The following is a 63,124-nucleotide window of genomic DNA, read 5'->3' on the forward strand; positions in this document are numbered from 1 at the left end:
GGAGGCATGTGCACTAATTAGTTATTGTTATTAATAATGCTTAACATAATTATTTAAATGTATACAATTGTCTATCAATAAATATTTCCTGGGTGGCATATATAAAAAAACTGGAGGGCAAGTAATCTTAGTGACTTGACACTAATAACTAAAGTGAATTAGAATGACATGCCACATTTAATCAAGTGCCAAATATGCATTAAAAGGTCTTACCCCTTTTACAACACTTTAACCAACCCGATTATTACTACTATTATTAATCAAATGTCTATACAAAACTTCATCCAAAGATCACAGGGCGGTTTACAACATAAAAATACAAAATGAAAACACAAAATACATACCATAACAACCACCACCACCAATAACCCCCTCTCACAGCACTTTTAAAAAGCCATCGATTGTTTAATCAGTTATATAGTTACTACATAACACAGATTAGAGCCAAATACACTCTACTGCCACCTGCCTCTTGGTCCTTTTCTGGTCTGTGCTGTAGAAGTGAAAAGTCTCCAGGTAAAGTCAACTAGTGGAAGGTGGGAGAGCAGGTAGGTCTCACTCCCTCTCCCCCAGTCTCTCACTAGTGTCTGCAAATGCCTTCTCCTTCTTTCCTGAGCACACTGCCAAGAACAGTTTGCACTTGTTCAAAATGTATTGCTCTGGGGAGCCCCCCCCCCCCCGGAGTGAGTGCTTTGCTGAGAGGCAGTGACTTCTGGAACTATGACCACCAGCCACCCCATGGACTACAACTAAGTGCACAGCTTGTTCATTGTAAGCTGGTGTGACCATCCTAGTATAGGTTAATGAAACTTCCAGGTTTTTAGTGGATAAAATACTGGGTAAAAAGGACTTCAGTATTTAAAAACCCCCCACCTTTTTATTATCATTTGAAAGACTTTGCTGTTAAGTATGCAGCTTTCAAATTACCTCAGGATAGCAGAAAGAGCAAAGGGTGCTTAAAAGGTTTCTTTATTATTATTATTATTATTATTATTATTATTATTATTTAAATGTCTATACCACCCTTCTTCTGAACATCACAGGGCAGTTTGCAATTCTGATTTTCATGGTAGGAAAAAAATTGCAGATATAAATTCACTTGGTTTCTGCATAACTCAGCAATCGGAAGTATGTATGTATGTATGTATGTATAAGACACCATTAACTATTAGCTTACAGATCAAGTCTTTGATAAGAAATCCAGCAGAGTCTGTTTACAACAGATGCTACATAAATGGCTCTGGGAAGTTTATAAGCAAGGCATGAAGGCAACAGCCCTCCCATCTTATTTCATCTCGGGGATCTAGTCTTCAGCAGTACACTGCCTTTGACGATCGAGGTTCCATTTAGTTTAAATTTATTTCAATGTGTGAGTGAGTTTTGGGGGTTAAATGGATTTCGAGGCCCCACGCCCAACCGTAAGAGTGCACAGGTGCACCTTAGCCAGAGTCGTGTGAATTTAGGGAGGCGAAACTGCATCCTCCTTGCTTTTTTTGGACTACAAGTCCTCCACGCCTAATGGAGGATCTTGTCTCACAATTTTTGTCCGTTGGTTGGCAGAGTTTAATGCAGTGGTATCTTGGTTTACAGGGGGACGTGGGTGGCGCTGTGGGTAAAAGCCTCAGCGCCTAGGGCTTGCCGATCGAAAGGTCGGCGGTTCGGATCCCCGCGGCGGGGTGCGCTCCCATTGCTCGGTCCCAGCGCCTGCCAACCTAGCAGTTCGAAAGCACCCCCGGGTGCAAGTAGATAAATAGGGACCGCTTACCAGCGGGAAGGTAAACGGCGTTTCCGTGTGCTGCGCTGGCTCGCCAGATTCAGCTTTGTCACGCTGGCCATGTGACCCGGAAGTGTCTCCGGACAGCGCTGGCCCCCGGCCTCTTGAGTGAGATGGGCGCACAACCCTAGAGTCTGTCAAGACTGGCCCGTACGGGCAGGGGTACCTTTACCTTGGTTTACAACCATAATCAGTTCCGGAGGTCTGGTTGTAAACCAAAACAGGTTGTAACCCAAGGCATGCTTTCACCAATGGGGCCTCCAAAAAAAAGTGGGTTGTAATCCAAAAAAAGGGACACGCACTTCCGGGTTTGACGTGGTTGTAATCCAAAACCGGTTGCAAACCAAGGTACCACTTTAGGAGAAACTGCAGGGCACCCTTGCGCCTCATTATTTAGGCTGAAATACTAACCCCTGCTACCTGGGAGTAAGCGCCAGTGAAACCAGTAGGACTTGATTCTGAGTAGACTTGGCTAAAATGGCCCTGTTAATATTAAGGAAAGGGGCTGATGCTGGAATTTTCTGTGTGTGTCACATTATGCAACAGGTTCTTATGTCGTCTTCATACTTTGAAGACCAGTGTATGATTCTCCCCGCCCTCCGCCTCTTGTTTAAGAAGCCTCCTCCTCCCTTTTTTATTTTCTAACAAGTGAACACTTGGCAGTTAAAACTGTCGCTTTAAAGGCGGGCAAAGGGCAACAGCGAAAGCGTGCGCCACTCTTTGCCCCTTCACAAAGATGGCGGCGGCGTCCCAACCGCGCCATCAGATGCCCGAGGCAAAGATGGCCGCTCCGCCTCCTTAACGTCGAGACGCAATGGCCGCACGCACGCAACTGCGCCGCCTTCGGATCCTTTGGCTAGCCAAGCAATGAGGTGATCGCTAAGCGGCGGGGAGGAGTCGTTCCGACGGATTGTGGTTGGCAGAGCGTTGATCACGTGAGACTGTCGGAATTTGTTCGCGGAAGTAGTAGTTGGGGTGAGTACAGTAGGGGCTAATTGAAGAGGTGAGTGAGTACAAGTCTTAGAGGACAGGGGAAGGGTAGATCTCCTGTGTGTTTTTTAGTCCTTAAAATGTGGGTCTCAGTGGCTTAATAAAGGCTCTTGGGTCTAAGATAAGCAAGGGTGGGTGGGAAGCTCCCCTTTCTGCTTTATTTTCTGCTGCGATCGCCCATTGCACTTCTTTTCCATATCCCACCTTTAAACCAGAACCCCAGGAACTAGGTGCAAAAGACATAAGTTTTACAATTCGCCTCTGACCACATTCTGAGTCTGGGAATTTGCTTCCAGTGCCAGAACTGAACTGAGCTCACAGTCGTTTCACACAAAAGCCCACTCGTGATTATAACTCTCATCATTTCAGCAGCCCAGTTTAGGTAGAAAAAGTCGTTGCTGCTGTTAAACAATCGAGCAGCCATTCAACAGGTGAGGTTTTCCTGGCCTTCATAAACAGTTGTATCTTAGTGGAAATCTGCATGCCCAGCAGCTGCTAAAGGCAAAGGAACCCTGCCAGAAAAATAAGGTGATATCTCCATGTGCTGTGCGTAATTGAGTGGAAGACGTAAGGCTTAAAGCCTTCCATATTTTTGAAGTGTTAAGTGTTGTGATCAGACAGCTAATTGATGTGACCAAAAAGCTTGAACTTGTAACCAACCTTTTTATATCTGATAGTTGAACTTCACATTCACTTTAGGAATATGCACACTTTCTTCATCAGGCAGAACCTATGCAATGCTGCATTTCATCTTGGAATATCACACGAGATGTCATGTACAGTTTCTTTGAAAAGGTTAAGTACAGGAAATGTGTGATAGTACAGCTCTGATGGGTTTCTACTTCTGCTGGAAAATTGGTTTGTTGCACAGTGGAAGACAGATTCACATATGCAAGAGTTGGAAACTATGTTAAGATCTCCAGACTTTGAGCACAGTATAAGGTCCACAGGAAAATGTGATTTCAGGGGCTCTGAATTGCCATAGTGAAAAGGTTCAGTACTGTAAAGTACTGTAAAGAAAAGTGTAAGAGTCGGGCAAATGGAAATGTTAGAGACATTAAAATGGCACCTTTTCTGAAAGTCGGTGGAAGGAAGTAACAAAACGGAAGTTACTTTAAAATTCCAAAATTTGTCAAATTTTTTTCTTTGTTGGTTTTTAATATGATTGAATTGGCTTTCTGTTCCTTTCCTCTTTCTATATGTATTTATATTGTGAATATAAATACATTATATTGCTTCTCTTGCTTGCTTTTTCTATCTCCTGGAAGTGAAACCATGAAAAAGGAAAGACTGAATGCAAAAATGTTAGACTGTTTATTCTAGTTATCAGTTTGACAGCCCACCTCTCACCCTCTCGGTCAATGTTAAGGGGCAAGTTTTGCCATCTTCACTACTTTGTAGGAATACAACAGCTGTTTGTGTACATGTCAGTTTAAACATACCATCTGCTTTGGGTGAACCCTGGCTATTATTTAAATAAATACCTCATATCTCAATAGCTCTAACCCTTCATCTTCAGTTCTTTTTCTTGGTCACTCTAACATGCAGTGGTATGGGACAAAATCTTAATGAGCATAAACTTACTTGCCATTTTCCTTTATACACTCAAAAGTGAATTGGAGAAAGTACAAACCAAGCATACAAAAATGAACAACAGTAACACTGCTTAGACTTAATAATTAAGCAATATATAAATGCCTTAAATAAATAAAATAATAACATTACAAAAATACAATTGAAAATTACCCAGAAGCTGCATAAAATAAGTGACATTTTATCTGCACATTAGAGAAATGTTTTTCTCAGTTGTTAGTGGAAAGAATATAAATGTGTCTCCTTACAGATCATCCTGGGTGTGGTGTTAATAAAGTAGGCTCCAATATGTTGAAAATATATTATGAATGTGTTGCCTTCCCCATACATCAGGAATTTATGAAACCTGCGGCCCTCTAGATATAGTTGAACTCTAAATCCCATGAGCCCCAGCCCGCAGTGCCAATGGTCAGAGGTGATTGGAGTTGTAGTTCAACAGTATCAGGAGGGCCACAGGTTCTGCATCCCGGCAGTAGGGAACATGATATTCCTCTGTCATGTGATGAGAGAAAATGCCAGTTGTTGAGCTACACAGAATTTCAATTGTGCTTAGCACAATAAGCAGGATAAATACAATACACACAAACTAGTTTTATAAGGGAGGTATAGGAACTAGCTGGAGGATTTCTTCTTGGTGGACTACTAATTGAGCTATAATGATTCTAGACTTGTAGCTAGGATTTCCAAATTGCAAGCCAAGTACTATTGTACTTAATCAGGAACGGAGTACTTGTGGCCCTTAAGACGTTATTGGACTCCCATCGTCCCAACCACTGGCCGTATGGGGTGCCTCTAGTATTTTCTTGCCCACTACTCTACATGTCTTGGGTTCTCCACCCCGCTCACAAAAGTAGGCACCAATTTGCATGAACTTTGTATATGCTTTGTGTCATATTCAAATTTATATCCTGTTTTGTTGATTGGGTGGAGGACTCAAAAATAAATCCGTGGCTGCACACCAAGTAATAAGATGTTTGACCAGCAGAATGTCAGCAGGTTTAATCTGTTGAATTTCTGCTTGCTGCACAGCTGTTGAAATACAAGAGCGCCCTGCTTAGTGCCAACCCTAAACCGTGCAAATAATTCTAGTTTCATGAGATGTAAACTTTTATGTTACAGTAGGTCTTTCATTCAAGATTCAGTTAAAAAGCAACCAGTGTTTTTAAACAGCATTTTTTTGTGGTTTTTTAATTATAAAAAGGTAAAGGGACTCCTGACCATTAGGTCCAGTCGTGGCCGACTCTGGGGTTGCGGCTCTCATCTCGCTTTATTGGCCAAGGGAGCCAGCGTACAGTTTCCGGGTCATGTGGCCAGCATGACTAAGCCGCTTCTGGTGAACCAGAGCAGCGTACGGAAATGCCGTTTACCTTCCCGCCGGAGTGGTACCTATTTATCTACTTGTACTTTGATGTGCTTTCGAACTGCTAGGTTGGCAGGAGCAGGGATCGAGCAACGGGAGCTCACCCCATCGCGGGGATTTGAACCGCCGACCTTCTGATCGGCAAGTCCTAGGCTCTGTGGTTTAACCCACAGTGCCACCCGCGTCCCTTTTTTTAATCATACCTCTTAATAATTAGAACAGTGTTATTAGCATAGGTCAAACAGACAGCCATTCTCTCTTAATTTTTAGGGTTTGTATCTTTCACACAAATATACCCATTTAAGTGTTCACAGCAACAGCCCAATAATGCACCTATTTTCCCTCATGGGAAAGCAATTAATCACCCCCTCCATCACATTGCTGCTACATTAGCTTAACAGTCCCTCCTGTATTTCTCTAAAAACAAAACAAAAACACACCAAGAAACTGTGTAACAACAATAGACTACATGCCATGGCAACGTTGTTGTACACTACTTTCAGCCCCCCCCCCCCCCCAGTATTAGTACAACAACACTGGGATACTTTGTAGGCCCGATATAATCAATGCTTTCTCAGTCACACAGAGACGCCCACCCACCCACTGGCAATATGAAAATACTAATTATGGATTTTATTTGCATTTTTTGGAAATGTTTACATACAGAAGAAACAAGAATTTTAAATGCATGAAACTGAACCTGAGTTAGAAAGGGCACAAACTCCTTGTCTTTGCTGCTGCTTAGTCACAGCTGTGCTAAAACTCTGGATTTTTTTCCTACTGGGCAACAATCACTTCCCTACCAGGAAAGATGTAAAAACAGTTTCAGAATAAGTCAAGAAATCCCCTCAGAACTAACAAGGCAGCTCTTCTCTATTGTCTAAATTTAGAATAAAACTTGTCTGTGACCCAGACATCAAGTCCTCTTACTCCACTGTATTGAGAAGGGATCTACTGGGTCCTGTTGAAGCTGTTTTGGGGTCTTCTCCTTGGGTTTCTATGAGTAACCCCATCAAGAGTGAGCAGTCTCCCATCTATCCGATCTAGGGAACTACCCACTAACAGTGCCTCAGACTTACATGGATTGAGCTTCAGTTTCTTGGCTCTCATCCAGTTTATTACCGAGGCAAGACAGTGGTCCAACACATTCACTGCCACATGGCAGTGTCATCAACATATTGCTTACAGTGTAATCGAAAGCTCTGGATGACCCCCACTCAGCGGTTTCATGTAGATGTTAAACAGCATGGGGGATAAAATCGAACCCTGAGGAACCCCACATTGAAGGCTCCACAGTGCTGAAGAGCACTCCCCAAACGATTATCTAAGTAGGACCAGAACCACCACAAAGCAGGGCCACTCACCCCTAACCAAGACAGCTAGTCAGTGGTATCAAAAGCCACTGAGAGATTAAGGAGACATAACAAGGAAACATTTTTCCTGTCTCTCTCCTGACAGAGGTGCTCCTAATCTAGTTAGGAGATTCATTTGTTACATCTTATATTTAATGGGACGAGTTACATTTTTGAATTTAGGGATGGGAATGTTATCAGGCAATGGAATAGATTTGCAGCTCTTTCTAATTTATTATTTTAATCACGTATTTTTGCTGTTTTTTTAAGAATAAAAACGTTTTATCATACTTGGCTATCCATAGATCTGTAGATATCTTTATTTTAAAAGGTAGCGTAGAAGTCTACTCAATATTAAGAACGTTTTTTAAAAACCAGGAAAATGATTATGCTGAGAAGAAGATTCATTCAGTGGATGATGATGGCATTATCTGAATTCGAACTTTGATCTTTCCACAGCCTTGAACGAAGATAGCTTGCACTACTTTTTAAAGACATGCAGTTCTTTGGTCGGCTTATGAACACTTTAAACAATGTCACCGGCTTGTTTTCAAACCCTTTCCGGATCAAGGAGGTATCCCTGGCTGACTATTCATCTCTGAAACGTGTGAAGTCTGAAGATAGGATAGTGCTGTATGAAAAAAGTTCATCTCACTCTTGGGAGTGCCTTCTTCTTAACCCCAATAATGAAAAAGTTGCTTTCCGGTGAGTGACAGGGAGACCTTGTTTAATTTTAGCTTCAATCTGTTCCTTAGACCTTAAGAAACTCTGATATAAAACCTCTTCCTAGTAGGAGAGGGTGAAATTGAGGGTGGATTGGGAAGAAAGGGGATTAAGGGGACTATGCAGGAATGAGGGAACATTGCTATAATAGCATAGGTTTTCGTGGTTACTGTCCACCAGGCACTTGAGAGAGCCAGTGTGGTGTAGTGGTTAAGAGCGGTGGACTCGTAATCTGGTGAACCGGGTTCGCGTCTCCGCTCCTCCACTCCTCCACATGCAGCTGCTGGGTGACCTTGGGCCAGTCATACTTCTCTGAAGTCTCTCAGCCCCACTCACCTCACAGAGTGTTTGTTGTGGGGGAGGAAGGGAAAGGAGATTGTTAGCTGCTTTGAGACTCCTTCAGGTAATGATAAAGCGGGATATCAAATCCAAACTCCTCCTCTTCTTGAAGGGTAATAGGTTCGGCAGGTGGGGTGGAGGACAGTGGTGGCTGGTGACTATTGGGGCTGGTAGGGTGGAAGGCAGGGAGCCCAGAGCCAATGACAGGCAGAGGCAAGTAATTTCAGTTTGGTCGCCATCCTCCTCCCTGCTGAGTTCTGCAAGGGCAACACCAAGACTAAGGAGGAGAAAGCTGGCAGAGAGACCCACCCCTTGGAGTTGTTGTAAGTAGGAAGGCAAGCAGACTGGCTGAATTGGAAGTGACCATGAGGCTCATCTAGTCCAATCTCCTGCAATGCAGGAATCTTTCACCTAATGTGTGGCTTGAACCCATGACCCTGAAATTAAGAGGCTTCTTCTCTACCGACTGAACTATCCCTCAGGTGTGTTTTGGTTCTTCTCTTTAAACCTTCTGGAGAGGGTATAAAATTGTCCTGTTCCAATAGGACTTTTGACTGCTAAGTTTGAGTGAAGTCAAATATTTTGCAGCAGCAGCAGCAGCAGCAGCAGCAGCAAAACATTAATAGTTCTTCCTGATTGACTGGGGTTGTGAGTGTTTATGGTCTGGCATATTCTTTTATTGGATTTTTCTTCATTGTTTTAATCTTTGTTGTGAGTCCCACCGCAAGCTGGAGAAGCAGGCTCTAATCTTTCTAAGTAAATTCCTTTTGTAGGCTCTTCCAGGTAGACCACGAAGGATTTGCCCTTGAGCACTACGAGCTGTACGCAAAGAAGTTGCGCCCCTTCTATGAGAGTTCCCACAATCCTTTGCAGCTGGAGGTTTTGCAGCAACTGACGGACTGTTTTCGCAGCCACCCTAGCTGGTCGCTGGCTCATGTAGCGGTAGAGGTTGGGCTCCTGGAGAGCTTCCGTCACAATCACATCCTGAGGTATGAGAGCTTGGGTTCCTTCTAATGGGGAATGACTTATATTGCAAACTTAGTTCAGGGCATTTCGAATGGGAGTCTGGGGGCCATCTTAAAGACTTTTGCAAATCTCCCCTCCTCTCCTTTTAAGCCCCCAAACTCAGAGGGTTAAAAGGGAACCACGCGGAAACTTGGAAAAACTTGCTAATGTTCTAACAGGGATGGGGTTTTAACTTGGGTGGGTGCTGTTTTGTTTGGAGGGTGGGGTTGTTTTAAATTGTTATTAAATGTCAATTTGGATTTTTGGATTTTTTTGGCCGGAGTATTGTTTCCCAACGTGGGGTGCACACCCCACAGGGGGGCAATTTTATTTTTAAGGGGGGCAATTTGAGAATGAGTTATTAACAATTAATGACCTTTTAGGCTTCCTCCACGTGAATAAATAAGAATTATATGTCACGGGGGAGGAGGGCATCAGGGTTTTAGAGATGCTTAGGTGGGGCATGGCCAAAAAAAGGTTGGGAACCACTGGTTTAGGGGCTTTTGTTGGGGAGTGTATTGTTTATTAGTGTGTATACATTAGTATTGTTAATTGTTTGTTTTTATTATGTGCTTTGTGTTTTGATTAAACTTATTGTGTGTTTTATGCTTCATATATGGTACATTTGTGTTGTCAACCACCCTGAGACCTATGGATATAGGTGGTATACAAATTTAAACAACAACAAGCTCTGTAGCTTTCCTCCTACTCCTCTTTTAAGTTTCTGAGATTGAGCACTTAAAAGGGGAGCTGGGATAGACGTGCAAAGTGCAAGGTTGGACAGGTGGGTGTCCCTGCTCAATTGTTAAAACTGGCCCTTGAGGCAGAACCTGGTAAGGATCAGGCCTGTGGATCCCAAAAAGTCCCTGCTCTAATGATTGATTTCAGTGGCTCTGGCTTGTCCTATTGGAATTGAACAGGACAGGGGTGGCAGTTCTTCCAGTCACTGATCTTACCCTATATCCTAGATGTTAATCTTTCCTAGAGCACTGAATGCGTGCTATATTGGGAGCACAGCAGCAGTAGAATTTGGTTTGCTGTTCCACAAAGTAACGTTTCAAAGCAAACCGTTTTGGGTGGGAGTATGCGATTCCGGCTGGTTTTGCACTTGGGCCTGGCGGTGTGCCCAGAATGCCTCCATCTTGCATTGCAGCTGCATAAACAGCAACAGCGGCGACAATGAATGCACCCCGGTGCACTTGGCCTGCCAAAAGGGAGACATGGAGTGCCTGCGGGAGCTGGTGGAGCAGTGCCATGCCCGTCTCGATGTCACGGACAAAAATGGAGATACCGTCTTCCACTACTCTGTCCGAGGGAACAACCCTGAGATCATAGAGGTGAGGATGTTAACAGAGAAAGGTAGGTTTCCTGGTAGAAAGAAGAAAATGAAGGGAAAGGTGCAGAAGCAGAGGAAATAGGAACTTTCCATGTCTGGAGAGAGACTGTTCCCTATGAGTTTATGGGACTTTTCTTGCAGAGCCAGTGTTGTTCAGTGTTTAGGGTGTTAGACTAGGACCTGAGAGACTGGGGTTTGAATCCCCACTTAGCCATGAAGCTCACTGGGTGACCTTGGACCAGTCACTCCCTCTCAGCCTAACCTACCTCACAGGGTTGTGGGGAGGTTTAAAGGAGAAAGAGTAGAGCCATGTATGTCACCTTGATCTCCTTAGGTGAAAAAAGGTGGGATATAAATGCAGTAAGTAAGTGGTTCCTAACCGGTGGTCTGTGGACCCAGAGGGTCCATGTAAGCCACCTGGGGGTCCACATCCATCAACTGTCTGGAACTTCCTGTTTTGGGGGGCTGTACTCTCATGGGAGAACACTGCGTCCAAAATCGTGTGAGAGCACGGCGCCCCAAAGCACACACTTTTGGGTGCTTTGCTCTCGTGTGGGTCACATGACTTGTGCAGGAGCGTGGCCCGGAAGACGTCTGGCCTGGTTTTGCTCTGGAGGGTATGGAGACACCATTCACATAACAAAAAAATTACAGTGGTACCTCGGGTTAAGTACTTAATTCGTTCTGGAGGTCTGTTCTTAACCTGAAACTGTTCTTAACCTGAAGCACCACTTTAGCTAATGGGGCTTCCTGCTGCTGCTGTGCCGCTGGAGTACGATTTCTGTTCTCATCCTGAAGCAAAGTTCTTAACCTGAAGCACTATTTCTGGGTTATCGGAATCTGTAACCTGGAGCGTATGCAACCTGAGGTGCCACTGTACTGACGAGATATCAACTTTTTCAAAGTAGGGGGTCCATGGCTTGGCTGTTGAAAAGTGGGGTCCATAAAGGTAAAGGTAAAGGTAAAGGTACCCCTGCCCGTACGGGCCAGTCTTGACAGACTCTGGGGTTGTGCGCCCATCTCACTTAAGAGGCCAGGGGCCAGCACTGTCCGGAGACACTTCCGGGTCACGTGGCCAGCGTGACATCGCTGCTCTGGCTAGCCAGAGCCGCACACGGAAACGCCGTTTACCTTCCCGCTGGTAAGCAGTCCCTATTTATCTACTTGCACCCGGGGGTGCTTTCGAACTGCTAGGTTGGCAGGCGCTGGGACCGAATGACAGGAGCCCACCCCGCCGCGGGGATTCGAACCGCCGACCTTTCGATCGGCAAGCCCTAGGCGCTGAGGCTTTTACCCACAGCGCCACCCGCGTCCCGTGGGGTCCATAGTACTTAGCTAATTGGGAACCACTGTGATAAATAAATGAAATGAAAAGAATGTTGCTTCCATGGCTAAGGGCAAAACTATGCTTGAGATTCCCAATCCCTTGCTTGCCCCATAGTTCTGGTGTCTGTGTTTGTGTGTAGATGCGCTTGAGGGAAGGGTTAGACAGTGGCCCTTGCCCAATCACCAGTTTTCTTCTATACACAATTTCTGGTCTGGTATTCCTGCTGAGTCATCTTATCCATCCTTCAGAGTCTCCAAACTTGAGTGACATTGTTCAATTGTTGCAGCTCATGGGCAAGAGGTCAACTGCCGCTTTGGACCATGTGAATGATGAAGGAAAGAGCCCTTTGCACCTGGCCTGCCAACTGGGCAAAGAAGATGCTGTTCATGCTCTTTTGAAGGTCAATGCTAAGTGCAGCAACATGGGAGCACTCGGCTACCCCATCCACATTGCTATGAAACACTCCCAGAAAAGGTGTGTTTGCTTTTTTCATTTGGATAAGAGCGCTATAAATTTTTTTTTTTGCTAATAATTATATTTTTGCATTAACTATATTTTTATTTCCCCACCCCACCCCACTTCCTCCCAAAGGAGGTGGCGAGCAAGGAAACAAGGCCAAAATCTGAAACAGATTTAAACATAAACCACCTTTTCTCACAACAAATATGTTTCAGAGTTGCCTGAAGAAATTGCAACATTCACACCACACATTTAAAGCACTGTGGGGCCTCTTTAAACAGTAATGGCTTCCCCCAAAGAATTCTGGGAGCTGTAGTTTGTGTAGGGTTCTGGGAGTTGTTAGGAGACAGCTGCCCCACCCCTGATTTAACAGTACAATGTTAAAAGGATACATGATTGAACCATGGAGTGGGCTTAAACCTGGACCAGTTTTCCTTGGAGCCATTGCTGGCACACCTGCCACTTCCAAGGCCCAAGGCACCATGCTTCACTCTTCTTTTGCATGTGCACACCTGCAGGCTGCTTAATGGAGCCTTGGAAGTGTCCCCTACCTACTGAATATTCAGGGATCCATGCAGTTAGCGGGCAGGTGTTTGTCGTATCCCTTCATTCCTTTCCTTCTTGTTCTTCTCTTCCAGATGTGCTCAGGCCCTTCTTGATAAGGAGATCAGCCAGATTCAGCTGCTAGACCCACGCTACGGAGCGACGCCACTCCACTGGGCCAGAAATGCTGATGTAAGCGGGTAGTCTGCTAGCTGGCCAGTCATCTTTGCTTTAAAGAGTCTTTCTCTCCTGGTTATGCCTCCACAAAGAGCTCCTTTCCATTCCCCATCTCTGACCTTCTGATCTGTGTGTAGGCTTGCTGGCTCCTGGGTCTTTAATACCTGCATGGCACTAAGATGCTTGGGGAGGGGATGGTGGCATGTCTTTTCTTGCCAGCGTATGTCAGAAATGGGATAAGCTTGTACCTGCCGACTTCTTCCTGATGCTAAAAGCAGCCTTCCCCATCTTGACCTTGTTGGGCTACAACTTCCATCTGCCACTGCCAGCATGGGTTGATGGGAGTCGTAGTCCAAATAATCTGGAGAGCATCCGTTCCACATGGACTTGTTTATCCTCTTCCTGACCTCTCCAGCTGGAGTCCTCCTCCAATGGCGACTGTGGAGAGTAATAGGGGTTCTGTTGCAGCAGACATTATGTGGAATTGCCTCCCAAGGGATTCTAACCCTTTTTTCATTTTTAGAAGGACAATAAAGATATTAATCAACAGGGCATTTAGAGGTAGTTAGGGAACTTGGGTGGCATTTTTATTAACTGGTTGCTCTTGCTGCCAGTATTGTCATTATTTTGACGGCCTTGTTTGAGTTGGTTTTTAGAGTTCCATTTGTAAACTGATTTTTGCTCGATTGTTTGATGCTCCCCATCTGACTCCCAGTCTCAGGTGATTTACAGTTTTATTTATGTATTCATTAAAATTCTATATTTCCCTTCATCCGAGGATCAGAGGGTGGTTTACAATATAAAAATGCAAAAATATGCAACATAATAACAAACAAAAAAGCAGTAACCCCCCCCCCCAGTTTATAAGGTCATAGATTGGTTTGAGAACAGCAACCTTAAAATAAAACATGCAAGAATCACAAATATCACACAGAACCAGCTTCCTCAGAGTCTAATGCCAGCTGAAAAAAATTACTTTCATTGTTTTATGGGATAGGAGAAGAGAAGCAAGGGAGCAAGGATGCTCAAAGTGGATATCACAGGCCGTAGGACTGAAATGTTTCCAAGTATTTAACTTAATTTTTCCCTCACATAAACGTAACAGTTAAGAGTAAATATTTTGGTGGGCCTGAAATCTAAAATATTTATCTCCATACAAGCACTGTAGTGCTTTTATCAGCACAGAGAGAAGTCATCTGATTTCTTTAGCCTTGTGGAGCTTTGGGTATCCAAAATATTAAGTTCTCTACAGGGCTGTACTGTGGGAGTTTGCAAACATAAACAGCCTCAAAGTTGTACATAATAGATTTCTAAGAGAAACCCATGGCTGCAAACCCGCCCCCCCCAATAATACAGGCTTTCCTGACATAGACAGAAGTTAGGACCTTTTACCATTTCCTGCAAAATTAAAATACTGGATACATTAAATTATACATAAGCTTCCCAGACCCCACTATAAGGAAGCTGGATCTCCTGAAGGACTTTTGTATTAGAACCCCTTATACAAGGCTGCAGTATCCTATGTTACACAAGAGGCAGAGCAAAAGCAAAACAGAATGTGATGAAGCAGAAAGGCACGTGCCAAAGGGGGCAGTTAAGCGGAAAAACTGTATATTGTTATGGTAACTGAGACATTTACTGTGAATTGGGTGTCCCTCTTTCTGTTGTGTTTGTTCAGTTTGTTCCTCAGAGGGAAGCAGATGGAACTAGCCTTATAAGCGAGCACAATGTGTGAAATCTGTACAATGTCTTTATTGGTGAGATAATGTGTGAGTTGAGGCAGGAGCCTTAAACTTATAATTTTTGCGCTTCTATGAGCATGGGTTCATCTTTCAGAGCAATAATTCTTCTCTTTGGCCTTAAATCTAGGGTTTTAAAAATCCTAGGTCTCTTCCTTTTTAAATATTTGTTTATTGTTTCAAAAAGAACATAATCAAAAAAAGCACAGCCCTATTCAAATACATGCAGCGATTTCTCATTTGCATAAAAGTATTTTCCCATATGCCCCAGGTACCTTGTTTGTTTTATCGTTGAAATAAATCCGACCTCACTGGTCCTGGTGAAGAAGCACTTGTGATCCAAAGTGCCTTTCCCCCTTGTCTCCTAGATGACCCGGCTCCTTATTGACTACGGCTGCGAAGTGAACGCCCTCAGCAAGACAGGGGAGTCGGCCCTGCACATCGCTGCCCGGCGGGGGCGCTTTGATTGCACCATGGTGCTGCTGACGCATGGAGCCATGGCAAATGTGAAAGGGGCAGATGGCAACACCCCACTGCACCTGGCCATGAAGGTGGGCTTCTCATCTGCTGGATGCTTGCTTTTCCAGAAGGGTGGGGCAGGGGCTGAGAGGAGAAAGGAGAAAAGTGCATAACATCTGCAGAGAACACCCCCCTTTTTTTGTATTCTTCTGTTGTAATAATAATAATAATAATAATAATAATAATAATAATAATAATTTTTATTTATACCCTGTCCGCCCCAGCCAAGGCTGGGCTCAGGGTGGCTAACAAGCAATAATAAAAACAAGTTGAATGAATACAACTTAAAAACAAGATTAAAATACAACATTAAAATATTGAAACATTAAAATATTAAAATGCAGCCTCATCACAGGAGGAGAAAGGAAAAAGTAAAAAGAAAGAGGGGGGAGGGAAATCAAATTGGCTCCAAGCCAAAGGCCAGGCGGAACAACTCTGTCTTACAGGTGCTGCGGAAAGAAATCAGATCCTGCAGGGCCCTGGTCTCATGAGGCAGAGCGTTCCACCAGGCTGGAGCCAGAGTTGAAAAGGCCCTGGCTCTGGTTGAAGCCAATCTAACTTCCTTAGGGCCCGGGACCACTAGGGTGTTGCTATTTATGGACCTTGAGGCTCTCTGTGGGGCATACCGGGAGAGGCGGTCCCACAACAATCTGTTCTGGTTCAATATGTAGACATAGCCCAGGGGTGGGCCACCTTTTCGGCCAGGTGGGCCGGATCCTAATCTCCAAAAGCCCCATGGACCAAGTTTGGTGGGTGGGGCACGGCAGCCCATCAGTCTGTCACCTGGCATCAATATGACATGAGGTGACAGCAGCGCATCTGAAGGATGTTTCCAGGTGGGTTCAGTGGAAGCTGCTTGCAAATGCACTTCAAAGTGAAGGCCACACCTTTTCCTGCCTCCCACTAGGCATCACATACAGCACCAAGGGCAGGGCAGGTGGGTGTAGTTTGGTGGAAATGACATCCCAGGCCAAATTAGAACCCTTGTGTGCCTAATGAGGCCCATGAGCCAAAGTTTTCTCATCCCTCAATCCTAGCGCCTCAATCTTCCTTTCCTGAATATTTTTGTCTGTCTCTCCGCACGCAACCCGTCTAGTTAAAGTGACCCTCCTGCATGAAGAGACTCACAGAAACCTAGCTATTTGGGTAGGATATATTGGCAGCTCACAGTGTGTTTGCCAAGATGGCCGCCGGGTCGGCATTCCAGCTCAGGAAGCTGAGGCTGGAGGGAGCTCCTGGCAACACCTTTCCCTTTACAAGCTCTTTTCTTCCCCGCAGCAAGACCACCTAGAAATGATCAAGGCCCTTATTGTGTTTGGAGCAGATGTGGATGTCCCCAATGACTTGGGGGAGACACCCGGGTTGTTGGCGGCCAGGATAAGCAAAGGTGAGAGGGGGGACCTGTGGGGAGGGAAAGGGAAGTATGGGAGCCGGGTGGAAGACAATGGTCCGGCACTTCCACTGCCACAGCTACAGGTGTAAAGGAGAAGTAGAGCTGTGTGTCATCAGGATATGGCTGGCAACATACCCCATAATTCTAGATTTGGAGAATCCCATTTGTGACCTTGTGGCCTCTTGCACAGATTTGTTCTGCCCAGTGGAGGGACGGTGAGAATCTCAGGCCTAAGGAGCACAGACAAGGCCCCAGCTGTGGCGTAGGATTCTGAGGACCAGGCCACAATCTCAGCCAAACCACACCCCCATCCCCCTTTGAGGCAACCACCTCCAGCCCTGTGTTTTTTTCCAAACCAGGTACATGGGATTAGTCTGACTCACAGCAGGCAGCAGTGACCATTTCCTTTATATTAATGGATTTTCCTCTCTAATGCATGTGACGCTCTCACCATATCAAAGGTGCCAATCGGAAGGTGCTCTTAGACCTGCTGAAAATTGTAGGGATTGACCGCTTCCACCCACCTGGCATATCAGTACCAACTACTTCCACTTCCCAGGAAGGACTACCGCCCCCGAGGAGCACTAACCAAAACCTAGGTAACAGGCTAGCTAGCCCTGTGCTTCTCTCTGTGTCTCTGCTTCACTATCACTGTTTTAGGACCACTTTTTCTTCCAATCTGGGAAGGCATTTACATGTCGGAATAAACGTGAAACTTGAGCACGTGATCGTCTCAGTTGAGGGTTAAACCAAGGTTTCCTGTTGCAGTGCGAATGTGCTGGGGCAACCATGGCCAGTTGCTAATGGCACAGTGCTGGGATTCTTCCTTAAGCTCTATTGCAGGGACAGAGAAGTTGTGGCTTTTCAGATGGTGTTGGCTTCCAGCTCCCCATCAGCTCTTGTTAGCATAGCCAGGGATGATGGGAGTTAGCTTTGCCATCCCTGTTCTGTGACCACAAACGCCTTGACAGTATCAGTCATTTTCCTCTTTCTCCTTCCTCTTCTTTTTCTGCTTTGCTATGCTAATATGCTAATATTCCAGAAAGGACCAAATGATGATGTAGCTCCTGGTAAGTGTTTTAGGGGAAGCAGGAAGGGTTGCCATGTTCAATAGAAGACAGGGCTCCTGTGCCTTTTGATAGGGATGTTTTTAATGATATAATGGTCATGGCAATGGACTGTGTGCTTGCTACGTATCTTCCTTGGATACAGCAATTAAAGGTATGAGAGCCTTGTCTTCTATTGCATAGGGCCATTGAGGTGAGGGAGAACTCAGTTCCTAGACTCTCAGGTTCCTAGTCTGCTGCACCTGCTTCTAAACATCCTGCTGAACAGAATATTTGCCTTTCTTTTCCTTGCCTCCCTAGAATTCCAGGACGTCATCCATGTCTCTACAGCACTTGGTACCTTGCTGAAAAAACAAGATGTGGTCGATCTTGCCACCGAGAGGAAAAAAAGGTAAGTGGGTGTCGTTAGTAAGATGGACTTCATTTAGTCTGCAATGCTCTGTCCTGATGTGAAAACTGATAAGACTCAGAGAGAGGAGACCTCGGCCCTGTATGCATATCATCACAGTAAACCACAGTTAATGGTGTACTTTGAGTGTTCTGATTCAGGAGAAACAAACTAGGATACCTGGCTTAGTGTCATATCTTTATCCAAGGACCAGGGTTTCTTCTCCAAACAAATCATCGGTCTGTAACCCAAGAGCAAACCTTGGCTACAGACCATGGTTGAATTGGAGCAGAAAAAACCACAATCCTAGGTTCAGCCAGGATTTTTTCTTCCACACACCAGAAGGAAGAAGTTGCCCCAGTTTGGGGCGTTCATGCAAACTATAATGTGTGAATGAGGTCACTGCATGCCCAGAGAGGAGGGATCCCTACCCCATTTTCCCCCTACCTGCTTGCATCATAAGCAGGGAGGGGAAGCTTTCTGGCCCTCCAAACATTGCTGAACTCCCAACTCCCATCAGCCCTAGCAAGCACCACCAGTTGTCAGGATGATGGGACTTGTAGTTCAGCAACATCTGGAGAGCCAGAGGTTCCCCACACCTGATCCTCAGCATACCTTTCAAGAACTACAGTTCTTCCTCACCTAGGGCAGGGAAGATACTTCGATGCTTAGTATGTTGCTGCATGAGGCATCTGAATCTTAGGAGTGAATATGACCTTGGGGACATTAAACTCCTTCTCTTCTCTCTTCCCTCTCCTCTCCCCTTCTCTAGTCAAGACCGCCTTTTGAGTCTGGATGGTGGGGGTGTCCGGGGCCTGGTGCTCATCCAGTTCCTCATCGCTATAGAAAGAGCTGCAGGGCGTCCCATCCGGGATCTGTTTGACTGGGTCGCAGGGACGAGCACGGGGGGAATCCTGGCAGTGTCTGTTATACTAGGTAAGGAAAGAGCACTCATGTGGGTCCACAGATGGAGGAGGAAATCTCCCTACCTGGTGGGGGAAGAGTTCTGGAGTGAAAGAGAAAGGATGAGGGTTGGATATCTTCCTGGCCTAAAAGACTGTTCCTGCCATCTGTGAGAGAAATGGCCTTGACTTACAGCAGCTTTGCCCAAGCTGGGAGATGCTATTGGACTCCCAACTCCCACCAGCCCCTTCATGGCCAAATGCTAAGAATTATGAGTAAAGCAACATCTGGAGGGTGCCAGGTTGGAAAAGACCTGATGGATAATTCAAGAAGCAAGGGGTTTGCTTTTGACGAGAGATGGTTGGAAGTGGGCTTCGCATTTCTCTCCAAGCTACCACATGGCAAAGCTGACTGTGTGTACTCTGATCCTAATCTACCCAAATGTTTGCTTTAGTCTGGTTTTACAATGCTTGAATTTTTGCAGACTTTGCAAATAAGGGAGGCACATAACCCATACCCTGTTCTTTGGTATTCTGCCCCTTTCTCTTCCATGTCTTCTCCACTAACCTTTATTCTACTTTTTCTATCATCCTTATGGCTGCTTTTGTATATTGCAGCAAAACATGGGTCTTCGTCTTTCCGCAAAAAGTTATTTTCTGGGTTTCCAAGCACTCCAAATGCCCTTTGAACATTATGGAGGAGGAAACAGCACCAGGGCCATCTTACCCATAGGCACTATGGGTGCGGGGCACCTGGGCTTTCAGGGGCACCAGGCTGAGATTCCGGGGCTCGAGAGTTGAGTCCGGGGAAGAGAACCACGGCGGGCTCTTCTGCTGTGGGTGGCTCTGTGCTGCAAGTTCGGGTGTGACTGAGCCAGCGAGACGCTGAGGCGGCTGGCCGGCTCTGCCCTCCTGTGCGCCTGGGACTGGGCAACCTGGGGGGGTTTGCCGGTCGGATCTTTGCACCCCGGCGCCGCATATGCTTAAGACAGCCCTGAACAGCACGTGTGTGTGTGTTTGCACACATGCACACACACACACAGGCCTTGGGGTAACACTAATGCCCTTCTGCCTCTCAGGGAAGCCGATGGAATACATGCGCTGCTTGTACTTCCGCATGAAGGACGAGGTGTTTCGAGGGTCTCGGCCCTATGAATCGGAACCCCTTGAGGAATTCCTGAAGAAGGAGTTTGGAGAGCATACCAAAATGACGGATGTCAAGCAACCCAAGTAAGTAAAACAGTGGTGACTGGTGCCCTTTGCAACTAGTATGGAGGAAGGCGGGGGGACGACGACTGTGGGCAGAGCTGGACCCATTGATAGGCGGTTCCAAACCAATGACAGGCCACACTGACTAATTCTAGTATTGTCCCCGACCCCCCCTCCCTTCTACAAAGATGAAACTAAGAAGGAATCCAACATCCAGGGTGAGTTTTAAGTCAGAAGGCAGGCAGGTGGGGGCTGACTAAGGCCAGACTGAGGTTAGGAGGACAGTGCCCCATTTGCCCTAATGGACTAGACCTCCACTGAGCCAAAACCAGAGGGATGCTGGCTTTGCCCTTTATCATGATGGCTTCCTGATCTCCTGTCCCTGGAGGAGGGAGGTCATATATATGCACATCTTTCTGAGGCAGGATCAGAAACCACATAACATGGTTTTTAATATTTAAAATTTTATTATGTTTTTATATATGCTGGAAGCCGCTTAGAGTGGCTGGGGCAACCCAGACAGATGAACGGGGGACAAATAATAAAGTTGTTGTTATTCTTCTGAATCTAAGCAGGTTTGGGTCACCTCAGTGCCAAGGTGGGAGGATTGCCTGGGGGTGCTGCCTTAAAATCCCATGGAAGAGAGGTGGGATATAAAAATAATATGTGAAGTTGCCATGTGCTGAGTCTGTCTAGCCCAGTACAGTGGTACCTCAGGTTAAGAACTTAATTTGTTCCGGAGGTCCGTTCTTAACCTGAAACTGTTCCTAACCTGAGGTACCACTTTAGCTAATGGGGCCTCCCACTGCTGCTGCGCCGCTGGTGCGCGATTTCTGTTCTCATCCTGAGGTAAAGTTCTTAACCCGAGGTACTATTTCTGGGTTAGCAGAGTCTGCAACCTGAAGCGCCTGTAACCCGAGGTACCACTGTATTGGCTAGTCTACTGTGGTTGGTAGCTAGGCCCAAAGTCGCAAGAATCATAAAGATGGAAGGGCCTTGGAGATTAATGAGCCCAATCCCCTGTTCAGGCTGCCACTACAGCATCGCTGACACAAATGGCCAGTTATCTCCAGTGGAGCCTTCACCATCTCCCAAGGAGATGGTTCCATGTCAAACAACTCTTACCATTGGAAATCTCCTCCTTGCGTTCAGCTGGACATTTGCTTCCCTGCCATTTCCACCCACTGGTTCTAGTTCTGTTCTTTGGAGCAACAGATATCCTGAGATCCTTTTACTGGAGATGCCAGGAATCAAACCTGGTACCTTCTCTAGCCTCTTCCCCTTACAACCAAGCTGAAATCTTGCCTTCATTCCTCAAAATCCCTTACAGACTCATGTTGACAGCGACGCTATGCGACCGACAGCCTGCTGAGCTCCACCTGTTCCGGAATTACAACCCTCCAGAAGGAAGAGGCAAATCCCGTTACATGTCGTCGGGTTTGTTTCAAGCGTTGACCAGGCCTGAAGGTAAAAGACTCGCTTGCACAGCACTCTTGTGGAGTCAAGTTGCTTGTTGGAGAAAAGCAAGCTCCTACTCAAGGATTCTTCCTCCCCCTGCCTCGTTTTTTGTGTCTGCGTCTCCAAGCAATACTGATCATACATGTTATGATGATCTCCATATAGCATGGACCACGTCTTGGGTGAAGTTGGAACAGATCAGTCTCCCTAGCTTGTGTACTTGCACCAAAATAAACCCTGTGCAATTGTGAATGCAACAGTGTACATATTCCTCTCTTCTCAGAGGTTATTTCTGTTCCGAAAAAATAGCTTATGGAGCAGGCAATAGTGGCCAGAAGTACTTGGTACCACAGTAGAAGCATACCATGCAATTGCGAGGATAAGTGACCCATCCTCTGCTATTCTTTCTCCAACGGTTTAGGTGCAGTCTCAGAAATAGGATTGTGTTCCCTCATTTGTCTGGGCTAAAAATCTACCGATGGATTTATCTTGTATTTTTTGGAATCCAGCTGTGCAAGTTCCAACCAACATATTCCCTGCCTTCATTTCACTTTGTGCAGGAAAGGTATTTGTGATGTTGGCTGGCACAGCCAGTCCACTCCTACTTTTCATGTTGTAAATGTGTGCAATCACAGTCGTTCATCCTTTTCTCCACTCTGTCCATGAGCTTTTGCCAGCTGTGTTATAGCATCAGAGTTTGTCTCTTACGCCACTTCTGGCCAGTCTGTTTCATTCTTCTGATTGTTTCCTGGTCCTTATTTGCTGTTGCCGCCTTTAAAAGGTTTCCTAAGTTGTCAGTGTGAAAGTTCTCTGAATCCTTGGTGTTTGCTTAGTCATTTGGATGTGATCCACTGTTTGTCACTTGGGCATTGGAGAACCCACAGCTAATAGGGGTCTTTCCGCCTCAGCTCTCCCATCTTTCATATGGGGATAATAACGCAAAAACGTTTTAGAGATTGTCCTTGTTATGTGGATTATTGAGAGAATGTATGCACATTAAGCTTTTTGAATCTCTAAAGCAGGGATGGGGAACCTGTGAGCCTCTAGACACTGTTGGACTAACATCAGGCCCAACAATCATGGCCAGTGGTCAGGGATGATGGGACCTGTAGTCTTGCAACATCTAGAGGGGCACAGACTCCCTCCCTGCCCTGCAGTACTATGTGCATTCTTAGTAGCAGCAGATCTTGTCCTAGCAATCAGCTGGATGCACATAGTTTAGTCTGTGGAGGCAAAGACACATCTTTCTTTGTTTCCCCCTCACAGATCAGCTGATGTGGCAGGCTGCTCGTTCCAGCGGAGCTGCCCCAACGTATTTTCGGCCCTTTGGACGCTTTCTGGATGGAGGTCTGCTGGCCAACAACCCCACCATGGATGCCATGGCTGAGATCAATGAGTGCAACAAAATCTTAATCCAGAATGTAAGCTTAAGTGGCACTCCTCATTGCACTTAAAATTCTGGGGGTTGTGGCCCGCTCCTATGGAAGAAGTATTTCCTCCTTTTTCTAAAAGCACCCAGAGCAGCATGCAGCATAATCATAGTCAATACAAAGTACAGGTGGGGCAACCAGTTTTGAGCAGCAAATAACACAATGCAGTAAACAAAAACCCTACAACAGCACCAAGTGTAAAATACATTGCACACTAAAACTAGGTGTTAATGCTTTAAAAAGATGACAAAATACAGCTTTAGAATAGGTTCAGCTTTGCTAACCAATGTTCTTTGCCTCCCATTCTTCCAGGGTGAGGGTCACAAGGTGAAAAAACTGGGAGTGGTGGTCTCTCTCGGGACTGGGAAGGCACCACAGGTCCCTGTGAGCTCAGTGGATGTCTTCCGCCCCTCAAACCCTTGGGAACTGGCCAAGACTGTCTATGGGGCTAAAGAACTGGGCAAGCTGGTGGTGGACTGCGTGAGTATTAGATGTGGATGGATCGGTGGAATGGAACAACCAGATGTTAGCAGAGAACGTCTCCATTTGGTGGGAATGGGAAGGTAGTAATATATTTACTGTATTTTTCGCCCCATAGGATGCACTTTTCCCCCTCCAAAAATGAAGGGGAAATGTGTGTGCGTCCTATGGGGCAAATGCAGGCTTTCGCTGAAGCCTGGAGAGCGAGAGGGGTCGGTGCGCACCGACCCCTCTCGCTTTCCAGGCTTCACGCAGATCTCCGCAAGCCGTGGGAGCCCGCGCCGGGCTCCCACGGCTTGCGGAGAGTTGCCTGCATGCCGAAGCCTGGGTGCGCTGAGCTCAGCGCGCCCAGACTTCGCGCAGCTCTCCGCAAGGCGCGGGAGCCCGGCGCTGGGCTCCCACAGCTTGTGGAGAGTTGCCTGCATGCCGAAGGCTGGGCGCGCTGAGCTCAGCGCGCCCAGGCTTCACACAGCTCTCCGCAAGGCACGGGAGCTCTGTGCTGGGCTCCTGCGCCTTGCGGAGAGTTGCCTGTTCTGGGGGCTGGGGTCAGGGGAAGCTTGGGCTTCTCCCGTCCCAGCCCCGCGCCTGGGGAAAAAATGATTTCCCCCCCTTTATTTCCCCCCCAAAAGACTAGGTGCGCCTTATGGGACAGTGCGTCTTATAGGGCGAAAAATACGGTACCAGCTCAGACTCCCAATACATGTGAAGGAATTGCCTTGTAGGGTTTCAGATGGAGACATTTACAACCCTGCTTAGAGATGATGGGGATTGGACCCGAGAGCTTCTGTATGCAAATCAGACATCCTACCACTGATCTCTGGCCCTTCTCCAGATCCTATTATAAAGGTTTCATTGCTAAGGAAAGTCAGTTCATTGATTTGGAGGAGCCCTCTCAACCCCAGCATTTTCAATAAAATTTTATGAACCATGGGGAAATGTCAAAGCAACATCTGGAAGGTATCATGCTGGCTACCCCTGCTTTAATGTGACATGCAAGCACAACCACTGTAGACTCGCAAGGACAAATTTGGCTGAAGTGAATGGACTCCGAGGTTTTCCCTCGTGACCCGATCTGCAAGTTGCTGCCACAATACAGACGTTATAATATTATGAATATTATGAAGCCTCTGAACAAAACAATTCTGTTTCTACTTAGGGAAAACAGTGCATTTTCTTGTATTCTGCGGCTAAGCTAGAAGCATTGTGTTTAGGAGAAACTTCCCCCTCCAAGCCATATTTGTGCAATGCCTGCTTGTTTCGTCTTTGCCTTCTTTTACCGTGTAGTCCTGGGTATTTGAGTCATAGGATGGATCACTTCCTAATTGTGTTGATGTCTCTTTGCAGTGCACTGATCCAGATGGGCCATGTGTGAACCGTGCAAGAGCCTGGTGTGAGATGATAGATGCCCATTATGTCAGGTATAGGACTTGTCTACCTTGATGTTCTGTGCAGGTTGGAAAGAGCACGGCTGGAACCCTCGAATCTCTGGTTCTTAGAGACTCTGCATGGGGTGGGTGTGGTTTGCACACAGAAAGTCCCAGGTTCGATCCCTGGCGTCTCCAGTTAAGGGCTGAGAGAGACCCCTCCCCTTCCCAAACCCTGTAGAGCCACTGCTGGTCATTGTAGACCACATTTAGCTAGGTGGATCAAAGGTTTGACTCAATGTAAAGCAGCATCTTCTGTTATACTAAACCAGGAGATGGTTAGGATTGTGCCTCTGCTAATTATGTAAGCTAACAGCAGAACCTTATTCAGTGGCGGACTTTGGGCCCTCAAATTTCAGTGGCACCCTGTGGCATGTTAACCCCCTTCCCCGCCTCTCGCACTTTGTTCTACAGCATTGTTTTGGTGCCCCCTGCAGTGCAACCACACCAGGCACCCTATCCTAGAACCATCTCTGCTTTACTGCAGCTGTGGGTTACATTTTGCCTTTCCAGAGCAGCAGTCAGCTGAGGCACTGATTTTATGCAGTCCAAGCAAGCAAGCAAGCAAGCAAGCAAGCAGACTTCTGGCAAGGATAATCTGTCCCTGCCTTGATAGCCCTCTGAGAGCAGTTGCCCAGTTCATGTAATATTCTTGTGTATAACTGTGTTGACAGTGGAGCAGGGCTGCACTTTCAGCCCCCCTCCCACTATCTGGTCTGTTTCCTGTAACAGCCGCCCATTGCACACTGGTCTCTGCAGCAAAATTCTTAACACAGAAGCCCCTGCTTATATGTAGGGGGTTTGTGCAGTTGGGACACCTGCGCAACACAGGCGAGTCCTTTCCTCACAGCACTTTTGTGAGGCAGGTTTAGGCCAAGTGAAAGTGCTCTAGGTTGCATTATGTGGAAGTGCAGTCAAGGAGTGAACTTGGAAGCAGGCAGAAAGACTTTGGGGCAGAAGCAGAGTGAGGGCCTCCTGAGTGCAACCCTGCTTTTGAAGTAATGTGCATCTGAAGAACAGGAAAGAGAAGGAATGTAAAACCATTAAGGCCAGAGTTTAAAATTACCTAACCATGAGGGACGCGGATGGCGCTGTGGGTAAAAGCCTCAGCGCCTAGGGCTTGCTGATCGAAAGGTCGGCGGTTCGAATCCCCGCGGCGGGGTGCGCTCCCGTTGTTCGGTCCCAGCGCCTGCCAACCTAGCAGTTCGAAAGCACTCCCGGGTGCAAGTAGATAAATAGGGACCGCTTACTAGCGGGAAGGTAAACGGCGTTTCCGTGTGCGGCTCTGGCTCGCCAGAGCAGCGATGTCACGCTGGCCACGTGACCCGGAAGTGTATCCGGACAGTGCTGGCCCCTGGCCTCTTGAGTGAGATGGGCGCACAACCCTAGAGTCTGTCAAGACTGGCCTGTACGGGCAGGGGTACCTTTACCTTTACCTTTAACCATGCCAGAGACAGGTGGTCGGTGTTAACTGAGAAGATAAGTCTGGAGAGAAGGGGGAGGGTTTGGGTGAGTCAAGAGCTTAGACCTTAACTGTGGGGAGTGGCTCAGGCTGAAGAACTGGGGCAGGCTTGACACATTTACGGGGAAAGCTAAAACCCCACTGGCCCCTTCCATCACCTGATGAAGCTACTAAGTCAGCCTGGGCATGTCAAGTAGGAGACTGCGCTACCTCTTCGTGGCCAGCTGTATCAGTTGCACCTGAGAGCAAAAGAAAGGAAACTGAAAGCACTGATGTGACTGCATCTGGCAAAATGCCATGGAGTTAAAGGTATCCAAAGAGTTTGCCTGCCAGAGCCCCTGATAGAGATTGTCATTGCCTTGCACCTGTTGCACTTTGGGGATCTCTAACTGCATCTCTGCTGCACCATAGCACTCTCTTGAGCATTGGGTTTTCTGTCTTGTTTTCCATTGCCTCTGCCTTCTATCTCGGAGACTTGCCTTTTCATCTCCAGTTGCCAGGCATAGGCCAAACTCTTGCTCTCGTTCCCCTCTTGCAACACCCTGACTCATTCTTGGCTCCTGCAGGTTCAACCCTCCTTTGGAGCTGGATGTGATGCTGGATGAGGTGAGCGACGTGATCCTGGTGAACCTTCTCTGGGAAACTCAGATGTACATTTTCAAAAACTGGGCAGAATTTCAACAGCTGGTAGATATGCTGCTGGTCCCGTGATGCTTTGCAGCTCTGCCATGCCTCCCTGCCACAGTGACCCTGGATTCTCAGCAAGGAGTGGTAGATTCCGCTGGCCTGTGGCCCCTTCTATTCATGGCCAGAAACCGACTGGAAGAATTGGACGGCTGCACCCACCGAAACGTCTTTCAGCTTGCCCAGTTCAAGTACTTGCTGGGGCTGCTCTTTCCAGCATGCCTGATTCCAGTACACCAGCTGCCGTTATAACTGGAAGGGGCTCACTACGTTTCGCTTGGCTTGTGTGTGATAACATGGGATCTAACTGACCAGAGTTGGACTATCTCTGCTACTTCTGGGCATATTGGGCCAGATGCATTGTCTGACATTCTGGGTTTGACTAACGTGCCTTTCTGTCCAAAATTGAGCAGTTAAAACAAATTGAATTGCTTGTTTCTCTCCCCCATGCCCTTTCCTAGTTGTTTTTTGCTTCCTTCTTCCTGGTTCCTCCTCGCTTGATCTGAGTGGCCGAGAGGCAAGAGGAGGAAGGATCGGCTGGGTTTGACAAATTATTTCAGACAGTATTTGCCCACCAGCAGAGGTGTGGAAGGCTTCTCCTCCCTGCTTATGAAGAACTTCCTTAACCAGAATAAACAGTGTAGAGGGGGTCAAAAATTAAACCGAGTTAGCGAGGAGACCTTTAGTTGTCAGATCCAATGATCAGGCACACATTCCAGTGTCTGTTTTTTCCTGTTCTCCCATAGATTTGTTTCCTTACTAGATTCATTCCCCCCCATCAGTGCTGCTGCCTCCCCCCCCCCCCCCCCAGAAAGTGCTGCTAACAATAACCTATTGGCTCAGTTTGCATGTCACAATAAACCGTGGTTAATGGTCTGCCTTCCACTTTGCTCTTCCCTTCTAGCCACTGGGAGCAGCAAATCACAGTCCTTGGCTTAGTAGTGCATCCAAACCTTGGATGATTTGTTTGTGTCGCTCAAGCAATTTGTGGTTGGTAAATGAAGAGCAAAGCTTGGCTTGACATCCTACTCTGTTTGGAGTGAAATGAACCACGGTCCCTGAGCCCAGGGATCGTGTTTTGTTGCTCCCACTGGCTAGAGGGGAAGAACAAAGTGCAAGGAACCTTCTGCGCTCTAGGGATAAGCTGTTACATATGGTTTCCCATAATGTGCAAACACTGCCACTACTCTTGCATTTTGACTAGTTTAATAGACTGCACTAGAACTACAGAAAAAATGTCCCGGAGAATGTGAAATCTAATTGGTGTTTCTCCCCTCCCTCTGCCCCATTTTTTGTAAATCACTCTTAGTTTGTATAAATATAACTCTGAAGTGTAGTGATGTTAATAGACCCTGATGTCTTCATGAAACTGACACAGTGTTAAATAAAAGGAAATGTGTGATGTGAAAACTGACTTGCGCTTGAACTTAATACAGCTTGAAGGGCTGTAGCTTGGTGGCAGAGGGTTTGCTTTGGATGCAGAAGTTCCAGGTTCAATTCCCAGCATCTCTAGGTGCGACTGGGAGAGACCTCTTGCCTGAAATCCCGGAGAGCTGCTGCCAGACAGTGTAGACAGTACTGAGCCAGGTGGGCCAATGGTCTGACTTGTATAATGCAGCTTCCTCTGTTTCTATGTTCCAAGCGTGAGACTCTCTTCTCTGGAAAGGAGCAAGCAGTTGTCATGGATGGTGCAAGCTCCTTTATGAAAGACCACAAGAATGGCATTGCCGGTTCAGTCCCGTGCTCCAACTGAAGTCCGCACCCAAAACCGTAATTGAGACAGTTGCCCCCTCTGTGCTCTCAGTAGCTGGCAGCACCCACAGCTTTCTCTCTCTTTCTTTTCTTAATGCAAAATAGAATTAGGGTCCTTGTACAGAAGATCACTTTATATGTAACTGTCCAATAGCAAGCCTGCAGCTCGCCAGTTTATAGCGACCGCCTATAGACTGTTTGGGTGAACGGCATGCGAGTATTCAGGAGGAAATGGGCTAAGGTGGGAGGTGCATCTAAATGACTTGGAATGGAGGACTGAGATGAAAGCAAAATCTGATCTTGAATCTTATCTAGGTCAGCTTTTTCCAAAGCTGGAGTCATATTTTCATATGGAGATTTCAGCAATGTGATTCTGCCATTTGCTGTTGACACTCAGAATCACTTCCAGTGTTTGACTCCTTGGATTAAATGCAAGATCCAGTATATGCATACATGATCCTTAAGCAAATCTGTTTATACAAACCACCACCACCACCACCACTTGCTTTAGAGCAGGAGTGGGGAACTAGAAACACTTCAGATGTTTCTGGACTACAATGCCCATCATTCCTGCCCACTGGCCACCCTGGCTAAGGCTGATGGGAATCCAATGGCAGTGGGCTACAGATTTTCCCCATCCCTCCTTTAGACCGCAGTGACCAAGGGCTGGGATGCAATGAGGCTGAGGTCCAACACAAGCTTGTACGCACTTAAGCTCATTGGCTCATATTTGACTTCACTTTGGTGTTTTTCTTCCATGCTAGCACCCTTGGCTCCCCCCCCCCCCTTGTGTTACGTGCCTTGTGATGACAAATGTCATGTGTGAATTTGGCCATCATGGATATTGTGGCAGCACCTTCACCAGGGGCTGCTATCATAGGAATTGCTAGCGGACGTACCTGTTCGTAGCTTGGCTAACTTGTGCATGTTAACATTGAGTTTCAGCATTAGAACTCCATAAAAAAGTGGAGAAATGTTGCAAGGCAACAAAATCTCACCACTTTTGAAGTTAGCACTTTATCTTGCAGCACTGACATCATGGGTATCCACGTTGGGGTCCCTCCCTGCATGAACCATAACCTCCAGGTTCCCAGCTTGCTTCCTTTTTTAAGGTTAGGTTTCTAGCATTTGTAGACCCTGAAGTATGAGAAAAAATGTACGTTTACCAATCTTTTCATTTTTAATGGGAAATTAGCCTGCTCCCCGCTTTCAGCATTTTACTCCTTCCTCATGGACACTCCCTCCTAAATATTCCTATGGATGTCCAGGTCTGTAACATTGGTTCTAGAACCACATCAAAGAGATTGGAACGTCTGTGGACAACAGCAGATGACAAAGTAGGACATTTACAGTATAGCTTGATCCCTATGCATTCTATATTTCAAGAGATAGGCATGTTGTGGGTGTGTGACAGCCTTATGCAGTTGTTTCACCCAAGACGACAGCCAACTCGATCATAAAGAGCTATGCAGGGAGCTGTATATTGAAACGGGCAATAAATAATTGAGGGTGAAGTCACATGACCTTCATGGCTATAGCAGGATTCCTCCCTACCTGGTATCTGGTTACACTTAAGGATCAAGTTCTAACATCCTGGCTGGTGAATTATTAAACCCCCACTAGCCGCGTTTTCAAAGTAAGTGTGCCGTCTCTTCTGTGGTGTTGGAGAGGAGGCTAAGGGTGTGTGGAACTGGATTAATACATGTTCCTGAGGACTGTAGACCTCAACATTTCCGATCCTTGGGAGGAACTCTCGGGTCGTTGTTAAACACTGGAGGGTATGGAGCAGTCCTACAGATCTACCATCTCTATCTACAAGGTGAGGCTTGGTTCCTTGTGTGCGTGTTCTGGAACATAAGAACTACTATGGATTGGCTGAAGGAAATGTTAATTAGAACGACTTAATGAAGGGGTTGGACAAGAGAGGGATAAAAGGAACCGAAGATCTGGCACTGGGAAAACAATAAATAGGGAAATTTGCTTGATTCTTAACATCTTTGATCCAGATCTCAGATGATACACATTCAAGGGATGTGGATTTTGAACCCGGAACAGGCAGTCGTTACAATCTGTGACAGCACAAACCACGTGGCACTTGCCCTGAAAGAGGCTCTTAACCTGATCAGGTCTGCGGACAAATTGATAGCTGCTTCACCCTTTATGTAGCATTAATATTCACTGCCATTATACTAGAGTTTCCAAGCAAGCATGGAGTGGCTGGAGGTGGGTGCGCTTCTGAAACACTCCTGGCTGTGTCCTAGAGAGCTCTCAAGGCATAGGCCCCAACAGGGGCACACAGCATGTTTCAGAAAAAGCCACTGCCATTCACTCTGGTGTAGTCATGACAGTCACGATTGCTGCATAATATGTAAAGTGGCCAAGGTGGAAGTAGCAGAAGCGGATGTCCTGCTTTTTACTGTTTAACACAAGGCTCACATGGGACTCCTTCCATAAGGGAATTAGATCCAATTCAAGACAGACTTGGACTTCAGGCTTAAAGATGTAGCACATGAGAGAGGCAGCAGCAGAGGAGATGCCAGGGTGGGCAATATCTTAAAAGCAGAAGGTTGCTATCTAGTTGTTCAATGGGGTGGCAATGGACGTAACACTTCTATTCTTTACATTTCAATAATCCTGGGAGGCGTTTGCTATTTCTACACTATTTGGCCTAGCTGAGCTGAAACGGTTGCAGGCGAGAATCTGTTGTTTTACGTTTAGAACAGAGTTCTATCTTACTTGCCTTTCCTCTACATGGAAAAGCCTCCAGTGCTGATCATTTTGGTTATCTTCCTCTGAATTTTTCACAACTCCACAATAGCCTGTTCCCCAAAGTGGGTGCTTCCAATTTGCTGCCAAGGTTAGGGAAGCCAATGAGGTGCCTTTCTGTTTTTACTGGACTCCAGCTCGCATCAGCCCAGCCAACATGGCCAAGGATCATGGATGATGGGAGCTGGAGTCCAGCAACATCTGGCAGGCAACACATTGGCTACCCCTGCCATAGGGAGTGTTTCCACCAAAAAGGTTTCCTCGGGTGATTGAGAGCCATGCTAATATGCTGTTGTATGTGTTTGTTTTTTAAATCCTTCCTTCACGTGGATGGTTCACAGAGCATCCTGGAACAGTTTAACCCAGCTCTGGAGAATCTGGTCTACCTGGGTAACAAGTATGTGCAGGCTTTCCATGGTGAGTGGCGATGTTAACTGACTGTCTGCAGGTGAGAAGTGAATATCCGTGTCCACCGTGTTGGCCCATCAGCCCTATGGAGATGTTTGACGTACACCTGGGGCTATGACGAAACTAAGATTGTGGCTGTTCACTTTGCCTCCTCAGCATGCCCAAGGACCACATGTAGAGAAGAACACCTGCACAAGGACACTTGTGTACAGTAGTAGTAGTAATAATAATTTATTTATTTGTACCCCGCCCACCTGGCTGGGTTTCCCCAGCCACTTTGGGAGACTTCCAACAAAGATTAAAAATACATTAAAATGTCACACATAAAAAACTTCCTTGATGTCTTCAGATGTCTTCTAAATGTCAGGTAATTGTTTATCTCTTTGACATCTGATGGGAGGGTGTTCCACAGGGCGGGCACCACTACCAAGAAGGCCCTCTGCCTGGTTCCCTGTAGCTTTGCTTCTTGCAGTGAGGGAATTGCCAGAAGGCCCTCAGCTCTGGACCTCAGTGCCCGGGCGGAACAATGGGGGTGGAGACACTCCTTCAGGTATACTGGGTATACTCCTTCAGGTATACAGTAGACATGAATTGCATATGTAGTACACATGTAACATACCAAGCACACAACTGATGCCATTGTATATACAGTCATCTCCAGTGCTCGACCTATGGTGTCCTTGAGGGAGGAGTCAGCAAGTCTAATCAGAAGCCCATCCTCCTTGCTCCTATGCCAGCTGTCACAACAGCAACTGGAGGGCACCCAGTCTGGGATGGCTTTCACGGGGGGTTCTGGGTGCTGCTGACAAGTCTTCTGAAGATGGTGGAAGGAAGTGAGGAGGGGTGGGCCAGGGAGGGTGGCAGCAAATGGAAGAAAGCAGAAATGGAGAGCAAAGGGGAGGAGATGTGAAGGAGGAGCAAAAAAGATGAGGAGTTGCAGGCAGGGAGGGGAAGCCTCCTAATTCTCCTCCTTGAAATTTCTGCAGCGTTATCCGAGGCTGCTGATGTCTATTTTACAGCAATCCAAAAGATCGGGGAGCAAGCCTTGCAGAGCTCTACTTCGCAAATATTGGGTAAGATTCCTGCTGCTGCACTCTACTCTTCTGAAGGTCCAAGACCCCTGAAGTGGTGGGAGCAGGAGTTGCCCCCACATATTTTCCTGTCAGCATTCCTGTGTTTGTTAAGAGGGGAGGGGGTGTTACTGGGTTGTTGTTTTTATTGTGATTATATATATTGTGGTTTTATATTTTGATTTTGTTCTGTGAACCACCCTGAGACCTCTGGGTATAGGGCGGTATATAAATTCTATCAATCAATAAGAAATAAGAGCTGCAGAATGTTATCTAGTCTAGAGATGAAACTGGCCTATTGTTTTCCTATAATTTTATAAGACCGAATGCAAGAAGAGCCCTGCTGGATCAGGCCCAATTGCCCATCTGGTCCAGGATCCCTGTTCTCATGGTGTCCAACCCGATCAAGCAGGACTCAAGGGCCACAGTGACCCCCCCCAATGGAATTTCAAGCAACTCATATTCAAAGGCTTACTGCCTCCCACAGTGGAGGCATTAGAGGTCCTGGGCAGAGTTTGGGTTTGCATGTCACATTAAAACGTAGCTTAAAAGAAACGATGGTTTAACAGGAGTGTGCAGTGTGCACTGAAAAATTCTCGCTCTGTTCCTGCTACTTTCATGCTGCTGGGAATCCAGCCAGAGCCTAGTTTGTTGTGTCACCTGAACCTTGGTTATCACTTGTGATTTGTTTACAGAGAAACAAACCACAAGCCTGGGTCTGGACATCGCAGCAAGCCAGACTCTGGCTTGTTTCCCAGTAGCAGACCAGGAGAGGAGTGGAGAGAAAACGTTTTGGCAGTGTTCACCACGAAGCTCCATGTCCATGCAAAACCATAGTTCATTTTTCACTCTTGCTTGAGGCAGAAATCAGAAGAGAACTGTTTGTAATGAATGCATTCTTTGAGTGAATGCTGGACTTCTGTTCTTTTTTATTTTATTTTATGGTAAACAAAAAACCAATGAAACATCCAGCTAAAAGTAATTATAAAAACAGTAATAAGAACAAGAAAAATAACATTGCAATATAAATAATATAAATATAAATAATATAAATAATATAAATGTTCATAGAAAGCTTAAAAAAGAATTCATAGTGCAAAATATATTCCATAGTGGAATACAAGGTTCATATTTAAACCAAACATATGAAATAATAATGAATGGGCTTATATTCAAATGATATGTGAGAAATGTAAGATGCTTTTTTAGAGTCTTGTGTGAAAATATCCTACAGAGCAACAGAATGTTTCACATTCCACTTCAGTTCCTCTTCATCTGCTCATGTGGTTCAGAAAATTTTAACCTGGTTTTCACCTAGAAACTCAATTTTTAAGACAACTAAAAAGAAAATTAGCTCCACCCTCCATACCTTTGGTTTAACTTCAAACAGTGCAATCTTACACACATTGACTCATAAGTAAGCCTCAGCAGGAGTCAAACAGGACTTTCCCTAGATTGCATTCTGAATCGCTTCTCACAGACTTTTCATACAGGTTATCAAAGTAATTATAATAACTGAACTTTCGTTCCAAGATAACACTTTGCATAAGGTCATATATCACTGGCACTTGGATAATAGGTCATTTATTGTTTTCAGTATATAGGGCAAAGTTCCTCATCAGTCTTTATCTACCCTTAAATTCATTCTTCCTCATGTCACCCTGTCAGAACAGGATGCTGGACTAGACGGGACTTTGGCCTGATCCAGCAGGGCTTGTCTTTTGCTCAAGAATTTCACAAAGAATTCTCTTTCTTCCTTGAAGGTGAAATCTTGATACAAATGTCTGACACCCAAATTAACTTGAACCGCAAGCTGGAAGCAGTCGTGAGTATCTGGGAGGGACATTTGTGCAATAATGGGAGGTTGTATAGGGAAATAGCCGAGTCTCATGCTTGTGATTCTAACATGGTGGTTGGGTTTCATGTGTGTAATAGAAGGGAGAATTTATTTTCCTGTTGCTTTGCTTGCCTATTGCTCACATTTGTCCATGCACAAGGAATAACATTATGTGTGAGTCTGCACAGTACATGTTTGCAACTGCTTGCCACTATTTTTATTTCTATAGTTATGCTTAGAAAGATTTGCATATGTGCTCAGTCATAAAACTCTCTAAGCAGTGTAGAACAAGTAAAAATATAGCTACAGTGGTACCTCGGGTTAAGTACTTAATTCGTTCCGGAGGTCTGTTCTTAACCTGAAACTGTTCTTAACCTGAAGCACCACTTTAGCTAATGGGGCCTCCTCCTCCTGCTGCGCCGCCGGAGCCCGATTTCTGTTCTCATCCTGAAGCAAGGTTCTTAACCTGAAGCACTATTTCTGGGTTAAAGGAGTCTGTAACTTGAAGCGTATGTAACCTGAAGCGTATGTAACCTGAGGTACCACTGTATCTAGAATACATATCTATGGACTTGCTGAAATAAAGCTTTTGGCTGGTGTCTAAAATGATATTGGGTGGCTCTCTACCTAACATCAATAGGCAGAAATGGCCTCTGTAAAGTGGGGCACGTGGTTGTGACCATCCTAATCTAGCTCTATATTAGAGGCTAGTCTACAGTCACAGTTCTCCAGGGTTCAGGGATGAATGGATCTGTCAATTTCAGCTTCTCTCAGTTTTCCATCCCTGCCTCTAATCTTTCTTTCAGTTCTTCACATTTCCACATCCGTTTGAGATTTTTAAAAAGTAATCATGAAAGTTCACCAGCATTTTAGTGCATTTTCTTTCCTAATATCCACATCTGTTTGCAATATCTTCTCATGTCCATATTTTTGCAAAGCATTTCCCCCTAATATAATGCATTTCTCTGTGTTGTTTTTGCTAAGATATGCATTTTTTAATGCACACTTGACTCCAGTATATGCATTTTTGTACACATTACTTGACTGGAGTTCTGCACTGCAAAATTTAGAGAAGTGTGAATTTTGAAGGATGGCTGTGTTTTGGTTTTTGGGTTGTTTCAGAAAGTGAGAATTAGGAAGAATTGCCTTTATATTTCAACTGAATCACATTTCTTCCCCATCCCTACCTGAACCATACTCATGTTCAGACTATTTGTCCATTTAGTCCAGTGTTGTCTACTCTGACTGGCAACATTTCTCCAGGGTCTCAGGCAGAGGAGGGTCTTCCCCATCACTTGTTACTTTGAAACTGGAGATAATGGTGATCATCTGCATGCAAAGCATGTTCTCTCTACCACTGGGCTACGACCGCTTTCCCACTTAATGCCCAGTTTTTTGAGCCAGGTGAGTGATGCTGAATTGGTTCCTAACAACTTCCTCTTCTCTGAGCAGGCGCAGACCTTCCATGCAGATTTGCTGCAGCACATGGAGAAGAACACTAAGCTGGATGTGCAGTTCATCAATGTGAGTGCCTGTCTCGCCCTTGTCTTCCGCTTTGAGCCATCCCTTTGGCTCCTGAAAGGCCTTGGCCTTGCGCACAGCAACACAGAATAGCAGAATAATGTACTGAGAGTTGCCAGGAGACCCCTATGAGAGAGCTATGATTTCCAGAGTAGTTTAACAATAAATTCCTCTTCAGAGATAACTCTGGGAACTGTAGCTCTGTGCAGAGAACAGGGGTCTCCTAACAGCTCTCAGCACCTTTAATATATAACAGTCCCCAGGATTCTTTGGGGGAAACCAAGACTGTTTCAAGTGGTATCATAGCACATTAAAAGTATGGTGTGGCTGTGTACCTGGACTCAGGAGCAATGAAAAAGAACTTTGTTGTTGTTAACGTACAGTCAAACCTTGCATCCCAAATGCTTCCGTTTTGTAATGTTTTGGCTCCCGAACACTGAAAACCCGGAAGTAAACGCTCCAGTTTTCGAACGTTTTTTGGAAGCCGAACATCCGACACAGCTTCCGCTTGAGTGCAGGAAGCTCCTGCAACCAATTGGAAGCCGCGCCTCGGTTGTCAAACATTTTGAAAGCCAAATGGGCTTCCAGAACGGATTACGTTTGACAACCGAGATTTGACTGTATTCAGATTTATTTCAGCAAACTATTGTGCAGGGATTGGGTCTTGCCCCCCCCCCCTTAGCCAGGAGTTTAGGCTTTTGTCTTTAAATGTATATATTTTAAAAATCTTTTCAATGTGCCTGCTCATAGGATAGCCGGCAGCGATATGAGAAGGAACACAGACGCAGAACTGCCAACATAGATAAATGCATTTCGGATCTGTGGAGAATGGAGAGAATGCGAGACAAGAATGTCTGGGAGATGAAGGTGTGGAACAATATGGAGGCTGCTTTAAGATGGGTGGCCCCTTGGCACTGCCCAGTTGTTGCTCTTCAGCTGAAAGCTAGGAGTGGAATTGCGATTGGCTTTCCAGACTATTGGGGGGGGGGGAGTCTTGTGCTTTTAAAGTGCATGCACCCCATTATAGTCTGTCCGCACCAGTGGGTGAGACATATCTGCTTCGGGTGCTGCCATTTGAAGCTCAGCACTCGTGGTGTAGTGGTTAGGGTGTTGGACTGTGGCCTGGGAGACCAGGGTTCAAATCCCCAGTCAGTCATGAAGCTCACTTAGGTGACCATGGGCCAGTCACTGCCTCTCAACACAACCTACCTCTCAGAGTTGTTGTGTGGACAATTTGGAAAGGGGGAGAGACATATACACCACTTTGAGGTCCTTGGAGGAAAGACGGGAAAGCAAAAATAAATAAATACATGGCAGTTAGCGGCCGCTGAGACCATATAACACCGGTCTTGAAAGGCCTACACTGGCTCCCAGTATGTTTCTGAGCACAATTCAAAGTGTTGGTGCTATGAGAAGCCAAGTTACAGGGAACCAGGCAGAGGGCTTTCTCGGTAGTGGCACCAGCCCTGTGGAACGCCCTCCCACCAGATGTCAAAGAGAAAAATAACCACCAAACTTTTAGAAGACATCTGAAGGCAGCCCAGTTTAGGGAAGCTTTTAATGTTTAATAGGTTATTGTATTTTAGTGTTCTGTTGGAAGCCGCCCAGAGTGGCTGGGGAAACCCAGCCAGATGGGCGGGGTTTAAATAATAAATTATGATGATGATGATGATGATGAAGCAAATTGCCTCTGGGTGTGGGACCAGCCCTGTGGAACACCCTCCCACCAGATGTCAAAGAGAAAAATAACCACCAAACTTTTAGAAGACATCTGAAGGCAGCCCAGTTTAGGGAAGCTTTTAATGTTTAATAGGTTATTGTATTTTAGTGTTCTGTTGGAAGCTGCCCAGAGTGGCTGGGGAAACCCAGCCAGATGGGCGGGGTATAAATAATAAATTATTATTATTATTATTATTATTATTATTATTATTATTATTATTATGAAGCAAATTGCCTCTGGGTGTGGGGCAAGGAGATGATGAGTTAGTGCCCCTGGGGCCCTGGCTTGCCAGTTCACCTACCCAGCAGCTGCCACCCAGCTCCTGTGGCACTTTCCAGCCATTCCTATACCTCACTCTGAGGAAGGGGGTACCTCTTCAGAATAAGGAATTCTGGGTGACGGGTCCCGAGAAAGTGCTGCGCTGTTACTGCTGAAAAAAATTAAAATTACTAGTCGTTCAACAAAAAAATTAAAAGAAAAGGGCTGCAGTGAAGCAGCAGGTGTGAACACACGCCTGGGCCCCAGAGGGTTCACTCTGAGGAAGGCTGACATAGATCATTTCTCCCCTCACTCCAGGAGAACATGATGCGCTTGCACACCGAGATGCAAGAATTTGTCACCGAGAGCCAGAAGGCTGCTGAGCTGGAGGAGAAACGCCGCTACCGCTTCCTAGCTGAGAAGCACCAGCTACTCTCCAATAACTTCCTGCAGTTTTACACCAGGGTAAGACATATGTAATATGAGGGAGGTTTGTAGGGAAAGGGCGCCTCAGCGAACCCAGATTTGATGGTGGAGGGGATGGCTTAATTTGGCATTAAAGGAGAAACAGGGAACTTGTGACCCTCTCCAGGTGTTGTTGGACTACAGCTCCCATCATCCTTGATCATTGGCCATTCTGGCTGGGGCTGATGGGAATTGCAGTGGAACAACACCCAGAAAGCCACAGGTTCCTCATTTGTTGTATTAAAGGGAGTCTGGTGCGAAGCCTTCTCTTGGAGGGAACCAAGAGGCTTCCACTATAGCAAGAGACCCCAGTGCTTACCGTGAATAGCCACAAATCACCCAGTTAATCATAGAATATTAGAATGTGACAGTGCTGGAGGAACTCTGAGAACCCTGATTTCCAGATTTCAAAGATATCAAGTTTCTAGCCCTTAAGGAAGCAGCTAAGACACGGGAAATATATGGCTAACATTATTTGCTTGCTAAAAGCTCAGAAACTGGGGAAGGTAGGGAATCCATCGCCAGATGATGAAATGTTAGTACTCAGCACAGCTCCCGGTTTCTCTTCAGTACTAGTTTCCCTGATTTACAAGCTTGTTTCTCACCAACATTTTATGAGTGCTGACCTTCCTTGTCTCAGGGCTTATTTTGGTTCCTGTAAAAAGAGCTGGGAGAAAGGAGGGGAAGGAATTCTGCAAAGTCAAATCAAATTGCCTACAAATAACATAACCAAACACTGAATATTGAAAGAACAAGCACCCAGTTTGCATAACTGTATATATTCCAAATGCATTGTTTGGTTTTGTGTCGGAATCTCTTAAATATAGCGTCAAGTGGCCATTTTTACAACTTTACTTGCCAGGCAGAAATTTGTGGGACCTCTTCCATTAGACAAAGATTGGTGGTAGTGGTGATTTCTCCTTGCTGCAATCTTTGGGACTGCTGTTTTGAATAAGATGTGGGTCGCACCTCCAGCTTCCCCCTTTGTCATTATACTTCCCAGACTCTGTTATTGTCTTCTTTTCTCCTGTGAAGGCCTGTGCCATCATTCAGAGCAAGGCACCGCTGTGGAAGGAACAGCTGGAAGCCACCCGAAATCCTGCCCCAACCTCGCTCAGCAGCACAACGCTCAGCCCAGGTCATGCATCTGGCTCTCTGGCTCCTGCTCCTTCCCATCTCGAGATGGTAAGAAGATGAAAGGAACCTTGGGCAGGAAGGGTTTATGAAACGAGGCACAACTGGGGTATAATTACCAAAGTTGGCCATTGGGACACTGTGTGCAGTTCTGGCTGCATTGGGGAACCTCAGGCCTGTGGGCCAAATGTGGCCGTCTGGGCCTCTTCATCTGGCCCTTGAAACTATTCCCAAGCCACACACCCTCCCTAGTTCTGTGATACCCTTCACTGGCCTTGTTTCACATCCACCTTGAGTGTTTTTGCCTGGCTGGAATGTTTCCTTGAACTCTGTGACTGCGTCTTGCTTTCCCTAGAAGGAGGATGAAGAGGGAGGCATGTGGGTGTGTGTAGAAACTGTATAAAGGTAAAATGTACACTCATTGCTCCATCAACTTTGGCCTCTGTCCCATCCACAGCTGGCATATGACTTAAGGTGGTTGCCCAGAAGATCATCTCAGACTAAAAAACATTCCCCATCCATTGGGCTTTTTGTTTTTAAAGATGACTTTGGCCCATGCACACACCAAACCTTTAAAGTACATTTCCCTTCTCAAAGAATCCCAGGAACTGTTAAGCGGGATTGTAACTGTGTGAGGTACAGTTCCCAGGGTCCTTTTTTCCTTTATTTTGGTGCAGAGAGAGTTTTAAAGGTATGCTGCATATGCAGCCTAAAAGGGAATGCAATACAAAATTAATAACATTAGGCATGGTGTAGAGAAAATTGGTAGTTTTTATTTTCACCTTTCATAAAACATGAATTCCCTGTCAGCCACCCAGTTAAGTTGATTGGCGGTTCAGGGTTTCTAGTGGTTGTGAAATGGGTGTCTGGCCCAGAGTGTGTCACAGGAGATGGCAATATGCCTCAAGGATTGCTTCCAAGGATCTTCTCCCCTGGGATTGCTTTCACAAAGTGCCTACTCTTCCTCTCATTTCCTTGTTGCAGCCCCAGAGGCCTCTGGGTGATTTCAGTCCAGTGATAGCAGGGCGAAGCGCCAGTCCCTTCCCACAGGAGACGGCAGAAATGTTGCCTGCCTCTCAGCCAGAAACAAGGAGGAGAACCCTGCAAAGAACTCCCTCTATCGGTAAGATATTTCGGGGGAGAGGGAAAATCCTGGGTTCAAGAGGAGTCAGGGTGTCCCATCTGATAGTGGATGAAGACTCTCCATTAAGAAACATTTCCCCAAGATGTCTTGGAATTCCTGATATATGGGTAGGCATGATGTGCTTAGGTTCATTGGAGACAGTGGTGAAGCATAGGGCCGGGACGCTTAAGAACCATTGTAGTGTCAAAATTGTTGGACTAAGACTGGCAAAACCCATGTTCAAATCCCCAGTCAGCCACCATTAAGGTGACCTTGGGCCAGTCCTTATCTCTCAAACTAACCTACCAAATAACAACCAGTGTGGTTGTGAGAATACAGTGGTTGGAGGAGGAGAGAATCATGTATGCCACAATGATCTCTATGGAGGAAATGTGGCATTACATATATGAGAGACAAATATGGCAATTTATCTAATCCATAGACCAGGGATGAGGAACTCGGTGTCCTCTAGATGTTGTTGGACTCCAGCACCCATCAGCCCCAACCATCATGGCCAATGGCTACAGATAACTGCAGTTGTTGCCCAACAACATCTGGAAGGCCACAGGTTCTCCACCCCTGCCAAAGACAAAGTCCAGGGTTGTTTCTTTTACAGGTGTCATTTGACCTATTTATGGATAAATTCATGTGAACCATATAGCCCACTTTTCTAGCAAAGCTGGGATCCTCCAAGAGATCTTGCTTCTCGTAATTTCTTACAGGCTCTGTTTCCACCGGCCAACGTTCTCGTTCCAGCTCCTTTGGGGAGCAGGCAGCAGGAAGAGCAGAAGCTGGGGGCAAAGAGGGGAGCAGCAACAGCGTGCTGAGAGTCCAAGCCATAGCCCCCCACTCTGCTGGTTCCAACCGGACCCTTTTGCAGTTCAGCATTGGAGATATAGTCACCGTGCTGATACCAGAAGCACAAAATGGCTGGCTGTATGGCAGGCTGGAAGGTACATCCACGTAAGTCTGCTCAGACATGGATCTGTGAGAGTACAGTAATAGGTTGAGGAGGTTCTTGGCTTTAAGGGCTTTGGACCACGTATTGAAATTTGTACCATGCTTCTGAATTTATGCACACCACACATGTTTTTCTTTGACTTGGAGCTTATCTAGGGGATCAGTTCAGATTGGGGCTATTGCACTTTACAGCCTCTGGACGTGGGTGGCGCTGTGGTCTAAACCACTGAGCCTCTTGGGCTTGCCGATTGCAAGGTTGGCGGTTTGAATCCCCACTAAGCTCCTGTTGCTCTGTCCCAGCTCCTGCCAACCTAGCACTCGAAGGCACACCAGTGCATGTAGATAAATAGGTGCCACTGTAGTGGGAAGGTAAACGGCGTTTCCATGCACTCTGGCTTCCGTCACAGTGTTCCATTGCGCCAGAAGCGGTTTAGTCATGCTGGCCACATGACCCGGAAAGCTGTCTGTGGACAAACGCCGGCTCCCTCAGCCTGAAAGCAAGATGAGCACCGCAACCCCATAGTCACCTTTGGCTGGATTTACCCATCCAGGGGTCCTATACCTGGACCTTTTTACAGCCTCTGGAGCAAGCGTAGGGAACCTTTTTGGCCTGCTGTGTGAGATCTTTATCTCCCCACCATCCTAGTTTTTTCAAGGATCGGCTGTGTGAATAACCAACCAGCCACATCTCTATCTGACCCACTTCTGAAGTCAGTGTGGGGCAGGTGGGTGTGGTTTGGGGGGGAAATGGCCTTGCAGGGGAGGCCTAGCATGCCGAATTTCACCCATGGGGCAGAGGTTCATCATCCCTGCTTTACAAGAAGGAAGGGGACTCTATGACTCTTCAGAAGTTGTTGGATTCCAACTCCCATCAGCCCCAGCCAGCATGACCCAGTGGTCAGGGATGATGGGTCTGGTAGTACAACAACATGCGGAGGGCCACAGATTCCCCATTCCTGCTTTATAGGATAGTCCTAGATAGCCCCATGTGGGGAAAGGGAGAGTCAATGACAGTTTACCATTGTAAATTTACCTTTATACTTCCCTTTTGCTGCCTGGGAACGTATTTATAAGAGCAAGTAAATATGGAGGAATTATAGTGATTTCTCCAGGTCCAGGTTTCTGAGTCTTAAAAACAAAAGAAAACAACTAAACTTAGTGCAAGAGATTCAGGTTTTTTGATCGTCACAGCATCTCATCAGTTCAATCTCATTAAATGCAGAATGAGAGCAGGGCTCCCAGACGTGTAATTAATAACTGTATCTTCTGTATCCCTTATATTATAGGGAGCCTGAGGAGCTAACTTCCCATAATAAAAGGTGTGGCGATAATGGACATAAAAGGTGACTGTTGTCATGTGCTTTTGGTTTCAGGAGTGGCTGGTTTCCTGAAGCTTTCGTGAAGCCACTGCAGGAGGCGAGAGACCCCGAGGAGACCACCCCCAGGTGCTGTGAACTTGAGTTGCATCCATGGTGATATTCATATGTGCTGTTTTTTGCTCTTGGGCAAAGCCTTGTTGAATGCACCCCCCATAAATTAACTCGTGGATTAAAATATGTTTTAAAAGCAGCAAATTTATACACCTTGTTGAATGTGCCCCCCATAAATTAACTCATGGATTAAAATATGTTTTAAAAGCAGCAAATTTATGCAACTGGCATCAAAAGCAAAACAGGTCAGCCAAAGTTGAAAAGGCTGGGGAAATGGGAAATACATGTTTTTGCTCAGCTCTGGAAAGACGTCGGCGGTTGCCCCGCAAGCCTTTCCACGAAGAACATTGCAAAGCTGCTGAAAAGGCTGCCTCCCTTGTGCTAGTTAGGCATGTCATTTATTTATTTGGAGAATTCCTGTGGAATTCTTGGGGGGGAAATCCTTCATATGTTCATTAGCCTCTGGCGGGAATTTCAGCGTAAATGCTGGTATATGTGGAGACAGGCGGTCCTTCAGGTACTGTGGCTCCAACCAGTCAAGGCCAAATAAATAAATAGATGTGTCCCCTGCACCCCAACAGCTTTTGCCAGCCTTTCTTTCCCCTTCTTTCTCAGAATGTTTCCTCTGCGGAGCAGTCGCAGCGTAGACGAGCTCCTGGATCGGCCCAGCACCCCATCGGCCAGCAATTACTGGCACAACCCCAGCAGACCTCAGTCTCCAGGGCCTTCTCCTGCTCTGCTGGGGGCAGGCAGCCGCCGGAGCAGCTCAGCCAGCGCCGCAGCCACCTCAGACTCCAAGGTAAGTGCTTATGCCATTTTGGGGTGTTTGGGGGGTGGGAGAAAGGAACAGAGCAATAGATTTGGATGAGTTAATGAGGCACAACAGGGTTGAGGAACTTGTGGCCCTTCAGAGGTTGTTGTGCTCCAGCCTAAGGTTACCAGATTTTTTTCAGTGAATCCGGGGACAATTTTCAACTTCCTACTAAATAGATGGATTTTGTCAGGGGACTGATTTGTAAATCCGGGGACTGTCCCCGGGAAACCGGGGACGTCTGGTAACCTTACTCCAGCCAGCCCTGGTCAGCATGCCCTATGGTCAGGGATGGTGGGAGGTGGAGTCCAATAACATATGGGGTGGGGGTGGGGTGCAGGTTCCCCACCCCTGGTGCTTTCTGACAGTTGGCTCAGATTCGATTCACAAGTTACGCAGGTAATGCACCAGCTGCCAACAAACGGCCAGTATGCCATTCAGCTCCAGATCTGTAGCTGCAGGAAATTACCACATGATCTAGACAATGGCCTTGTTCTGCTTTTGCTTATATTGACGCTATGATTTGAAGTGGAGCTCAGTGGATGTTTCCTCCCATATGGCATGAATCTGCCACCTACCTCCTGCGATGGGGTAAGTGGGGGATCACAGGCCCAGGGGCCACATGCAGCCTCCCTGTGCGGCCCTTGGGACTGTTCCCAGGCCACAACCCCCCTCCTCTGACACATCTCCTTTGCGCAGCCCTCAATGCCTCTTGACAATGCCTGGATGGAGAGGACAGAGGGAAGTGTGTGTGTGTGTGTGTGTGTGTGTGTGTGTGTGTGTGTGTGTGAACAAGTCAACTGTACAAAGATAAAATTTATATCAATTGCTTGGCCCACTTTGACTTCTCACTAACATGTGGCCCCTGAAAGGTTCCCCCAGATAGGAATGTGGCCCTTGGTCTGAAGTTTCCCCACCCCTGTCCTATGGGCATAGCCACTTGCAGTTGCCTCCCCTAAATCAAGTAAATAAATAAACATACTTAACCGACCAATTGTGTCACTGGTAACTCTGTTCTGCCCCCCCCCCAACTTGAAGCTTTCCCCAACTAAAATAAATCATGGCTACGCCCATGCCCTGTGCTATGGCCTGGAGTGCTCCCTTTTCTCTTCCCTTCAGCAGCAAGCAGAGGCCCAGTTTCCCAGGCTGCATTGTGTGCTGAACTTGTCTTCCTGCCACTGGGTAGAGCGGATGCGGTTCTCTCACACGAGTGACAGACTGCTTAGTTTCTACTGTTGGGTGGGGGAGCTTTTGCTCCCACCCTTCCCTCTCGTGCAGATAACAGGTTAACAGGGCAGCTGGCAGGAGCTCTCTCTGACTAGCCAATATCAGCAGCAGTGTCAGCAAAACGAACTGCTGGCAGAGCCACTGGGAATTGGTTGATGAGAAGGACATGCATGACACCTAACGAGAAGATAAACTAACCAGACAACAAGTTCTGAAAACAAGAAGGGATTAGGATGAGAATAGGTACCCTATTCTTGCAACAACAGTACCATTAGTACTTCACCCTGAAGATTAGGACCAAACTCGACTGAGGGCAGATCCACACACCATACATTTGAAGCACACTCAATGTGCCTTTAATTCCCACAAAAAATCCTAGGAACCATAATTTCCACCCTACAATTCCCAGCACCTTAACCAACCAGTTTCCAGGATTCTTTGGGGAAGCCATGTTCAATAGATGTGCTTTAAATGTATAGTATGGATCTGCCTGCAGTGTAACATGAGTGAATGGATGTGCATGGTTTTAAAAAGGTAACCAGTGGTCCAAGCAGCTTAGGGCACCACAAAGGGCGTGGAGGGAGAGTTTATTCCTGTTCCTAATGAAAATCATCTCCCCTGAAGCTGCTATTTGCTTCAGACAGGAAGCATCCGTTGGACCAATGGAGGCTTCCCTTCTGATGCAAGCAGGACATGATTTCATTTGTGGAATTAACATGGCATTTAGAAATCCCCTGCAATTCTCTGTTAGACGTCCTAGATAGACATCTCAGTACTTCTGCAATTCCTCCCGTTACATCTGCTTATTGTCCTCACTCAGGACAGTCCTTCTCTGAGATGTTCTTCTCTTTCAGCTTACAGTAGCCACCCACAACCTCAAAGGATAGCATCCCATGCCACCCTCATCCATAGCCACCTTGGTCCCTTGCTTTGCTACCCAGACAGCGGGAGCATCTCAGTCCCTTCTCTTTCGCTCCCCAGGGTCCCTTCAGTTCACTCCTCTTCTCCATGACATCTCAGCCTGATTTCTGGTGGCTCCGGGGCAGCAGCTCTTTCTGCTAACAGTAGGACGCTGAGTGTTGAATGTGGGCTTGAGTGGGGCCACCTGGCCAACTGATGGAGAAGCCTTCCTTTTCTCTCTTCCTCTGCTGAGCATTATGGAGCATCTCTTCCAAAGGGGCTGTCTTGGAAGCAAAAGGAAACTAGTGTTGTGGTCTGGCGGATTCTCAGCTTCTAGGAATGGAAAACACAAGGGGGTTGGGGGAGTGTTGCTGCTTGCTGTGGATTGAGAGTTTGGCCATGTTCACACGAATAGCTACTTCAATTTAACAAATGTACTTTATGAAATAAAAGATGTCCTTTACACTCCCATGTTCATAATGTTACTAAAGTTGGACACCACTGGAGCGGTTGACATGAAGAAAGTACATTGGCTCCCTGTATGTTTTTAAGCACAATTCAAAGTGTTAGTGCAGATATCTGAAGGTAGCCCTGTTTAGGGAAGTTTTAAATGTTTGATCTTTTTAATATTTTTAATATTTAATATTAATATTTTTAATATTCTGTTGGGAGCTGCCCAGAGTGGCTGGGGAAACCCAGACAGATGGGCAGGGTATAATTATTATTATTATTATTATTATTATTATTATTATTATTATTATTATTAACAACTTCCTGGTTAAAGAAGATTAATAACTTATCCTGCACTGTTAAAAGACAAAGACCTGATATTCCTCTCCATGGCTGCCAAAGCAGCTCTCTCAGCAATATATATATATATATATATAATAAATATAAAATGCTGCTATGACAGGCAGTGCCTAGATGGAACTGGGACCATTTTTTAAAAAAATTGAGAATGACCAGAAAACACAATAATGATTGATTATGGAGCTAAAGCTTAGTGGAGTTTGAATGCATAGGGGTGTATCCGTTGCTGCCTTTCTGCACCCTGAAAATCTACTCCAGAGAGTTGAGGAAATTTGGGAGGTGCATGCAATGGAGGAAGAGGAAGTCCACAAAAGCGCCCTCTGCGTCCCCGCAGAAACCGGGCTCCCTGGTTTACCGAGGAGCTCCGGAAAATGAAGCGGGACCTCAGACGGCTAGAGCGAGTATGGCGGGGTGCCCGTGACGGAGCTTCAAGAACATCCTATAGAGTTTTTATGAAAACCTATGAGATGGCAGTGAAGGCCGCTAAGAAGTCCTACTTCTCGGCCTCCATTGCATCCGCTAGCTCTTGCCCGGCGCAATTATTTAGTATAATTCGATCTTTAACGTCCCTCGAAGGACAGCCAAATTTAAATAACAATTGGACACACAGCTGTGAGGCATTTGCGAGCTTTTTTGCGGAGAAGGTCCTGTTGCTCCGCCATGACCTCCCTGCCAATTTCGATACAATAAAGGAACTGGAGGCCCCTCGACTGTCCTCGGGTCCAGTATTGGACCACTTTGACCGGATATCCCCAGCCGATGTGGACAGACTCCTCCGAGCTGGAAAGCCCACCACTTGTCCTCTCGACCCGTGCCCGTCCTGGCTGATTAGAGCGTGTCCAGACGAGGTGCGGGCCCCCCTGGGGGCTATCATCAATCTGTCCCTTGGCACCGGGACATTCCCAGGGGAACTGAAGGAGGCGGTGGTGCGTCCGCTCTTAAAGAAAACATCATTAGATCCCTTAGATCTATCCAATTACCGCCCGGTCTCGAATCTTCCATTCCTGGGTAAGGTGATTGAGAGAGCGGTTGCTGAACAGCTTGGTAGGTTTCTGGATGAAACATCTGCTCTGGATCCATTCCAGTCCGGCTTCCGCGCTGGTCATGGGACCGAGACGGCTCTGGTCGCCCTAACAGATGATCTCCGCAGGCAGCTGGATCGAGGTGGGTCGGGGCTGCTGATTCTTCTAGATCTGTCAGCAGCCTTTGACATGGTCGATCATGAACTCCTGGACCACCGCCTTGCCGACGTGGGGATCCAGGGCACAGTCCTTCAATGGCTGCGCTCGTTTCTCTTTGGTCGGGGACAGAGGGTGGCGCTTGGGGGGGAATTGTCATCGCGCCACTCCTTGGTGTGTGGAGTGCCTCAGGGTGCGATTCTCTCCCCGATGCTTTTTAACATCTTTATGCGCCCCCTCGCCCAGCTTGTCCGGAGTTTTGGGCTGGGTTGCCATCAGTATGCTGATGACACCCAACTCTATCTGTTGATGGATGGCCATCCTGACTCGGCCCCAGACACACTGACCAGATGTCTGGAAGCTGTGGCTGGATGGTTACGTGGGAGCCGGTTGAAGTTAAATCCTGCGAAGACAGAGGTCCTCTGGCTGGGGCGGGACGATATGGGATCGAGGGGGCAACTCCCATCTCTTGCGGGGGTGCAATTGGTGCCAGCACCGTCCGTTAAGAGTCTGGGTGTAATCTTCGATACCTCCCTCTCTATGGAGGCGCAGATTACAGCTATAACTAAGGCGGCATTTTTTCATCTCCGCCAAGCTAAGCAGTTGGCCCCTTATCTCTCTCGCCCTGACCTAGCCACTGTGATCCATGCGACGGTCACCTCCAGACTGGATTATTGTAACTCACTCTACGTGGGGCTGCCCTTGAGACTGACCCAGAAACTCCAGCGGGTGCAGAATGCCGTGGCGAGACTCCTTACGGGGTCCTCGCTGCGAGATCACATTCACCCGGTGCTATACCACCTGCACTGGCTCCCGGTGGAGTATAGGATCAGGTTTAAGGTGCTGGTTTTAACCTTTAAAGCCCTATACGGCCTAGGACCCTCGTACCTACGGGACCGCCTCTCCTGGTATGCCCCACAGAGAAACCTACGATCTGTAAATAAAAACATCCTTAAGGTCCCAGGCCTCAGAGAGGTTAGGCTGGCCTCAACTAGAGCCAGGGCCTTCTCGGCTGCGGCTCCAATCTGGTGGAATGCTCTGTCACAAGAGACTAGGGCCCTGCGGGACCTGACATCTTTCCGCAGGGCCTGCAAGACAGAGTTGTTCCACCAGGCCTTTGGTCAGGGCGCAGCCTGACTCCCTCCTCTGGCAACCTGCACAGTATTTTGGTTGCCATCAATTTGATTTTAATTAATTTTTATAATGAAATATTTTAGAATGTGTGATTATTCAACTATTTGGTTATTTGATTGTTGTTAGCCGCCCTGAGCCCGGCTTCGGCTGGGGAGGGCGGGATATAAATAAAATTTATTATTATTATTATTATTAGGTTGGCAGGCGCTGGGACCGAGCAGCGGGAGCGCACCCCGCCACGGGGATTCGAACCGCCGACCTTTCGATCGGCAAGCCCTAGGTGCTGAGGCTTTTACCCACAGCGCCACCCGCGTCCCTCTATCTGGAGGGGCACTACAGCACGACAAAAGCAGGGCAAAAATTCAACAACCTTGGAATGTAAAAAGTTACAGAATTTCAGCAGGAAATGCACTGATTGGAAAGAAAACAGTATGTTGCCTGGAAATTTCTGCAGGCATAATCAGTATTGAAAGTGAAGTCATGTATAACTGTCCTGATCATGAATGCAGAAGGCTTCTTACCTTTATATATATGACAGGCAATAGGTATTACAAATAAATAAACAAAATATGAGTACCAGAAGAACATATGCCAATGAAAACCAGTCCAACCTCTGGAATAACCGCTCCTGGAGGGCCTAATGCTGTTTCTTTCTGTTCGTGTGAACACAGCCTTGGGTGTGTTGCTGAAGACATCTAGAGAGCTTGAACAGACGAGAAAGTATTCCCAGGTCACGATCTCCCATGTGTGGAAGATCTGGATTTCGTAAGCTTACCATGTGTAGGAGGGATTCTGACATGACTTCCCTTTTCAGACAAGTTTTCTGTTAGGGCTGCTGTCTGTGCAAGTAAGGAATCCTGGATAACAAAGCAACAATAATAAGCAACACTGGACTTGCAGCAGAGGTCCCTTTTGCTCAGATTGGAGGAGGCCATTCTGTGATGAATGAATCTTGTCATCTGTGTTTCAGTAGGCAAGTCTTTCTTGAGCAGGAGTAGCTAACTTGTGACCGACATTGCTGAACTGTATAACCCATCATTCCCAGACTGCATGGCCAATGGCCAGGGCGATGGGAGCTGGAGCCTAACAATATCTGGAGGTCCAAAGTTACAGATAGGTAGCCGTGTTGGTCTGCCATAGTCAAAACAAAAAAAATTCCTTCCAGTAGCACCTTAAAGACCAACTAAGTTAGTTCTTGGTATGAGCTTTCGTGTGCATGCAAATACCAAAGCTCTTGGTATGAGCTTTCGTGTGCATGGAGGTCCAAAGGTTAGCCACCTCTGATCTATAGGCCTCTTCCTCTTCCTCTTCCCCTTCCAGTACAGGAATATATGCAAACTGAGCAAGCAAACACACACCCTCAGTAAATTTCATTGCAACAACTGAACAGTAACCTTTTTTTTTAAAAAAGCAAAACTATAAACTCTGAACAACCTGGTTTGATATTGAGTGGAATGGATCAGCGAATATAAATTGGAGGTTGCTTTTTTAAAAAATTGGGTTGGATGTGTATTGGATGCGCTTCTGACCTGCTGCGAACCATTAGTGCAGACACCACTTGAACCTATACACGTCTGTGTGTTTTGCATGCCCCTTTCTTTCTCATGTTGTCTCTTGAAAATTCATAAGGTATTGTTTCTCTCAGCCTTCACCTTTTTCCTTTCCTTTTCTTCTTCACTGCAGAAGCCAGCAGGGAGGGAACATCATCCAGAACTGTTTCCCAGGTAAATGTTTGTGTCCTTTTTCTCATGAACAATATACTCCCTGCTTATGCTAAGGCCATTTCTTTTAAGAGATGCTTTTAACTATATTTATTCGGACTATGTGATGATGCCACATCTCACTCCCTCATCGGGGCAGGGAGTCGTTTTCAGCTTGAGGGCCACATGTCTTTCTGGGGGCCACATGTTAATGGTGGGTGTGCCCAGTAGACTAGCTTCTACACAAACAACACACACACACACACACACACACACACACACACACACACACCCTCTAGCCTAGCCTCCACCCAGGTAAGTGAATGGCATTATCAGAGCTCAAGAACACATTCTAGTGATGCAAAACACAGCCAAGGAAGGTAGGCAAGGGCTGTGGTCTGGGGAGAAGAGGTGCAGTTTGGGAAGGGATATGGCCTAGGGAGTCTCAAGGGCCAAATGGAAAGACCTAGAGGGCCCCATTCAGTCCTTGGGCCTGAGGTTCCCCACCCCTATTACACACATTCAAAGAGTATTATTTTGTCCTCTTAGAGTTACATACCCTCCAACATTTCTCCAATGAAAATAGGGACAACCCATTCCATAATGATAATTTTACTATTTATACCCCACACATCTTACTGGGTTGCTCCAGCCACTCTGGGCACCTTCTAACATATATAAAAACATTTAACATAAAAAAAAACCCTTCCCTATACAGGATTGCCTTCAGACAGCTCAAGGGTTGGATAACTCCAATATCCTCCAACATTTCTCCAATGAAAATAGGGACATCCCAAGGAAAAGTGGGACACTGCAGGATCAGATTGGGAACTGGGATGGCTTCTGTAAATGAGGGACGTCCCTGGAAAATAGGGACACTTGGAGGGTCTGGAGTTACAATACCCAACACTTCCCAATGCAGGAGATGTCCAGTTGACCTAATTCAATGGACAGTCCAGTTAACCTAATTCAATGGTGATGTTTGATGATTTATAATGTATATCACGAAAAGATGGACCTCATTCAGATATTCATAGATTAATAGTCTGAGATGAAGGAGTCTTTTGGCTGCCCAGGCAGCAGAGCCTTCAAGCAAACCCTGATCAAAACAGGAATGATCTAGTTCACCATGTTTCCCCATTTCATCTGAACTAGAAAACTACAGTCACCAGCTTTGGAACAAGCCAGGATATTAAAGCACAGTGGTTTGATACCCTGAATTGTTCCAAAACTGTCTAGTAACAATAGTTTCACTGTTTGGCTAAAACGGAAGCTAAGGTTAATGAGAGACCTCCTGGCTCACACATGGCTTGTGTAAAGGGGCTTGTTCACATCTAATTTATTAAGCCCAGAATATGATGGTGATGATTTATTAAATTTGTATACCACCCTTCATCCGTAGATATCAGGCCTGCTCACAATATAGAATTACAATATTAGAAACATAAAACACATAATAAAAATAAGAATAAAGATAACCCAATAATTCTCCTCCCATAACACATTTAAAAGGGCACCAGAAAAGGCCACAGCAGAAAAGGCCTGTTCTCATGTTGCCACCATATGGACCTCTTGTGGAGGACCCTCAGACGATGATTTCAGGGTCTGGGTAGGTTCATATGGAGAGAGGCGGTCCTTGAGATAGTGTGGTCCTGAGTGTCCATCGAAACTAGGACACTCTGTGAAAGACCATATCCATAGCTGTCAACTTACAGATTTGAAAATAAGGGACCAGCAGCCTCGAAAATAAGGGATCAGCAGCCAAAATAAGGGATTTTCCGGGCACAGGTATGTTTGACTTCTGAGCCCCTCCGAGGCAAAGGCAGAAAGCCCAGCCAGCAGCCAAACGAAGCCTCAAGCGGTGGTTCCCACAGCGCAGCAACCCGGCAAAGGGGATGCAGCAAGGAAAACCACCGTCACCTCTCCGCTGGGAAGCGCTGAGCAAAGGCGAGTCCCCAGGCAACACGGCCGATTTGATCGGCACAAAGCATGCAAGCTCCACCCCCCAGTCATTCTTAGACTCCTTATTGGGTGAGCAACGCAGCCAAGCAACACAGTTGGAGCCTCCCTCCTCTCTGGCCGGCAGGGTGGGAGGGAGAGGAGCTGCTTCCTTTGAAACCTGGGAAATTTAAGGGACATCATCAATAAGGGACAGCAGTGGGACACGGCGCTGGGATAAGGGAGTTTCCCGCCAGATAAGGGACAGTTGACAGCTATGACCATATCCGGTAATATCTGACCATATCTATTAGCCTAGTAATTCATCTGACACCAGCAACTTTTCTGAGGACCACGGATTGTATCCAGTGTGTTGGTAGCCTTTATGTTGTAATGGAGTTATGTGGCTGGCTTGAATGCGTTTCCAAAAATTTAATCTCCACCTTTCTTTTTCCTCTTCCTAGAGGTACCAATCCTTTTGCTACAGTCAAATTGCGCCCAACGGTGACCAACGACCGGTCGGCACCCGTCATCCGGTGAAAGCCAGCTATGGTTTGGGGAGGGTGGGTGGCTTGCACAGAAAGTTGTCCTGGACAACCCTTCTCATCCCTGAGCTCAGGCTGTCATTATCTTGGGGAAGCTATTTCTCCCCAAGTGGCCAGCCTGAGTGGAGGGCAATTCTTTAGCCTCCTTTTCCATGCCTGCTCATGTTGTAGTGGTCAATAGGTCCCAAGGTCATTTTGTTTTGTTCTTTTAAGGCTCCCCCCCCCCCCGATCTGTGCAAAAGGTGCGTTTCTTCAAAAGGTTCAGGTTGTCTCTGCGCTACAATTTCCCTGCAAACTTTGTGCAAACGGGTGAGGATGACCATAAACAGGCTGTCTGGAAGTGACTTTGGATTGGGCAGAGAAACAACTGCTTCAGACTGAAGATCGAGAGACATTACAGCAGAGAGCAATCATCTGGTGTAGGACATAAGTAGGGGCACTCTAGGAAGAGCCCTCAGAACGAGACTATGGAAAAGCCTTCAGAAATCTTCTGTTGGATACTTGGTTGATTTCATGCCCACACGGACAGCTCAAGAGATATTGGTCAACATGATATAATCCAAGCCAGTCATGACTGCCGTACAAAACATCTTGTTCTAAAACCATTGAGGGGCACCATTAATGTTCAATGGTCAGCCAGTAAATCTACATGGGAGTCGGTCTTGAGAGACTGCCATGTAAACTTCCTTGCTCAGGTAACTTGCAGAATTGTCTGCTCCTCACCACTGGTAGTTTTAAAAGGCATCCTTGTTTGAAGATGCCTGGATTTCCTCTCCCACACCCATTCACCACAGATCACCGTGCTACCAGCTTTGATAAGCACAACTGGGAATAGTTCTAAAATTGCTGAGGAGATCTAGCTGCACTGCATTATTTCACACACACTCCCAATATGTTTCTGTAAGTAGCACTAACAGAAATGGTGGTTTTTTTTTGGGGGGGGGGAGAAAGAAAAGAAAGAAAGAATAAAGTAAAAAATAAATAAATGTCTCCTTTGGGTTGTGAAGTTCATATTTCAGGCGTGCCTTTTGATAGGGGAGACACACTTCACGGAAAGCAGAAGGTAAGAGCAAGTTGCGGTTGTTGGAGACCTTTCCTTTTCACCTTCGCTACTTTACTTTGCAAAGTGGTATTATCTCAAGGAAATGTATCAGTGTTCACAGAACTAGGAGGTTAGGAGGAAATGCAGGATTGCCGTCTTCCTCCCATGCAAGTTGATTTGCCAGTTCTTTATTTCCCTTGCCTCTTGTCTCCTAAATAAGATGCAATGGGATGGTGATTTTGAAGAGGGTGAAATGTGCAGTCAGATTTCCTGCGTGCCCAGCTCTTCCTCCATCTCACACTTCACTCTGACCTGTCCCTGTCAATCCACAGTACAGTACAGTCACATCTTGCGTGAAATTAACTTGCGCAATTTCAAACTTGCGCGGTTGGAATTGCTCAAATTAAGAGTCAGAGTTCAGGAAAGCTTGGGTAAAACATGTAAGTTTTAATGGGCAATTTGAAGGTCATCACTGCCACTGACTTGCAAATTACCTGAGGGAGGCCACTGAAAGGGTGGGTGTGCTTTCACCAAAGAGGCCTGCTTTTGTGTTGTCACCAAGAGACAATCTGCTGGTCGTGGAAACATCATCAGGGTAAATCTCAGAAGATCTAAAAGATCAACTTGTTCTACCAAGGAAGGTCATCCCCTAGGTCAGTGTTCCCCAACCTTCGGCCTCCAGCTGTTTTTGGACTACAATTCCCATCATCCTTGACCACTGGTCTTGCTAGCGAGGGATGATGGGAGTTGTAGTCCAAAAACAGCTGGAGGCCCAAGGTTGGGGAACACTGCCCTAGGTAACTGGGCCCAAAGTTCTTTAGAGCTTTAGATCAGTGTTTCCCAACCTTGGGCCTCCAGCTGTTTTTGGACTACAACTCCCATCATCCCAAGCTAGCTAGACCAGTGGTCAGGGATGATGGGAATTGTAGTTCAAAAACAGCTGGAGGCCTAAGGTTGGGAAACACTGCTTTAGATGTCAAGAACAAAACCTTGCACATGGCTCTGTAGCTTATAGGCAGTCAAGTGGAGATCTTTCGACAGATATTTGAATATGTGTTAAGCTGGGTGTCCCACTAAACACCTGGGCAACTGCATTTTGCGCAAGCTGCAGTTTCCAAACAAGGTGCAAGGTTAACCCCGCAAACAGTGTCTTATAGTCTTTGCACGTTTTGTTTTTTGCAACAGGCTAACGTGACATGGCTTCCTGTCTGGAAGCATGACCCATGGGTACTGCAGGGGCTTTCCAGTGGTGATTTCCATGATTGCAGTGAGATATTCTTTAGCCACTGGGCTTTGGGGAATAACCATCCCCATTCTGGGTCATGGATGGAGAAGAAATTTGATTCGGTTCACATTTAAAGGCAAACCTTCCTAATCCGTATTTTCCAAAACAATATGCAAACTGAAACTCAAGCATTCTTTGGAAGTCATGTTTCCCCAATTCCTAAAGTTCATGTCCGCAGCCAAATAATGTGTGTATAAAGATGCACATGTTACTGAAGAAAACATACAACAATGCGCTATGTTAGGGAAAATTGCATACAGAAATTTGTATAGGAGGAGAAATTCACACTGAGATGCCGATGAATTTTCATGTGGACTTTTTAAAGAATAGAATAAAATTGCAAACTGATGTGGAGAACTGAACTTAAGATGAGAAACCGAGAGAAAGTGAAATGGGTTGATTGGCCCATCCCCTGGGCACATGTCTCTCCATGTAAAATGCAATCTTCGAAACATTCAGGGCATGTCACACAGAGAAGATTCTCAGTGTTTGAACCGTTCTAACAGATAAATTAAGACACCAAGAAATCCACTGGGGCTACTGCCAGACTGTTGGTATTTTGCGGGTGAGATCAGTCACATATTGACAAATTCAGGTTACTGAATTAAAGTGGATTTGTTGATCCTGCGTAGCGCATCAAACCTGCTTCTAAAAATCCGCAGGCTTTTTGCAGTAAGGAAAGTGATGAGGAAATTATTGGAAAAATTGGAATCACAATCTCTTTATGCAAAGTCATGTAACTCCCTGCAAACAAATCAGAATGGATGCTCAATAAACAGTAGATGTCTTCTAACCTCCCCAAAGACTGTAGGAATAAATCAGGATGAATGAGCAGTAAACAAATAAGCTCTGTAAGTGACCCTGGAGCCTCTGAGCTGGACCTTTGCATTTTTGCTAGGGTTGCCATATGCCTGGAATTTCCTGGACATAGCCAGAATATTGCAGTCAGAAGCAGTGTCCGGGCGGAAACCGCTAAAAATGTCTGGGAAAACCCAGACATATGGCAACCTATGCCGGCAATGTTTTGGACAATTTCCCTTAAAAATAGCTCCAAAACTTCCTTTTTTTGCAACCTTGCTCAACAACTTTGGGCAAAAGTAAAAAAAGCTAAACAACTCATGTTGTCATGTGTTTATTGCTTTTATCACAAGAGGAAAATATACAAAGGTTCTGTGGAAAGCAATTGTTTTGCATTGTTGTTGGGTTTACATTTAAATCACACTGCTTTCTCTCCAAAGAATCCTGGGAACCGTAGTTTACCCCCTCAAAGAGCTATAATTCCCACCACTCTTAACAAACCACAGTTCCCAGGATTCATTGAGGAAAGCCATGTGCTTTAAATGTGTGCTGCAGCTGTGACCTTGAGACTGTATTATGCATTTCATTGTTTGCCTGTTGCTTCAGAATCTATCTTCTGATACAAACCTGCCTTTCTACGACAGCAAACCACCTTATTCAAACATGCTGCCCTGATGACTCTCTTAACATGTAAAATACATTTTAATATTGAAGAGAATATTATTAATTTTTTGTATTTTGTAATAATAAGATAAAATTCTGACTTGTCAAAATAAACAAGAAATATGCCTGGATATTGTTATGTGGCACCTCACTTCTCTGAGCAGTGAGATGTCCAAGCAATATTGATTTCCCGTTGTTTACATAACAAAGGGATGAGCCCGTCAGACCTGCCCAGCAGGTTTACCTTGAACAAAAACCAGCTGAAGCTCACAGCAATATTTTCCTTCACCAGCTCCACTTCCTTGGACTGATACAGCTCCCTTCTGCTTTTACCTGGTGCAGGTACCCACCCCCCTTCCCTCACAGGGCAGCTTCAAGGTCCAGCAGAGAGACTGTTGCCATGGAAGGCCTGAGTGGAAAAGCTCACCAGATGGTGGCAGAGATGAAACTGATCTCAGGACAAAATGTCACCAACATGAAAAACTGGATCGCACGGAAATAATGTTTCTGACGTCTGCATGTTGAAATGATAACATTTTCTTGCAGAAAGAGACACTGTATTTCTCTTTCTTCCCATTCTGCTAAATAAGCAAAGGATGTTGTGGAGGTGGACAATGCTGAGCTAGATGGACCAATGGTAAGACTCAGTACAGTGGTACCTCAGGTTACATACGCTTCAGGTTACAGACTCCGCTAACCCAGAAATATTACCTCGGGTTAAGAACGTTGCTTCAGGATGAAAACAGACATCGTGCTCCGGCAGCGCGGCAGCAGCGGGAGGCCCCATTAGCTAAAGTGGTGCTTCAGGTTAAGAACAGTTTCAGGTTAAGTACGGACCTCCGGAACGAATTAAGTACTTAACCCGAGGTACCACTGTATAAAGCAGTTTCCTATGTTACCTAAACAAGCAGCCTGGTGCCTTTGACATGCCTTTAGTTGTTCAGTCTAACCGCCACCAGGTGGCAGCAGAATCTAGCAGTCCTTTCCCATCTCCCTCTCAGTTCCTGTAGCTGGTCCTTTGCTAAGGAATGTCCACAAGGCCAGCCCAGGATATTTTGCTGCTTGAGGTGGAACAACAAATGGTACCTCCTCCCCAGGGGAAGGTGCATGGTGCGCATGGTTGGCTAGTGCAACCCCTGCAATGCAGGAAAACCTGCAACCTTGGAGATATCAGCACCTCCTCCTCCTTTGGCGATCACTTGTAGCCGAGTAAGATTGTCTTCCATGAACATGGTTTTAACAGTGAGTCCCTAAGTGACTGTGGAGGCCAATTCTGGATCCACACAGTGGCGACATAGGTTTCCAGGCGGGAGTTGATCATGGTGTGGATTTGCCAAGCGTGCCTTCCTCTTAGCAGGTTTCTCCCTTTCGTCCTGAGTTCGAGCATCTTCAGAGCCCATGACACCTTTGGTAAAGGCTGTTCTCCAACTGGAGCGCCCGCAGGCCAGTGTTTCCCAATTGTCAGCGTTTATACTACATTATTTTAGATTTGTCTTGAGAGAGTCTTTAAACCTCTTTTGTTTATCAGCACCACGCTCCAACCAACTGATCTATCCAGTTAGCAAGTCAACAAGCATAACTTCAGGAACTAGGCTTCAGCAGGCAGGCTTGATTTTTGGCTGATTTTTTCACACCAGGGTTGAGCGTCCAACTGGTTGATTGCCAGGTGAGGAACCAGTTTGGATTGGCAGCCCTTGCAGGCAGCATTGGAGGCAGTCATCCTTTGATACCCTTAGCCTTCATGAATTTGGCTAATCTGCTTTTAAAGTATCCAAGCTATATTTTTCATGGGTGGAATAATAATAATAATAATAATAATAATAATAATAATAATAATAATAATAATAATGAGAGAGGACTCCAGAGTTCCTTGAATTTGGCTTGGTAGTAAATTGGCAGCTAGTGTAATTCAGGACTGATGCTGTATGATCTGTAAGGAGCTGACCATAGCTTGCAGGGTCTGAACCATCTACAAGGGCAGCCCCACAAAGAATGCATTGCAGTAATCCATTGGGAAGGTTATGCGCCATGTGTCAGAGCGGCAAGGCTGTCCTTTATCTTGGAACAGCTGGAGCTGGTGAACCGGCCACTGTTAGATGTGACATTTACCTTTTCCCTACAGTAAACAGAGACTATGCTGGGTTGGCACACGCCACACCCTCTCTCTCGCCACACAAACCTACCCTGCCCCCCCCCTTGTGTGGAGTTTGGTTTCTCCTTCAGTGGCGCCAGGTGTAGCGCCTGTCAGTCACCTTTTAAACCTGGTTTAATGAAAATCTCGCCGGTGGTGGTGGCCGGGCCTGGGTTCTCTGCTGTAAAGAGGAGTGAGTGAGAAGGGAGCTTGTTTTCTTTCCCTCATAGACGCCTGCATCTCAAGGCCTCACGTGGGCCTCTGCACAAGCCCCCCATTGTTGCCTGAGCCCTCGCGGCCGGGAGTGGAAGGGGGAGCAGGGGGAGACCTGCTGTGGCTCCTTTAGCCGATTAGCCTTATTAATAGAAATTAAACCCCGTCTGTGAGCTCTGAAAGCCCCTACACGCTCCCTTCCCTACCTGTGCTCTTACTCCTCACCCCCCCCCCGACAGGAATGTATAGATAGGGAAGCGGGTGAGGAAGGGAAAGAAGTTAAGAAGCTTACGAGGATTAGAAACCAAGGCCTTTCACTTCTGGGACTTGTGAGGGTAGGTCTTAAAACCTACCTGGGCTCATTGGTGACATGAGTGCCAGCTTGGGGTTTTTCCCCCCTACGGTGGCCTAACCTCACCCCCACTGCTTTTGCCCTCAGAAATAGTGTGCCAACAGAATCTCTCCACCCTCCCATGGTGTGCTTTTCAGGGCTGCCATTTTCCCACACCTTGATCTTGCAAAACAACAACAACAACCCTCCTGCAACGGGTTAACAGTCGCATTCCATGCACAATATATTTTGAAGTTGGTGGGACTTACTTTTGAGCAGATTGCAGCATCAAATAAAAGGTAAAGGTACCCCTGCCCGTACGGGCCAGTCTTGACAGACTCTAGGGTTGTGCGCCCATCTCACTCAAGCAGCCGGGGGCCAGCGCTCTCCGGAGACACTTCCGGGTCACGTGGCCAGCGTGACAAAGCTGCATCTGGCTAGCCAGAGCCGCACACGGAAACGCCGTTTACCTTCCCGCCAGTAAGCGGTCCCTATTTATCTACTTGCACCCGGGGGTGCTTTCAAACTGCTAGGTTGGCAGGCGCTGGGACCGAGCAATGGGAGCGCACCCCGCCACGGGGATTCGAACCGCTGACCTTTCGATCGGCAAGCCTTAGGCGCTGAGGCTTTTACCCACAGTGCCACCCGCGTCTCTAGCAGCATCAAATACTTACATATAAAGATATCTTAACTACTTCTTGCTATACAGCAGAAAGAAAAAAAAAAGCACAAAATGGGGAAACTGTAATGAATGCACACAACTAGTATTTTCAGAGAGGGCTCTCACTCGAAGACGCTACAATACTATAGCACCATGGGGCTTGCTGTGGAGATGGGAAAAGAACAGCGACCATTTTCAAAAGACACAGTGATTTTTGCCTATAATTTACAGTGCCTGTAATTTGTGATAGGGAGATTTTTAAAAGAAGAAGAAGAAGAGTTTGGATTTGATATCCCGCTTTATCACTACCCGAAGGAGTCTCAAAGCGGCTTCAAAGACTCAAAGAGACTTCAAAGAAGTGTGACTAGCCCAAGGTCACCCAGCAGCTGCATGTGGAGGAGCGGGGAATCGAACCCGGTTCACCAGAATACGAGTCTACTGCTCTTAACCACTACACCACACTGTCAAACACCATGGAATTTTAATGTAGCCATCATAGTAAACATGAAGTCATGGTTTAAATTGTCTGCAGATGGAGCTGTTGCTTTACTTACCATTGGCATGGTTAGGGAATGCATTGGACAGTTGTCTAGATGTTAGTGCTATGGTGAATCTGACCCTGAACATGACTGCTTCTTATAGGACAATGTAGAAGCATGAGGCTCTCTGGGATGTTCATCTTGACCTCTGCATGTTCCCTGCTCTGAGATTGTGTCTTGTCAGTGTCATGCCCTATGGTGGCATCCTGCCAGCATCATTCCTGCAGCTTGATTATGTCCCATAAGGCTGCCCTGGTCTCGGGAGCCAGAACCAATGCCCTCCCCTCCTCAAACCCTGCAGGAAAACCTCAAGAGCAGAGAGGGAGGAAGCTTAAAGACTCTTGCCCTCTCCCAGCTACCTCTCACTTTGGAGAAGCTGGATTACAGGGGGATTGTGGCCCAGGCATGCCGGCTCTGCTCCTTCCCATTGGCTGGGAAAGCCTCTTAAAAGTGGAGAAGTGGTTTCTTTCTGCTAGATCAGCAACCTATGATTCTTTAGCGACTTTAAAACATAAGCAGCTGCTGACCCACATCCATGCGGTAAACACTTTGGTGCTTGAGCTGCAGGCTTCGCAGAGCCAAGGGGCCTCTGGAGGAGGGTCTGGAAGCAGCTATTGACCACCACAAGAAGACCCCATCTGCACCAGGCTTTCAGGATCTTTGAGAGCTGAGGTTTTTGCTGGCTAGGAAGAAGGATGCAAGAAATCAGAAGGCTTCTTCCAGGGGTTCTCATTGGATGCCTGTCATGGAGTGAGTTCTGAAAGGTTGTCCCCTCCTTCTTCAAACTAGCCCCAGGCACTAGGAAGCGCTCCTTGGATCCTTCTCCTTGGAAGTCAAAAAGTGAAAGGGAAGGCACAGCCCACCCAAGGTCTGTATTTTAATATGGAGCATGCTATTTTGTATGTCAGCTGTTAGCATTGTTATATGCGTTGGGAATTAGTGACCCAAGGAGGATGGTCAACTGGTTTCAACTCAGGATGAATACTGGTGTCATAACATACTGAGCAAGGGATGCTCTTAAAGACTAAGTTAATTTGCCCTGGATGCTTCCCTTTGTGCTGCTTGTGCATTCAGGTGGAGAGTCTCTGCTGTTTTAGGTTTGGGGATCCCAGGAACTGGCCTCCCGGGTCTTGCAACTTGTACAAAATTTGGAGTTTGTGTTGAGTCTCTCATTTTGCGGAACTTTGTGTCCTGGGTTATGTTGTCTTGGCTTGTTTTAAAAAGAGTGCACATGAGCCATATTGATTACTGGACCTGAAGAGAAATCTCTGCTCCCCTGGAGTCTGGTTATTTTTATGCCAGACCCTGTGTGTGTGTACATGCTCTGTATAGATATGTACATGTAGGCCTCTGGCTAAGGCAGAGTGGCCAAAAAAGAGGAGACACATCACCAAGAAGAAGAAGATGATGATGATGAAAGAGGACACCAATCTGCATGAAAAATGGCATGTGCTGATCTATATGTATATATGCATATATGGAAATAATTACCATAATTTAAGTAGAAATACAAAACGGGGAAGACTGTTACCTGGTGATTTTTGTGCCAGTTCAGTCTGCTGTCCAGGTGTTAGGTGTTGCTTATTTTTATATTCCTGGAGCCTTCCGACTGAGGCAATTTACAAGTAAAGTGGAAGTCTG

The 63,124-nt window shown here is 46.4% G+C and overlaps 2 protein-coding genes across 4 annotated transcripts; both read left to right on the forward strand.

Annotated features, from left to right (window-relative positions):
• Positions 1–2,564: 2,564 nt before the first annotated feature.
• On the forward strand, positions 2,565–28,543 carry PLA2G6 (phospholipase A2 group VI). 3 transcript variants are annotated; one of them, XM_028746314.2, is made up of 17 exons: positions 2,567–2,777; positions 7,529–7,774; positions 8,905–9,120; positions 10,290–10,473; positions 12,086–12,273; positions 12,897–12,993; positions 15,086–15,268; positions 16,515–16,623; positions 17,091–17,228; positions 17,997–18,087; positions 18,857–19,020; positions 20,066–20,216; positions 21,526–21,662; positions 22,920–23,074; positions 23,396–23,563; positions 24,908–24,981; positions 27,016–28,543. In XM_028746314.2, exons 2-17 carry the CDS (start codon positions 7,566–7,568, stop codon positions 27,158–27,160), a joined length of 2,409 nt encoding a protein of 802 aa, XP_028602147.2. In that variant the 5' UTR covers positions 2,567–2,777; positions 7,529–7,565; the 3' UTR covers positions 27,161–28,543. The 3 variants fall into 3 exon arrangements, with proteins under 3 accessions (XP_077791096.1, XP_028602147.2, XP_028602146.2); XM_028746313.2 differs by having other exon boundaries at positions 2,568–2,749; XM_077934970.1 differs by lacking the exon at positions 17,091–17,228 and having other exon boundaries at positions 2,565–2,777.
• A 1,270-nt stretch (positions 28,544–29,813) lies between these two features.
• BAIAP2L2 (BAR/IMD domain containing adaptor protein 2 like 2) lies at positions 29,814–54,830 on the forward strand. Its single transcript, XM_028747409.2, has 14 exons — positions 29,814–30,704; positions 31,993–32,068; positions 33,046–33,132; positions 34,893–34,954; positions 36,419–36,490; positions 37,238–37,354; positions 38,784–38,930; positions 39,966–40,115; positions 41,049–41,187; positions 41,910–42,150; positions 43,521–43,592; positions 44,193–44,376; positions 51,321–51,361; positions 53,740–54,830. The coding sequence occupies exons 1-14, from the start codon at positions 30,666–30,668 to the stop codon at positions 53,813–53,815; spliced, it is 1,503 nt and encodes a 500-aa protein (XP_028603242.2). The 5' UTR covers positions 29,814–30,665; the 3' UTR covers positions 53,816–54,830.
• Positions 54,831–63,124: the final 8,294 nt, after the last annotated feature.

Source organism: Podarcis muralis, chromosome 10, assembly GCF_964188315.1.
Source record: "Podarcis muralis chromosome 10, rPodMur119.hap1.1, whole genome shotgun sequence".
In the NCBI taxonomy this organism is placed as follows: Eukaryota; Metazoa; Chordata; class Lepidosauria; order Squamata; family Lacertidae; genus Podarcis; species Podarcis muralis.

Coding starts and splice junctions, on each gene's coding strand:
- BAIAP2L2 (XM_028747409.2), top strand. CDS start 30,666: ATGGAGCAGTCCTACAGATCTACCATCTCTATCTACAAG. Junction 42,151..43,520: donor AGGCTGGAAGGTACATCCAC/GTAAGTCTGCTC, acceptor TTTTGGTTTCAG/GAGTGGCTGGTTTCCTGAAG. Junction 51,362..53,739: donor CATCCAGAACTGTTTCCCAG/GTAAATGTTTGT, acceptor TCCTCTTCCTAG/AGGTACCAATCCTTTTGCTA.
- PLA2G6 (XM_028746314.2), top strand. CDS start 7,566: ATGCAGTTCTTTGGTCGGCTTATGAACACTTTAAACAATGTCACCGGC. Junction 17,229..17,996: donor GAGCACTAACCAAAACCTAG/GTAACAGGCTAG, acceptor TTGCCTCCCTAG/AATTCCAGGACGTCATCCAT. Junction 19,021..20,065: donor GGCAGTGTCTGTTATACTAG/GTAAGGAAAGAG, acceptor TCTGCCTCTCAG/GGAAGCCGATGGAATACATG.